Source organism: Cupressus sempervirens, chromosome 2 (genome assembly GCF_028749045.1).
Source record: "Cupressus sempervirens isolate cs-2001-9-10 chromosome 2, ASM2874904v1, whole genome shotgun sequence".
Lineage (NCBI taxonomy): Eukaryota > Viridiplantae > Streptophyta > Pinopsida > Cupressales > Cupressaceae > Cupressus > Cupressus sempervirens.
In genome coordinates, this window is record NC_143119.1 from 176,284,316 (window position 1) to 176,356,404 (window position 72,089).

Here is a 72,089-nt window from a genome sequence, read left to right on the forward strand (position 1 = left end):
GACCCCCTTCAATGCATTACATGATGACATATGTCCCTAGGGGTCCTAGGACCCCTTGGGAAATATTAGAATCGTTCTTATGGGACAAAGGTGGTCATAGGGTGACCTATGACACCCTTCAACCCATTACATGACGACATATGTCTCTAGGGGTGCTAGGACCTCTAGAGACATATTAGAATCATTTTTATGGGTCAAACAGGGTCATAGGTCAACCTATGACCCCTTTTGACCCATTACATGATGACATATGTGTAGGGCCCATTTGCTGTTGCACCAAAAGCCATGACTGTTAGTGAACATGAAACACCACATAATTAACCACCTGTGGGCAGGGGAGCATGTCGCATCACCCAACAATCTCTGCCTTGACGCGTATACTAGGTGCTTACGCGGGTTGGGAAGGCACTGAGGAGATTTGAACCCATGACCAAGGCAAAACCAGGCTCTGATACCAATTGTAGGGCTCATTTGTCGTTGCACCAAAAGCCATGATTGTTAGTGAACATGGAACACCACATAATTAACCACCTGTGGGCAGGAGAGCGCGTCGCATCACCCAACAATATGTCCCTATGGGTCATAGGAAACTTAGGGACATATTACAATTGTTCATATGGGTCAAAGGGGGTCATAGGTTGACCTATGACCCCCTTTGACCCATTACATGATGACATATGTCCCTAGGGGTCCTAGAACCCCTAGGGACATATTAGAATGCTTCTTATGGGTCAAAGGGGGTCATAGGTTGACCTATGACCCCCTTTGACAAATTACATAATGACATATGTCCAAAGGGGTCATAGAAACCCTAGGGACATATTAGAATCATTCTTATGGGTTAAAGGGAGTCATAGATTGACCTATGACCCTCTTTGACCCTTTACATGATGACATATGTCTCTAGGGGTCCTAGGACCCCTAGGGACATATTAGAATCGTTCTTATGGGTCAAAGGGGGTCATAGGGTGACCTATGACACCCTTCAACACATTACATGATGACATATGTCTCTAGGGGTCCTAGGACCCCTAGGGACATATTAGAATCATTCTTATGGGTCAAATGGGGTCATAGGTCAACCTATGACCTCTTTTGACCTATTACACGATGACATATGTCCCTACGGGTCATAGGACACCTAGGGACATATTAGAATTGTTCATATGGGTAAAAGGGGGTCATAGGTTGACTTATGGCCCCATTTGACCCATTAAATGATGACATCTATCACTAGGGCTCCTATGACCCCTAGGGACATATTAGAATTGTTCATTTAGGTCAAAGGAGGTCATAGGTTGACCTATGACCCCCTTTGACCCATTAAATGATGACATATATCCCTAGGGTTCCTAGGACCCCTAGGGACATATTATAATTGTTCATATGGGTCAAAGGGGGTCATAGATTGACCTATGACCTCTTTTGAACCATTACATGATGACATATGTCCCTAGGACCCCTAGGGACATATGAGAATCATTTTTATGGGTCAAAGGGTGTCATATGTTGATCTACGACCCCCTTCGACACATTACATGTCAAGATATGTCCCTATGGGTCCTAGGGCCCCTAGGGACATATTAGAATCATTCATATGGGTCGAAGGGGGTCATAGGTTGACCTATGATCCCCTTCGACCCATTAAATGATAACATTTGTCCCTAGGGGTCCTACACCCCTAGGGACATATGAGAATCGTTCTTATGGGACAAAGGGGGTCATAGGTCATTACATGATGACATATGTCCCTAGGGGTACTAAGACCCCTAAGAAAATATTAAAATCATTCTTATGGGTCAAAGGTAGTCATAGGTTGACCTATGACCAGTTTCGACCCATTACATGATGACATATGTCCCTAAGGGTCCTCGAAACCCTAGGGACATATTAGAATCATTCTTAGAGGTCTAAGGGGGTCATAAGTTGACCTATGACCCCCTCTGACCCATTACATGATGACATATGTCCCTAGGAGTCATACGATCCCTTAGGGACATATTAGAATGCTTCTTATGGGTCAAAGGGGGTGATAGGTTGACCTATGACCCCCTTCGACGTATTACGTGACGACAGATGTCCAAAGGGGTCCTAGGACCCCTAGAGACATATTAGAATCATTCTTATAGGTCAAAGGGGGTCATAGGTTGACATATGACCCCCTTTGAACCATTAAATGATGACATATGTCCCTAGGGGTCCTAGGACCCCTAGGGACATATTAGAATCATTCATATGGGTCAAAGGGCATCATAGGTTGACCTATAACCCTCTTCGACCCATTACATGATGACATATGTCCCTAGGGGTCCTAACACCCCTAAGGACATATTAGAATCATTCATATGAGTCGAAGGGGGTCATAGGTTGACTTATAATCCCCTTCGACCCATTACATAATGACATAGGTCCCTAGAGGTCCTAGGACCCCTAGGGACATATTAGAATCATTCTTACGGGTCAAAGGTGGTCATAGGTTGACCTATGACCCGCTTCGACATATTACATGATGACATATGTCCCTAATAGTTCTCGAAACCCTAAGAACATATTAGAATTGTTCTTATGGGTCAAAGGGGGTCATCGGTTGACAATTGACCCACTTCGACACATTACATGATGACATATGTCCTTAGGGGTCCTAGGACCCCTAAGAACATGTAAGAATGCATCATATGAATCAAAGGGTGTCATAGGTTTACCTATGATGCCCTTCAACCCATTAAATGATGACATATGTACATAGGAGTCCCAGGACACCTAGGGACATATTGCAATCATTCTTATGGGTCAAAGGCGGTCATAGGTTGACCTATGATCCCCTTCGACCCATTAAATGATAACATATGTTCCTAGGGGTCCTAGGACCCCCAAGGACATATTAGAATCGTTCTTATGGGTCATAGGGTGACCTATCTCCCCCTTCGACCAATTACATGACGACATATGTCCCTAGGGTTCTTAGGACCCCTAGGGACATATAAGAATCGTTCTTATGGGTCTAAGGGGGTCATAGCTTGACCTATGACCCCCTTCGATCCATTACATGATGACATATGTCCCTAAGGGGTCCTAGGAACCCTAGGGACATATTAGAATCATTCTTATGGGTCAAAGGGGCCCATAGGGGTACCTATGATCTCCTTTGACCTATTAAATGATGACATATGTTCTTAGGGGTCCTAGGACCCCTAGGTAGATATTAGAATCATTTTTATGGGTCGAAGAGGGTCATAAATCAACCTATGAGCCACTTTGACCCATATGTCCTTAGGGATCATAGGACCCCTAGGGACATATGTCATCATGTAATGGGTCGAAGGGGGTCATAGGTCAAACTATGACCCCATTTGACCCATATGAACAATTCTAATATGTCCCTAGGGGTCCTAGGACACCTAGGGACATATGTCATCATGTAATCTGTCGAAAGGGGTCATAGGGGTCATAGTTCAACCTATGACGCCCTTGAACCCATAAGAATGATTCTAATATGTCTCTAGGGGTCCTAGGACAGCTAGGGACATATGTCGTCATTTAAAGGGTCAAAGGGGGTCATAGGACAACGTATGACCCCCTTTGACCCATAAGAATGATTCTAATATGTCCCTAGGGGTCCTAGGACTGCTAGGTACATATGTCATCATTTAATGGGTCGAAGGGGGTCATAGGTCAACCTATGGCCCCCTTTGACCCATATGAAGCATTCTAATATGTTCATAGGGGTCCTAGGATCCCTAAGGACATATGTCATCATGTAATGGTTCGAAGGGGGTCATAGGTCACCCTATGGCCCCCTTTGACCCATAAGAACAATTCTAATATGTCCCTAGGGGTCCTAGGACCCCTAGGGACATATCTTGTCATTTAATGGGTAAAAGGGGGTCATAGGTCATCATATGGCCCCGTTTGACCCATATGAAGCATTCTAATATGTCCCTAAGGGTCTTAGGACCCCTAAGGACATATGTCATGATGTAATGTGTCGAAAGTGGTCATAGGTCAACCTATGACCCCCTTTGACCCATAAGAATGATTCTAATATGTCCCTAAGGGTCCTAGGACCCCTAGGGATATATGTCATCATTTAATGGGTCGAAGGGGGTCATAGCTCAACCTATGACACCCTTTAACCCATATGAAGCATTCTACTATGTCCCTAGGTGTCCTAGGACCCCTAGGGACATATGTCATCATTTAATGGGTTGATGGGGGTCATAGGTCACCCTATGACCCCCTTTGACCCATAAGAACGATTTTAATATCTCCCTGGGGGTCCTAGGACCCCTAGGGACATATGTCATCATGTAATTGGTCGAAGGGGGTCATAGGTCAATCTATGACCCCCTTTGACCCATAAGAATGATTCTAATATGTCCCTAGGGGTCCTAGGACCCCTAAGGACATATGTCATCATTTAATGGGTCGGAGGGGGTCATAGGTCAACCTATGACCCCCTTCGACCCATATGAAGCATTCTAATATGTTCGTAGGGGTCCTAGGATCCCTAAGGACATATGTCATCATGTAATGGTTCGAGGGGGGTCATAGGTCACCTTATGACCCCCTTTGACCCATAAGATCAATTCTAATATGTCCCTAGGGGTCCCAGGACCCCTAGGGACATATCTTGTCATTTAATGGGTAAAAGGGGGTCATAGATCATCATATGACCCCATTTGACCCATATGAAGCATTCTAATATGTCTTTAAGGGTCTTAGGACCCCTAGGGACATATGTCATCATGTAATGTGTCGAAGGTGGTCATAGGTCAACCTATGACTCCCTTTGACCCATATGAACGATTCTAATATGTCCCTAGGGGTCCTAAGACCCCTAAGAACATATATCATCATTTAATGGGTCGAAGGGGGTCATAGGTCAACCTATGAGCCGCTTTGATCCATATGAACGATTCTAATATGTCGCTACGGGTCCTAGGACCCCTAGGGACATATGTCATCATATAATGGGTCGAAGGGGGTCATAGGTCAACCTATGACCCCCTTAGACCCATATGAAAGATTCTAATATGTCCCTAGGGGTCCTAGGACCCCTAGGGACTATGTCATCATGTAATGGGTCGTGAAGAATTCTAAGACATTCCCTGGAAAATATGTCATCATGTAATTGGTCAAAGGGGGTCATAGGTCAACCTATGACCCCCTTTGACTCATAAGAATGATTCTAATATGTCCCTAGGGATCCTAGGACCCCTAGGGACATATGTTATCATTTAATGGTTCGAAGGGGGTCATAGGTCAACCTATGACCCCCTTTGACCCATATGAACGAATCTAATATGTTCCTAGGGGTCCTAAGACCCCTAGGGACATACGTCGTCATGTAATATGTTGAAGGGGGTTAGAGGTTAACCTGTGACCTCCTTTGAGTGATAAAAATGATTCTAATATGTCCCTAGGGGTCCTAGGACCCCTAGGGAGATATGTCATCATTTGATGGGTTGAAGAGGGTCATATGTCAACCTATGACCCGCTTTGACCCATATGAAGTATTCTAATATGTCCCTAGGGGTCCTAGGACCCCTATGGACATATGTCGTCAAGTAATGGGTCGAAGAGGGTCATAGGTCACCCTACGACTCCCTTTGATTGATTAGAAGGATTCTAATATGTCCGTAGGGGTCTTAGGACCCCTAGGGACATATGTAGTCATGTAATGGGTCAAAGGGGATTATAGGTCAACCTATGACCCCCTTTGACCCATAGGAATGATTGTAATATGTCCTTAGGGGTCCTAGCACCCCTGGAGACAAATGTCATCATTTAATGGGTTGAAGGGGGTCATAGGTCAACGTATGACCCCCGTTGATCCATAAGAACAGTTCTAATATGTCCCTAGGGGTCCTAGGATCGGTAGGGACATATGTTGTCATTTAATGGGTCAAAGGGGGTCATTGGTAAACCTATGACCTCCTTTGACCCATATGAACGATTCTAATATGTCCCGAGGGATCGTAGGACCCCTAGGGACATATGTCATCATGTAATGGGTCGAACAGGGTCATAGGTCAATCTATGACCCCCTTTAACCCATATGAATGATTCTAATATGTCCTTAGGGATCCTAGGACCCCTGGGGACATATGTCATCATGTAATGGGTTGAAGATTCTAATATGTCCCTAGGGGTCCTAGGACCCGTAGGGATATATGTTGTCATTTAATGGGTCGAAGGGGGTCATAGGTGAACCTATGACCCCCTTTGACCCATATGAAACATTCTAATATGTCCCTAGGGGTCTGAAGACCCCTAGGGACATATGTCGTCATGTAATGGGTCAGAGGGGGTTAGAGGTCAACCTATGACCCCCTGTGACCCATAAGAATGATTGTAATATGTCCCTAGGGGTCCTAGGACCCCTAGCTATATATGTCATCATTTAATGGGTCGAAGGGGGTCATAGGTTAACCTATGACACCGTTTGACCCAAATGAAGCATTCTAATATGTCCCTAGGTGTCCTAGGACCCCTAGGGACATATGTCATCATGTAATGTGTTGAAGAGGGTCATATATCAACGTATGACCCCCTTTGACCTATAAGAACGATTCTAATATGTCCTTAGGGGTCCTAGGACCCCTAGGGACATATGTCGTCATCTAATGGGTCGAAGGGGGTCATAGGTCACCCTATGAGCCCCTTTGACCCATAAGAATGATTCTAATATGTCCCTAGGGGTCCTAGGACCCCCACAGACATATGTCATCATTTAATGGGTCAAAGAGGGTAATAGGTCAACCTATGACCCCCTTTGACCCATATGAAGCATTCTAATATGTCCCTAGGTGTCCTAGGGCCCCTAGGGACATATGTCATCATGTAATGTGTCGAAGGGGGTCATAGTTCACCCTATGACCCCCTTCAAACCATATGAAAGACTCTAATATGTCCCTAGGGGTCTTAGGACCCTTAGGGACATATGTCATCGTGGAATGTGTCGAAGGGGGTCATATGTCACCCTATGATTTCCTTCGACCCATATGAATGATTCTAATATGTACCTAGGGGTCTTAGGACCCCTAAGGACATATGTCATCGTGGAATGTGTTGAAGGTGGTTATTGGTCACCATATGACCCCCTTCGACCCATATGAATGATTCTAATATGTCCCTATGGGTCCTAGGACCCCTAGGGACAAATGTCATCTTGTAATATGTCGAAAGGATTCATAGGTCATCCTGTGACCCCCTTCGACCCATATAAACTATTCTAATATGTCCCTAGGGGTCCTAGGATCCCTTAGGGACATATGTCATCATGGAATGTGTCAAAAGGGGTCATAGGTCATCCTGTGAGCCCTTTTGACCCCATATAAATGACTCCACTAGAAATAATATAGTAAAAATAATAATAATATAGTATAACAATCATATATATATATATAATTTATAGATTATAATAATAATAACATAATATATTATATATTATAATTTACATATGATAATAATAATAATAATATATTATAGATTATAATTTATATATGATAATAATAATAATATGTATTAATAACATATATATAATATATTACGTTATATATATATATATATAATATTATATTATATTATTATATAATATATAGATTATATATTATTTTATATATAATAGTTATGTTATTATATTATATATTTATAGATTATATATTATATCTTTACATATTTCATAACTCAAATTAGTTATATCACTTACAAATTTGTTTTTCCCTCTAATTTTTGTCCCTTTTCCCTCCAATTTTTATGCCGCCGATATTCGATATGAGATCCGATATCCGATCTCATATCGGATATCCGATAAGGCTTGGGCCTTACTTTCCAGGTTTGGTACCTGGATAGGTGAAAAAAAGTCAGAGCGGATTTTGAAGCGGTTTTAGACATGTTCAAACTCTATTTTTTTCACATTGCCACTTTTTGGCACACCATGATCCTGCACATACCCTAAGGTTGGATCTCATATTTGCATTTTCAGATTTCAACTCTAACTTAATCTTACTGTCATCATCCTTTAGGATCTACTTTAGATTTGTAATCTTTAGTTCTTGCTTTAGGATCTCATTTTATTTCTTTAGTCTTAAAACTTCATTGCTATCCTTGATCTGATCTTTAGGTTCTTCCTTGGAGTTAAGATAATCTATTGATCTTTCAACTTTCTAATGTAGTCTTTTTGATGTGGGTGCATCTCAAAATTAGTAATATTTTGTGGTTGAGTATCATGGTTGATGTCATCATTTTATGGGCATGATGCGTGGCCAAGCCATGTACAACTTACATATGTTTGGGTGGTCTTTTTACATTGCAATATGTGTTAGTAAGCTATTTTGGGTAGGTTAGTCTATATTTTCTTATGCCATGAAAGGTGAACATGTTTATGTTAGTGGGATAGAACTAGATGGAAAAGTTAGTTGGATTCAAGTATGTTAGTTTGGAAGAGGATCCATATGGCATATCCCCAGATCACAGTGTGTGGTATGACCAAAGGTGGAAAGAACATAATGGTTGTATTTAGCTCTTGGAAGACAAGGTGGCCAAGGGATTGAGTGGGTGTCATGGGTAATAAAGGTGGTGGCGTCAAGGAATATATATCAATTGAGGTGTAGGAAGAAATGATGACAACAAAGAAGGAGGTTGGCAATTTAAAAAAGGGAGTCCCTGATAAAAATAAGGGATGATCGGGTATGAAGATAGTGGGAAGTTTGTGGAAGGTTTGAAGAATGTGAAAGCTACTATGTTAAATGAAAAAGAACCTAATAAGGAGAAGCTTAGGTTTTCACAAGAAAAGAGGGAGCTCAAGTTTAGTGGTTGAGGAAACAACCATATATGTAGGAGACAGTTTTAGGGAATGAAGGGGGACCCGATAATCTCAAGAAGATATCAAGGTTGAGAAGAAAGGTGGTGAAGAGAAAATAGCTATGGAAGGAGGATGGTAGGAAAGCATGAGGTCAAACAAAAAGATCTCAAGAAGATCTAAGGAGGAATCAGGCCATGAAAGAACCAAAGATAAACAATTTTGAGATGTGTAGTGATAGTTTTATGTAATGAAATTAGTGTTATATTGTCATTTTGGTATTATGCATTTATGTCCTCTTGTTTTGTGTAAGTCAAATTTAAACTTGAAGTGTGTGAATATCTTGTTTGTGAATAAGAACCATGTTCTGGTGTGTTTGTATGTCTATTTTTGTATTTGATGGCCCAAAGAAGATCTTTTTAATCCTTGTATCCATACATTTGCAGATAGTTTTGTTACAAATGCAAATTTTTGTTGAAAGTTGATTTTCTTCCCACCAAAGTGGTGTCAGAGCTTGGAAGATCTGGTGTGTGTTAGGTATGGTGACGTCATGTTTGGAAGATCCCAGGCATGAGAGAAAACAATTGAAGATGAATGAAAGAAGAAAGACACTTGAAGACATTAGGGACACATTAACAAGAATATAGGAGGAACATGTAGAGAGTAAGAAACACAATCTCACCATATTAGAATTGGCTCAATCCTAAGAAACATGTGGAGGTGATGATGGGACATAGATTCTTTTTGTCTATTTTCCAACTAAAGGACATGAAGATAAAACTGATCCTAGTGAAGAGCAGATAGTTGTGGAAGAATCTTGTGTTCAAAAGATTCTTGTGGAAAATAGTGATGTTGATTTAGTTATTGACATGGGCAGTGCAATTCAAGTTAATGGAGGGTTCAAGAGTAGTGAGCTGGTTCACAATGATTAGAAGGTAGTCAAACTAAACCTCCATGCTGATACCTTTGTCTTTGAAAACATGGAGAATGCAAGACACATTGTTTGGTATGAAGAAGTTGTAACAATCATTAGTAGTGAAGTCAAAGGGAGCATTTTCTTAAAGGATCTATTTTGTGATCTCTTGTTACTTTTTGTTGTTGAAGTATGGATGTAGTTTAGAAGTTTGCATTAGGTGTTTCTTGCATGTTGAACAACATACTCTAGAAATGGAAGACTCAAAAGAAACTCATGGAAAATTCAATGGGACTTGAATTTTTGTGTCCCCAAGAGTATGATGCAAGTGCATCTTGAAATCAATAATATTTTGTGGTTGAGTATCATGGTTGACATCATCATATCATGGGCATGATGCATGGCCAAGCCTTGTGCAACTTACATAGGTTTGGGTGATTTTTTTACATTGTAATATGGCTTAGTATGCCATTTTGGGTAGGTTACTCCATTTTTTTTGTGCCATGAAAGGTGACCATATTTATTTTAGTGGGATATAACTATATAGGAAATTTAGTTTGATTTAGGTATATTAGTTTGGAAGAGGATGTGTACAACATATTCCCACATCATGATGTATAGTGTAACCAAAGGTGGTAAGAACATCATGGTTGCATTCGGTTCTTGGAAGACAAGGTGGCCGAGGGCCTGAATGGGTGTCATGGGTAATAAAGATGGTGGCATCAAGGAATATATATTGGGTTAGGTGTAGGAAGAAATGATGACAATGAAGAAGGAGGTTGGCAGTTTAAAAATGGGAGTCCCGGATAACAACAAGGTGATCGGGTATGAAGATAGTGGGAGGTTGGTGGAAGGTTTGAAGAATGTGAAAGTTGCTATGTAAGGGGAAAAATAACCCGGTAAGGAGAAGCTCAAGTTTTCACAAGAAACGAGGGAGATCAGGTTTAGTTTTTGAGGGAAAAACCATATATGAAAGACACTGTTTTAGGGAAAAAAGGGGAACCCAAAAATCTCAATAAGATATTGGGGTTGAGAAGAAAGGTGGTAGAGAGGAGATAGCTATAAAAGGAGGATGGTAGTAAAGCACGGGGTGAAGATAGAAAGAGCCTGAGAAGATCTAAGGAGGAATCAAATTATGCAAGAACCAAAGACAAACAATTTTGAGAATGTGTAATGGGGGCTTTACATAATGAAATTAGTGTTATGTCTTCATTTTGGCATTATGCACTTAGGTCCTCTTGTTTTGTGTAAGCCAAATTCAAACATGAAGTGTTTGAATATCTTGTTTGTGAATAAGAACCATGTTTTGGTGCATTTGTATGTCTTTGATTGCATTTGATAGCCAAAAGAAGATCTTTTAAATCCCCATATCCATACATTTGGAGATAGTTTTGTTGTTAATACAAATTTTTGTTGAAAGTTAATTTTCTCCCCACCACTTTCACATCTTCATGCTTGTCTTTTAGAGTATCTTTTTCTTCAATAAGAATATCAATCTGACCATGAAGAGCTTCTTCAAGATTCTTCTGTAACTATTCCATATCCATAGGGGTCTTACTCAATATGTTAAGCCTTTTCTAAGTAAATTTTCTTTGATACAAATTTTTAGAAGTAGGAAGAACTGGGGGGTGGGGGGAATCAATATTTCACAAACTTTTGCTCAAAAATGGATATCTTTAACAAACTTATAACTTGCATATGAAAGTAAAATAATTATGATGAGTAGTAAACATGACCATAAAGTAATGAAAATCATAACACCATATTTTTTTTAACTAGGGAAACCTTATCCAAGGGAAAACCTCAGTGGGGATGGTACCCACAAAATTATCAACTAATCAAAAGTATCTTGTGAAAGATATTGACCCTATTAGGAGTCTGTTACATCTGTATAGTGTCTTGGTCCTTGTTAGAGGAATAGGCCTTGTTATAAGACTCAACTATACTAGTAGTTGTTATTACAAATATACAAAGTATACAAGATGAGCCCACTACTCAAACTTGAAATATACAATAAATTTCTTCAATATAAGTGACAGATACACAATCCTCTTCACTACTACTGATATCTTTAATATCTAATTTTTCCTTTCACTTCTCTTCACAAAAAGTTCTTAATAAATTTTCAATTCTACAATCTTACATCAAAATTTCATTTCAAACACTCACACACTTATTATAAAAACCACACTTAACTTCACATTCACAACTTCTTGTTTATACCTTATTTCTTTAACTGTTGGCCTTCATACCTTCACAAGCTTGTCAAAAATAAAAATCAACTCTTTTTTCACTTAGGGTTCACATCTATGATTTCATCTCTAAATAGTGAAGTAATTATTTTGATAAAAAAAATAATTCTTGAATGCAAAATACCCATTTTGTCAAGTCTTCTATGTTTTATCTTTTCAACAAAATTATTGTAAAACTTAAATATCTCTATCTATACATGCCATACAATGTTGTGCTCATGCATATGTCATCATGACATACTTTACTATTTCCAAGTAAGTGCACACATCCCAAAAATGCTTTTGCGAACTGTGCTGACCAAAATAGTCTATGTGTTGACAAATAAACTCTATCATACTTATAAAATTTTCTAAGTCGTTATCACAAAAAATAATCTTCAAAATCTACTAACTTAATCTTAACTATATGTTTCCATAAATGAAAATATCATACTATGTAGCCTAGAAAAATTTCCAATAACCTTGACCTCTACATCTTGACCTTGATTCTCCATCTTGACCTATACCTCTATGTTGATCTAGTCCTAAAGCTCTTATATTTTTTGGGTTTGTAAATCATGGTTTCCAAATCTCATATCTCTTTCACTTTTTGTTTCTTCTACAATTAGATAATATATTTTTTAGGTTTGAATTTAGTAAGTATATTATCCCCTTTTTTCATTCCATATCCTTTTATTATTCATTTTATTAGGGAAAGGAGGAACAAAAGCCAAAAACTTCTACATTGATACTTTGCTTTGTACTAATTATATTTCCTTTGTGGTGGAATCTTGGTATTCCTCCTACATAAGTATCATACAATCTTGGTGGACCAATTTTTCATAGATACACAATAAAGGAAGGAAAAAAATTCCTTGCAATTAAAAGACAAAGAGTGGATTCTAAATGTCTTATCATACTATTCAAAATCTCAACTAGAGAAGTAGCATGTATTAATGGAGTTTTCCAACACCTTCCACCTTAAAACTCCATATTTATGAAGAAAAAAGACATTGAAAAATTAGGTTACTAGAGAAATCATCATGACCGCAATAGAAGTAGAAAATGAGGGAACTAAAAAAACCTCTCTTTTTTATGTTCTCGTAAGTGAGACATTTATTTTGGTTTAAGAGACATGATTTCTTTTACATCAAATAAAATGACATTGAGGATTTAAATTTGTGGAAAGGTTGATAAACATGGAAATGATTATCCCAACAATCACCACGGAAGAAAGATTTATTACTGTTGTAAACTATCCAAAAGAGTCATTAATAGGAAAAGACCCATTTTTATAGTACTCTCAATTGAAGAACCTCTATTATTAAACTCCATCCATAAACTATTATATTATCCATTCCACCCAAATATTAGGAGTTGAGAATTCATGTCCAGTATATATCAAATTATTTACACTAGGTCTACTATGATTTGGAAGCTAGAGTTTGATAATTGACATCTAAATAATGTATTCAATTAAAGTCACTAATATTTTTAGGGTTAAAGAAATTATTATATAACCATACTTCATTCTATACTTATAACCCATAAATATTTTCTATAAAAGCCTTCAAAATAGTTAGTAAAACTTTTGGGAGTAGAAAAAAATAGAAAACTAGAAATAGGTAAAGCATGCAAGATTGTTCAAATAACTAACAAAGGAGATCCATGTAAAAGTTCAATAGCTCACTCGCATGTGAAAATAATCTAAGTTTTTTGTTCATTGATCTCTTTTGATGCTTTTAATAGAAAAGTAAATATCAAGCTATTATATAGCTAGAGTTTTGATCTAGAAGTGTGGTGTAATTCTATGTTAAGTACATTCATAAGTGTTGAAAATAAATATGTTAAAATTAATCACATTAATCTTGTGGGTAAAAGAAAAAGTATAGATTTATAATGCTTGGCTAAAGTTAGTTATTTCCCAATCCTAGCTAAGCCAAAAGAGGAATATATTCTACAAAATAAATATGAGAATGAAAGTCAATATTTTAATTTCACGTCCATCCCTAAATAATAACTTTTAATATAAATAATTTCAACAATGTCCAAGTCATTGAACCATCAAGATAAATAAATAAGGAGACAAAGTATACTTGTATAGTTCCTCTATAAGCTTAGAAAAGGGAAGACGGGATTCCTTTAATAAATTCTAAGAAATAAATTGATCTCATGAAAATTCTAGACCAATCAATCCAATTTGAATAAAACCCAAAAGCTAAAAAAATATTTTGAAGAAATTACCAATCAATTGTCTTAATCCTTGGATGTATCTCATTGTTGAGATAAGGTGTCATACACCTTGCATAATGATTATATTAAATTACTTTATTATTATGTTGGTGTTTAATAGAGGGCAACTTAAATGAATCACCATACGTTAAAAAAATTGGGCCACTTTATGTCTTGTATTGTACAATTAGGTCTATGTTTTAAATTCTTTGTAATTCTTAGATTCTTGTTCCAATATTTAAAAAAATGGGCCACTTTATGTCTTGTATTCTACCATTAGGACTATGTTTAACATGGATGTCACATCAGCATGTAATATTAAAACTACTAATATTGGAGAAAGATATTTAATAAAGTTAAGCTTAGTTCTAAATATCAAATGAGGGGTCAATAGTAATGTATTCACATGGATTTATTATAATATCCTAACATTGGGAAAAGATATTTAGTAAAGTGGTAAAGTGGATGCTTAGTACTCAATATTAAATGAGGGCCCAATAGTATTATGCTCACTAGAGGAACCTATATGAATTTGTATTACAAGATGTCATTTTTTTTGGGCTACTTTATGTTTTGTATCCTAACATTAGGTGTATGTTTACATGTCACATTGGGATATAATATTTCACCTACTTAATATTTGGGACATATATTTAATAAAGTGTAAACTAAGTATTCAATATTAAATGAGGGATTAATAGTATTATGTTCACATTGTTTTATTTTACAAATAGCTATATGTTGTCCGAGCTTGTAAGTGTTAAACAAAACAAATGTTAGCTGTTTGGGTTGGCTCATTGATTGGGTTATAATTCTTTATTCATTTTGAATACTTCATATGTGAATCATAACATGGGATGTGATTATACATGGTTGGAAATATAATGCATTGGAGGGCTTCATGTTTTAGGATTGTACATTGTACCTCTATAAGTGTTTTGTATTAATTTATGGATGAATAATATAATGGAGTAAATATGCTTTTGAAGGAATGTTTTTTCCCCCATTAGGCTTTTCCTAGGGTATATTTTGTGCTATATTTTTTCATGTCTATTTTATCTTTACTTTATAATATTTTTGTGAGCTTTTATGTACACTTTTTTCTTGTAGATTATGTAGGAAATGAAAAAAATATATTTGGGTTTGAAACTTTGTTTTACAACAGTAGTTTAAACATGGTATTCTCCTTAAAAGAACCCATATAATTAATAATCTTTTATAGCACAAAATTACCATCTAAAATTGGTTGATCTAACCAAAAATCCTACTTACGAGACATCAAAGGTGTCAAGCACTTTTTAAGATTTTCACTTTTGGTGATAATTTTGAAAGTGGCATTAGAAAGTGCAATAAGATGAAAAGGGTCCAAGGAGTATGCTATGTTATTCTTAGGAATAAGTTCCAATAAGGAAGATTCAATGTCCTTGAGCATCTCTCTATCTAATAGGACTTACAAATAGCTTCATGTAATTAACTCTTTAAAATTTCCCAGAAATCCTAAAATAATTCTATGAGAAAGCCATCAAGTCTTGGAGTCTTAACTCATTAATATATGGAACCTAAGAGACTCTACCTTCACCAACATGATAGGATTCATTAGATAACTATTCATGTCCTCAGATTCCAAGGGGTGAATTCCAAAATGGTTTTCTCACCCCTCAAATCTAAGAGACCTTATTAAATGAGATCAAGTAATAGTCCCTAACAACTTCTTGAGAAATATTTTGTAAGGAATTCAATTAACCAACATAAGAATAAGTAATATAGGCCAAATAATTTCCAATTTTGAAAGAATGAGGTGCTCTTATTTCCTTTCTAAAGCCAAAATTTATGGTTTTTCCTTTCAAATAATACCCCTTAAAAAAATTGTTATTATTATTCATGTCATTTTTTGAGTAGACTCAAACCAAAAACTTCCTAGATAAGACACTCATAATTTACCATTGTATTGTAGGCTCTTGCCTAGTCCTCATATTACTCTTAATATACACTAGTTATCATTGTTTTGTCATTGATGTGAAGCCTGCTATTTGTAGGAATAACATTTTCTTATAAGGTCCAAGTACTATCACTTAGTTGATTCATGAAGAGGATTTGATCAATAGGATGTACCAAGAGTACCTAAGGGAAAGGTTGAGTTTTGATGTTGTAATGAAGTGCAAGGATTAGTTAAGACAATGGTTAAATGATGTATTGATAACTTACCCAAAGATACAAAGGTTGGTCAAACTTAGAAACATTGAAGGAACAAGTTGTAACAAGGTTGACTGCAAAGCTTAAACTAAGATCATTAGTGGGTGTCGAGAAAGTTAGTTGAAGCTGAGCAAATTCTTAGTTGGAGCCGAGTAACAAGAAATTCTAGTCTATGCCGAGTGATTTTTAGGTGCCAAGTGAAGTTTAAGTGCTGAGCATCAGAAAATCTTAGTTGGTGTTGAGTGATCTTTAGGTGTCAAGCATTAGGAAGAACACAGTTGATGATGACTAATATAGTATGTGCCAAGCACCAATATTTTAATAGCACCGAGCTACTACATTATTTTCAATAATGAAGATTTTCCAAATTTGAGCTAACAAAGTGGTTACCTTGAATTTTGTGAACCAGTTGGAAGATAAGAATGATGAGATGGAGGCACAAAATTATATGTAAACCATTTTTAGGTGAATTCAAGAGGATTATCCAAGAAGCTTCTAGAGGAAACAAAATATGGGTCAAATATAATGAATCCTACCTAATCAATATGAATTGAAATCAAAAGGAAGAAAGAATTGAGCAAGAAAAGAACTCTAAGAATTCTATTTAAGGAGTCATAGACCAAGAAGCAAGTGTTGCTGATGTTGGTACTACCAAAGAGCCAAATTATGAAGTAGTTAGAAGGGTGTCAAGAAGAAGGCATCTAGAAGAAGGAAGGGGATAGAGGCCCTACTTCTACAAGTGGTCAAGAAAAGATGATTGCACTGGCACATTGAGTATGGAGACTCAAGGATTCTAAGCTTGAAAGGAGGCCAAGCTATTAGAGTTGTAGAGATTGAAGGCTAGGCAATAGTATGAGCTAAGAAGTGATCTGAGATTTGCAAGTTAAGTTGTATGTTCTATTTAGGTCAAAGAATTTCCAATACTCTCTAGAAATTGTATTAGATATGAAAATCCTAGGGACTTAGGTTAGTTTAATAGCCATTTGTAAATCCTTTAATAGGGCAGTTAATGAAATTCCAAGTGAATGTTCTAAAGTCCTCTAACCAGGCCCACTTCTAACAGGGTGGTTAAATCCTCTAACAAGGTCACATTTAATAGTGTGTTGTAAGCGTTTAATAGGGTAGGCCTTTCGCAGGGCATCACTTCAAAAGAGTGAGAATTGAGGAGCATGTTACTGGTGGTTTTTCCCAAATTGGGTTTCCATGTAAATCACTATGTTATGTGTTGATTTCTTATGTGTTATGCTTGCATGTTGATTTACAGTAATTGTTGGTTAGAAAAGTTAAATCTTGGATGAATGAATGGTTGAATGGACTCACTATACTTAGTGAAAAGTTTGAATAGGACATTTGGACCTTGAATAACTAATTCACCCCCCCTCTCAGTTATTCTAAAGCATTTTTAACAGATTCAACTAGCTTGCTTGACACCCACTAATGAACTTAGTTTAAGCTTTGTAGTCAACCTTGTTACAACTTATTCTTCTAATGTTTCTAAGTATGAACAACCTTTGCATCTTTGAATATGTTATCAATACATCATTTAACTATTGTCTTAACTGATCCTTGCACTTCATTACAACATCATAACTCAACCTTTCCCTTAGGTGCTCTTATTACATCTTGTTGATCAAATCCTCTTCATCAATAAACTAGGTGATAGTACTTGGATCTTATAAGCAAATATCATTCCTACAAATGGCAAGTTTGACATCAATGACAAAAAAATGATTAAAAATATTTTTTATCAACTAATGTCCCTCTTTGATCTTCAATAATAAGCTTTTTAATTAGATTTCCAACAATCTCCCTCTTTGGCATTGATGGAAAACCAAAATGATCAACCGTCAGACTAAACTATTTAACCAAATGCTAACTAGGTTAGAATAGTAAGTCAATGCCAAAAAGTAATTGTACTATCATCACCATTAGTCTTCACATCTCCCTCTACTATCTTGATTGCTTCATTGAAGCTTCTTAGCTGTTGTATCCTCTTCCTTTATTTTCTCCCTCTTATCTTCTGTTATATTTTCTCTATTTTGATCAGCTTCTTCATCTTTTCTTTCAACTATTGATTATTTCTATCTTCTTCTCTCACTATCTTCATTTGATTAGTTTTTTCATTTTCTTGACATTTCTCCCTCATGCTTTTGATCAAATGTTGTTGATCAATTTTTTGCTATAATCTCCCTCTTTGACAACAATGCCAAAGACATACTATTTCAGCATCTTAATAAGCAAGTGTAGCATTAGCAGGCTCTTTTGATTTCTCCCTCTATCATATTTCTTGTGATTGATTTGGAACTTCAACACTTAAATTACTTTAGGCATGAATCCTAAAGTTTGTATCCTCTACATCAATGTGTAACATCTTCAACAATCAACTCATTTGATTTAGGGCAGTCTTTCTTTTTCTTCAAGTAGCCTTGGTTAGGGGCATCACCCCTAACTTACCTCTAAGATACTCAAAAGAATCTTTAGGTAGTGCTTTTGTCAAGATGTCAGAAATCTATTTCTTTGAGCTAACATATTCCATCTTCACTTGTTTATCTTCCACCAATTCTCTTACATAGTGATACTTGATTGCAATATGCTTGGTTTTAGCATGCATTATAGGGTTCTTTGATATGTTAATAGCACTTCTATTATCACAATAAAGTATCACAAGCTCATTTTCCTCTTGCTTCATACATTGAAGAAAATGTTTGATCCATACAATATTGGTGCAATTGATAGCAACTACAACATATTCAACTTCTACTACGGACTGTGAGGTACAACTTTTCTTTTTGCTGATCCATGTAATCAACCTTTTTCTCAAGAAAATTGCTCCTCCACTGGTGCATTTCCTGTCATCAATGTTACCTCCCCAATCTGCATCAGTGTAGACTCTTAGTTTAAACTTTTCACTCCTCTTTTAGTACAAACCAAAGTCATCAGTTCCTTTTAGATATCTCAGTATTCTCTTTACTACCAGTAGGTGATTTTCTCTTGGATTTGTAGAAAATCTTGCCACTATTCCAATAGCTAATGCAATGTCTGGTCTACTAGGTACAACACATTGTAGCTTTCCAATCATTGGTCTATACAATGTCTGATTTAGTTCATTAGATTCATCATTCTTGGATAGCTTATGTCATGTTGCCATTGGTGTGCTAACTAGTTTTGAATCTTCTAACCCAAATGTCTTGAGTATCTCCTTGATGTATTTTGATTGGGTCACAAATATGCCATGCTTCAATTGATTGACTTGCAAACCAACAAAGTATTTGATTTCTCCAAACATTGACATTTCAAACTCGTGTTTCATTTGATCAACAAAATATTTGCATAGAACATCTTTTCCTCCAAATATTATGTCATCAACAAAGATTTCTAATATCAAAATGTCTTTACCCTTTTCAGCTTTAGTGTACAAGTTGTTGTTGTCATCTATTCTCTCAAATCCAATCTTCACAGGATATTTGTGTAGTCTCTCATACCATGCTATAGGTGCTTGCTTCAATCCATAAAGTGCCTTGTGTAGCTTGTAGACCATGTCCTTGTTCTTGTCATCAACAAATCCCTTAAGTTGTTCCATGCAGACTTTCTCTTCTAGTATATGATTCAGAAAAGTAGACTTCACATCCATCTAGTAGACTTTGAAACCTTTGTAAGTAGCATATGCTAGTAATGTTCTTACTCCTTCCATTCTTGCAACAGGGGAAAATGTTTCCCCATAATCTAGTCCTTCTTCTTGTGCATAGCCTTTGCAAACTAATCTAATTTTGTTTCTTGTTATCTCACCACTCTCATCAAGTTTGTTTTTAAATGTCCATTTGGTACCAATTACATTCTTGTCAGCTGGTCTAGGAACTAGGACCTAGGTTTTTTTCTTCTCAATTTGATCTATTTCCTCTTCCATAGCTTTATACCAATCATCATCTTGTAGTGCATACTTCACTATTTTGGGCTCAACCTTGCTTAGCAAACATGATTCAGTTTCAAGTCTATTCCTTGTCATAGGTTTGGCATCCTTGTCACCAAATTTGATCTATAGGGTGATGTCTTATAACATATTTGGCTAACATTGGCTTTGTCCTCTCCATGTTTGATCCTTCAACTTCAGAGTCATTTTGATCTTATCCATCTTTTACTTCATCATTTCCTTCATGTCTACTATTTTCAGATTCAAAATGTGCATTTTCTACATTCTACCACTCGACTTCTAAATGCAACTCAACATTCACTAGCTATGACTCGGTTGATACTAAAATTTGTTACTAATTCCCAATTTGATTTGCAACATTTTCTTCAACAGTCATTCCTTCATAGAAGTATACAAATGATCTATAATCTCCTGATTTCTTAGTTCCATCATCTTGAATTTTTGCATGCTCATCAAGATTTACATTTGCACTCTCCACAATTTTTCTAGTGTTAGTATTCAAAAACTTAAATGCTTTGCTTCTAGAGGAGTATCCAAGGAATATGCCTTCATCATTGTTTGCATCAAACTTGCCATTTATAGTGTCTTTAAGAATATATCATTTACAACTAAAGAATTTGAAATGTTTAACATTAGGTGAGTGACCATACCAAAATTCAAAAAGTGTTGCATTTTCACCTTTCTTGATGTGGACTATATTCACGGTGTAAACAATAGTGCTTACAGCTTCTCTCTAGCACTTTACTACAATATTTTTCTCCACCATGAAGGTTAAAGCACAATCTATCACTGATCTCTTCCTTCTTTCAGAAATGCCATTCTGAGGTGGAGTCCTTGGTGTTGATGTTTTCCTTTCGATACCTTTATCATTGTAGAATATCTCAAATTCTTTTTATGTAAACTCGCCTCCTCTATCTAACGTTAGGCATTTCAAATTCTTCCCTATTTCCTTCTCAACTTTGGACAAATACCACTTAAAAATTTGAAATGCATCAATTTTTGCATGAAAAACATAATAGTCATCATCCTTGAATAGTCATCTACAAATTGCATTATGTATCTATCTCCTAGGTAGCTTTGCACCTCTATTGGATCATATAAGTCTGTATGGACTAACTCTAGTACTTCTTTGGAAGTGTATGTTTTTCTTTTGATGATAGACTTAGTCATCTTCCCTAGTTGACATTTTTTGCACATTGTGTTTCTAGGTTTCTTCAATTTAGGCAACCCTCTAACCTTTTTGTTTTTGCTAATACTAATTAGATTATCAATGTTAATATGACACAACCTTTTATGCCACAACCACACATGATCAAGTCTAAAAAAAAGAAAAGTTACATCTTCCATATCTAGGTATAACAAATTACTCCTAGTTTTTTTGCCTTTTCCTTTTAGATTTCCATCAGTGTCATAGATCTTGGCAGTTTTACTTCCAAACTCTACTTTGCAAGATGCATTGCCTAACTGTGATACACTCAACAAGTTGTAATTCAATCCTTCAACATAGTATGCATTATCACATGAGATTTTCTTAGTAAGTTTAATGAAACCTTTGCCTTTGATTTGACATGGAGTATCATTACCAAATCTAACACTATTTCCATCATATTGAGTAAAGGTAATGGACTTACTTTTATCTCCTGTCATGTGATGTGAGCAACCACTATCTATGATCCACTTGTCATTCTTGTTCACACAGGTTACCAATTCTATTGCTTCATCTTCATCTTTATTATATTCATCCTTCATGGCCACATAGACTACTTCATCATCATGCTCATCAGAATCTTCTTCAATAATGTAGCATCTTTTTCCTTTTTCCTTGTAATCTCTACTATCATCTTCTTTCTTGTTCTTGTACTTGTTTCCTTCTTTGTAGTTCTTCTTTTGTGTACACCTTGCAGCAATATGACCTACTTCATTAGAATTGAAACATAGGATAGGGATCTTACATTTGAATTTACCTTTTCCTCTATGAAATCTTCTAGCTAGTAGTGCTTCTAACTATTTCACATCTTCCTCATTTGTCCTACTATCACTAGATGCATGCTTTCCTTTTCTTCTTTTCTTGCTCGATGTCTCCTCCTCAATGTCTTTTATTATCATCTTGGCCTTCAAAGAAAATTCAAGATTCTTAGGTCTGTAGTTGTCAAAGTTGGATAGTTCAAATGCAGTAATTTTTTCCACTATACCTTCAAAGGTTAGTGTGTTTCCTTGTACACAACTTAGCTCTTGGATGGTTAAAACTCTAATAGCATAGATAGGAATAAAAGTTCATAAGTATTTTTTGTTAATAGTTTCTTCTTTCAATTGCCCACCTAGACTTCTTATTGAACTTACCACTTCTTTCATTCTAGCATCATATTGAACAACATTTTCTCCTTCCTCCATTTTCATGTCATCAAACTTTCCTCTTAGGCTTTCTCTCTTTCCTCTCTAGACATTATAATCTGATCCATAGATATCTATTAGGGTTTTCCACATTTTGAATGCAGTGTCAGAATCTTTGATGTCATCATATAGTGAGTGCATTCAACCATTCATTCATCCAAGGTTTAACTTTCCTATTTCGCAAGTTACTATAAATCAACATGCAAGCATAACACATAAAAGATCAACACATAACATAGTTATTTATGTGGAAACCCAATCTGGGAAAAACCACAAGTAACATGCCACTCAATTCTCACTCTTCTGAAGTGATTTCTTGTGAAAGGCCTGCATTGTTAAAGGCTTACAACACATTGTTAAATGTGACCTTGTTAGAGGATTTAACCATCCTGTTAGAAGTGGGCCTTGTTAGAGGACTTTAGAACATTCACTTGGAATGCCACCCTATTAAAGGATTTAAAAATGGCTATTAAACCAACCTAAGTCCATAGGATTTCCATATCTAATATAATTTCTAGAGAGTATTATAAAATCTTTGATCTGATTACAATATACAACTTAACTTGCATAGTTTAGATCATTTCTGATCTCATACCATTTCCTGGCTTTCAATCTCTACAACCCTTGATAGCTTTCTCTCTTTTTAAGCTTAGTCTCCTTGAGTCTCCATGATAACTATACCAGTTCAACCATCTCTTCTTGACCAATTGTAGAATCAGAGCCTCTGTGCTTTTCCTTCTCCTAAATGCCTTCGCCTTGATAGCCTTACAACCACTTCTCAATTTGGCACTTCAATTGTAGCTACATTAGCAACATTTGCTTGTTGGTCTATGAATCCTTAAATAGAAGTCTTGGAGTTCCTTTCCTGCTCGATTCTTCCTTACTAGATTTCAATTCATATGGATTAGGTAGGATTCATTGTATCTAACCCATATTTTATGTCCTCTAGAAACTTCTTGAATAATCCTATTGAGTTCACCCAAAAATGGTTTACATAGAATTTTTTACCACCAGCTCATCATCCTTATCCTCCAACTAGTTCACAAAATTCAAGATAACAACTATGTTAGCTCAGATTTAGCGAATCTTCATCATTTAAAATAATGCAATAGCTTGGCACTATTGAAATCTTGATGCTCGACACATACTGTGTTCTCAACACCTACTACATTTTTACTAGTGCTCAACACCTAAAGTTCACTTGGCACCAACTAAGTTTTTCTGATGCTCAACACCTGATACCTTGCTTAGCACTTGAACTTCACTTGGCACACACTAGAATTTCCTATTGCTTGACTCCAACTAAAAATTTTCTCAGCTTCAACTAGCTTGCTCGGCATCCACTAATGAACTTAGTTTAAGCTTTGTAGTCAACCTTGTTATAATTTATTCTTCTAATGTTTCTAAGTATGACCAACCTTTGTATCTTTGAGTATGTTAACAATACATCATTTAAGTATTGTCTTAACTGATCCTTGCACTTCATTACAACATCATAACTCAACCTTTCCCTTAGGTGCTCTTATCACATCTTGCTGATCAAATCTTCTTCATTAATCAACTAAGTGTTAGTACTTGGATCTTATAAGAAAATGTCATTCCTACAAATAATAGGTTTGAAATCAATGACAAAACAATTATTGAAAACATTTTTTATCAACCAATCTCCCTCTTTGATCTTCAAAAATAAGCTTTTCAATCAGATTTCCAACATATGACACATTCCATAATCTAGTAAAATCCTATGTTTACCTTAGCCTATGCAACCAAGGGTTCCTCATTGTAATTTGACCATATTATTAATTTGTTTGTTCTAAATTGATTTCATTTATAATATCTCATGTACTTCTACAAAATTCCTACACTCAAATTTTCTCTCCAATTAGTAATTGTAGAAACCTTCAAATCTCTTCTATCCCACTTGACTTTACTATTGTCTTTATTTTCTTTATTTAATGCATATTACATCTATTGTAATTATGATAGGCTAATCTAGCCAAAATCTCATATAGTGCACTCTGCTCAACACAATTCATATCCACTCTATTTTCAACACCTTTAGAAAATGGAACATGTGTGTCAATCCTTTAAATTATAGATGCTTATGTTCTTCCTTTAATTTTTTTTCCAAAAACAACTTCTCATATGTCTCCCTCAACTCATAGTCTCCTACATCACTAGTCTTGTAGTAATTAAAAACCCAAATATTTCACACCAGTAAAACCCTAGGTGGAATTTAGGATAAATATCCCATCTCGTTAATTTGTGTTTCCACTTCGAGGTGAGGCTTATACTTTGGTTCTTCACAAACTTCATTTCAAATTAACTTAACCTTACCTTTTTTGTCTTTGTAGGTGCAAAACTTGATTCCATTTCATCAAATTAGGGTTTCAATGAGAACTTAGAAATATTTCTCAATTTGCACACTCACTCAATTTTCCCACAGACCAAAATCTCAATCAATCACTAAATATTTTCTCACATTTACTTCTCTTCTTTTCTCAAATTTCTCATTTTATCTCGTGAATGTAGGGTGAACAAATGAACAACTCCTTCCTTATTTTATATAATAAGGTTATCTTTAATTATAGTTATGACATATTAAATATTGTGTACCATGACCTTAGTTACCATAGGAAACTCATTCCTAATATACTTCCATTACCAAATTAGTTAATACATTAATGTCATCTCAGGCTTGTTAACATATAAACCATACCAATAGTTTCAAACACTTAGTAAAATCTATGCTTCTAACCATCAACCATATTCGTGTGACTCATGAACCCTAGTACCATCCAAAAATTCATGACTTTTCCTTATTTATCATCCATTTTGTAGATATTGAATTCATTCCATTATATACTAGGAACTAATACAAGATATAAAATTGCTAGTGTAGTTCCCATACCTTTTGATAAGGTTTATTTTTATGTAGAGGCTTCACATAATCCATTAGATGAGGTGTCACCAATAGTTTCATTTGAAGTCTCAATCCCTTCTATCTTCATCCTTCATTTTTGTCTCATTTGATCACACATTTCATCAACATTAACTTTTTCTTTTCCTTTGGTATCTTATTCCTTAGGTATTGATACTTAGTATCTATAGTTTTTATTTAAGTGGTCAACCTTGTGATAGTGATAACACACTATTCCAACATTTCTCCACTTTCTAGGTCTTCCTCCAAAGTGTAATTTCATGCAATTGGATGAAATATGACCACATCTACCACATGAAGTCAGACTAACCCATATATTATAGTCCCAATTAATTGTATTACCTTTCTTTCTTGGTGTCCAACTAGACTTCTTCTATAATATGAAGTCTTGTGACTTGTCTCCAAACTAAATTTTGATCTAGATTCATAAGCTTTATGACCATACTTGTTGAAATTGTAATAATAGCCATCAAATTTAGGAGTAACATTGGACTTACCATTTTCCTCCTCTAGACATTAGTTGTGTGTCCTAGTTTTCCATAATGATAACATGTACATTTATTTGGCTTGGGATTTGTGTAGATACTCCCTTGTTCAAATTGCTTAGAAGATTATCCTTTCTCAATGGTGGAATACTTGGTATATCCTATTCTTGAAGTATCTCTTAGTCACCTCTATCTTTTTTTTTTTTTCATCTACTATTCTTATACTTTATTCTGGTCTCCCTAGTATTTCATTTACTTCTCTCTCTAATGTGAATTCACTCTTCAGTCTCTCATTCTCAATTCTCAAATTCAACAATTTCTTCCATCTTTCTCCCAATATTACAGTTTGCATTGAGTAATTTATTTACCATATCATAGTAATTCTAGGTCAACGTCACGATTTCTTCATCCTTAGCATCTAGTCTCGCAGTGATCTATCTCCTATCCTCTTTAATTATTATTTTCTCATCCTAAAATTGTCTCTTTTGTTTCAATACTTCTAATTTCCTTATAGATTGTACTTATTGAATCAATTCAAGATGAAGGAAAAACTAAAGAAATCATTGAATAAAAAAATTCCTAGATTCTAGATTATAACTAAAGCAATTTACTTTCTTGATTGGAAAACTAAATTCTTGATGATAACATCTAGAATATGTCATGTTAGAAAGTAAATTCCATGAAGATAAATAAGAGGGAGGGAGTGAATATGTTATATAATAAAAACATCTATTAACTTTATTAAACCTGAAACATGTATTCAACAAGTGCAATAACCATAACAAGATAGCCATACATAATAACACCATATTTGTTAACTAGGGAAACCCTTGATCAAATGGAAAACCATGATGGGAATGGTACCCTTAAAATGATGTACTAATATATAGTTTCCTTTGAAAAGGATGGACTTTTTTAGGAGCCAATGAAATACATTTAGTAGATATCAGTCCCTATTAAGAGACTTTGAATCCTTGTGAAGAGATTCCAACCCAGTTAGGAGTTGTACCCACCTTGTTAGGAGTTATGGATGGTAGAAGGGTCCACTTTCCAAATAGCTTTAAGGGAAACACCACCAAAGTCATTTTCCAACTATCTTATGTATTATTCCTTCTAGAAAAATATCGAAAGATCAATTGTCCACTAGAACTTTCTGCCATATACCTATTGGAAACTATAATTAGAACAATTGTTATGTTGTCATTGATGTCAAACCTTATTGGTAAGATAATTTTGTATCATATCTAAGTTTCATATCTATTTGATTAATGAAAAGGGTTTGAGAAATTGTTCATAACAAAAGTATCTAGAAGAAAGGTTAAGTTATGAAGAGGAAACTACAAATGGTTATTTGACTAGTTAGGCTTTGACAAGATAAATTTATTGTTTAAATCATGTTACAAGTGGAGAAGAAACTAATACTAAATCTTTTAAGAAGCTATCAAAGACATGCCAAATGCATATGCTTGAGTAAGCAACAAAGTAGAAGATTAAAGATTTTGAAGTATAAGCTGAGTGATACTAGTGTTAGTCTAAGAATGGTTTTGACACTTGAGTGGCAACACACTTAACCACTTCCTACATTAAAGCTAAGTACACTATGTATGCCGAGCCATAGCTTCTGTCGAGTTAGGAAAGCCATCAGGTGCTGAGTGATCTTTAGGTACTGAGCAACCTTCAAGTGCCAAGTGAAGATCAAATGCCAAGTGACTATAGGTGCCGAGTATGATACAAGTGCCGAGAAATATTCAAGTGTCGAGTCATAAACAATGCCGAGCAAGATAGGAATGATACAGGAGCTGAGTTACAGAAGGTGCCGAGCATCAAGAAGCAGTAAGTGCCACATAGCTTAGAATGAGCATATGAGTTTGTAACTTCACAAACTCAGATGTAAACCATTTTCATTGCTGACATATGATGAATCTCGAAAGATTTAAGTGACAAGATCAAATCATTTATATTTCCTATGCAATATATATGTAGCCAATATGAAAAATGGAGAAGGCATGCAACCAATGATAGAAGTATACGGAATGAGTAGGAAACATAGATTCAATATGGATTGTAGATCCACATCTAACCCTAAGTCTTTGAATGTCTTTATAAGGAAGACTAAGTCTCATTGTATGAAGAGGGACGAAGGTGTGGAAGGAAAACTATTTTTAGAGTGAAGTATAAAAGGACTTAGAGGAAGAGATCAACAGTAAAAATATCTAGTTAATCAAGAACAAAGAAGGGGATACAAATGAGTATCAAAACTCAGAGGATCAAGGTCAAAAGAAAGCAGATCAAGTGCCTATATTTAGCAATCAAGGATTGTAAGCTATTAGGTTTATTATAACTAATACTCTTTAGTCATTGTATTAGAAAGGAAACCCTATGATGATAGGTTAGCTTAACAGCTATTTTATAGATCCTTTAAATAGGTGATTAAATAATTTTATACGGTAACACTTCATGTAAAGTGTTTGTAAATCCTTTAACTAGGTCACTATTGATACAGTGAAAGCCTTTAACAAGGTAGACCATCAGAAGTGGTTAAACATTATTGCTGCAGTAATTTTTTTGGGTATCATCCCCACCCCAATTTTACCTTCTTATTCCTGAAGGGTTTCTAGGTTACAAAAATCTCAAGTGTTATGTGGTGATGCATATTTTTTCTCTTAATTTCTTAATGTTTCTATGCATGCATGTTCATCTCAAAGATATGTTATTAAGGATTTAAAATAGGTTAGAAGCTATTACTTCTGATTCACCCTCCCCCTCCCTCTCAGAAGCATTCTTTCCAATTAGATATTAAACCAATTGGTATCAGAGCTCTTCTTCTCTCAAGAAGGAGCCTAAAATCTTGGAGGAAAAGATCTAAAGATGGAAGTTTTCAAACTTGGAAAGATCATTGAGAACCAGGTGATAGATGTACATCTCGCTCTACAAAAACTAGAGGAAGCTAGACTGGAATTAAGAAAATCTCTGAAAAGAAGAAAGCAAATAGCCATATCTAAAAATGATATACACTACAAGGAGATTGATACCACACAAGTGTTTGCCAATGGAGACACTAAAGAGTTCGATGCAGCAATAGCAGAACTGATGGAGAAAAATAAAGTTCAAGCAGAAGAGATAAGATCTCTCAAGATGGAACATGAATCACAGACCATAATGTTATGTGAAATCACTGAACAAAAGAAAAGAGTAGTTGAGGATAGAGTCATGATGGAAGATGAAAAAATAAATCTTGCAAACAAACTTGAAGAAAAATGTACTAAATTAACAAGGATGTCAAACATGCAAATGGATACACTTGCCCAAATGATGAACCTTCATCATGAACTCAATATGAAAGATATTGAGATCTCAACTCTGAAGATGTAGAATGAATAAATTATGAATGAATTGAATAGAGAAAAAGAGGTAGCAAAAAATCTAAACAAGTCAAGTGAAGCCATAAAGTACTTTGAACAGTTGCTGAAATCCCCAAGATCCACCCATGATACATCAGGACATGGATACAATAGCACTAAAGTTGGTGAATCATCAAATAGTGTTGAGCAAAGAAGTGACAAAGGTAAGGATTCTAAACCCATTTTTCATTACTGTAATAAAAAGGGACATACTGCTAATATTTGAAGGAGTAGAAGATTCAATCAGCAAAACACACCCAAAAGCAAGAGTTACTATCACAAATGCAACATGCAAGGACATATGACACAAGATTGCAGATCCAAAGTCCCAAGGACACAAAGATTTAATGGACATTGTCATAATTGCAAGAAATATGGACATAGGGCATTTGAATATAGATCAAAGCCTATGTGGACAACAAATCAACTAGTAAAAGAGAATGAAGGTCACTACCATTGGAATTATAAAATTAGGTACAGTTGTCACTATTTTCAAGAGTATGGACATATACCCCAAAATTGCATAACAAAACATTTCAAGGGTAACGATAAAAGATGGTTGAAACAGACTACTTGCTTCAGTTGCTTGAAAACTGGACATGTCAGTAGAAATTGTCCAACAAAGGCCAAGGCATCCAAGACTGAATTAAATAAGGGAAAAGAAAAGATTGATGTGGAACACATAGGAACAAACATGAAGAAGACATGGAAGAAAAAGGATGGATCAAGTACATCCTATGAAAGGGTCACTTCACCCATGAGGTCAAGTGATCATTTCTCATCTAACTAATCACAAGATAAGCCTATAGGGCTAATACATAAGGAAGTATCACACATCAGCCCTAAACCATGAAGAAGCACTGTAAAGCATAAATTTGCATAAGACAAGATGCTAAGACTAAACTTGAAAGATGATGCCGAGTTTTCTTTGGATGCTGAGTGAAACTGCCTTGGATGCTGAGTTATTAAAAAAATAAGTAGATGCCGAGTAAGTATAGCTGTCGAGTGGATGCCGAGTTGAAAAACATTTGGAAACTGAGTGACAGGTGTATATGAGCAATGTTAGTATGCTAATAGAAACAAAATTTAAATAAAGCTTCTACAAACTAAACAAAATTCATAAACTTCAAGATAGACTAAGATGAACTCTCAATTGAGAATATGAGCCATTAATGGGATCTCTCAATGATAAGCTCTCTTGTTGAGTAGCTTTTTCTAAATAGATAGGATGTATGCTCAAGCTTATGCTTCAAAAAGGGCTTCAAATGGAGTTGGAATTTGGGTGTGAGTGTATGGTTTTGATGTAAAATGGCTTCTCAAAATGGCATTATGACTTTACTTCATGGATTGTGTTATTTTGTAAAGGGGAAGGATCCAATTTATAGGAAAGAGGCTTGAGGGATTGAGGGCTAAGATGCAAGGATGGGAAAAAGATCATGGAGGGCTCAGATTGCATGAGAAGAGAGCACATGGATTGTGCTTCCTTATAGCCAATCAGGGAGTGACACATGTCACAGGGTGAGAGGACGGAAGAAAGGGGAAGGATGAGTCAAAAAAGGAGGCTCAAGGGATAAAATCTCCATAAAGACCCTCATAATGACTTGTAAGAGCAATAAAAGGGCTTGGAAGAGTCATTTATGGCCTAGTGGACTTCATAAAGTTTTATGGTTGAGATATTTGGAGGGAGATGAGAGAAATTTCAACTTGGGCTTGATTAGGAGGGTTTTAAGCTTGCTTAGGATTATGCAAATGATTAGAGGATGGATTAGGATGGTTTAGGATTAGCTTAGGGATAGGCAAGTGGATGGCATTTAATGAGGGTGGGTGAAGGAGGAGATATTTGTTAACTTTGGCTTGGGTTAGTAATTCTTAACCCATTTTTAGGGAATGTGACAAGGTTAGGAGGGGATTAGGGTTAGGGTTAAAGACATCTTCTAGAAGAGTCTAGGCTTTGGATGAGGATGAAGACTTTCTCGAAGAGTCTAAAATTTCCTAGGATGAGGATGAAGACTTTCTAGAAGAGTCTAGAACTTCTTAGGATGAGGATGAATTAGATTTTTAGAAAATAAATAAAGTTTTATTTATTTCAAGGGTTTGGGTTGAGGAGATATTTATTAAAACTTTTTTAATAAACATGAGGATTAATATTTAATCTTAATTAAATATTTTGAGTTGGGATTAGGGACAGGAAATGATGGGATTAACCTTTAATCAAAATTAAAGAAGGATTAGAAGATTTTGGAAGAGGTTAGTGGTCTTAAGGAAATTGGCTAAGTTTTGAGAAAAAAATAAATTTTTTATTTATTTTGGGTTTTTTGGTCAATTTATTAATTAAATAATTAATAAATAAGGAAGTAATGTTTAAATAAGATTTAAACATTTGTGGGAGGGATTCTTTAATTAAATATTTTTAATTAAGATAAAGGGATTTAATGGCATAAAAATTAATTAATTAATTAATTAATTAATTAATTAATAAATGATGATGTCATCAGGAATTTTTCAGAAAATAAAAATACTTTATTTTTTAAAGGTTTTTAGGTGTCTACATTTTTCCCCTCTTTGATGTGATGCCGCAAGTGGCATGGCATCAAAGATAAGAAAATAAGATGCACAAGGCTAGAGCAGAAGAGGAGAGAATGGACTGCAAGATGCCCCCCCAAGAAGGCGATAGGGAGAGAAAGCGAGGCTTGATGACTTCTTGAAAAGTACAAGAATCTCGGATGAGCAAGGAAACTCAGATTGGCAAAGAGAAGGGGTTGAATTAGCTCAAACTCTCACTATGGGAGAATGATAAAGGAGAATCATATGCACAAGAGGAAGCAAGCGTAAGACCTCAGGGATTCTAGAGGATGAAGGAGCGGAGTGTTATAAAAGGAATCCAAGATGGGGAGATGGATGAGGGGATTAAAAAGCTGATGCAACAGGATTTCAAAGAGTCAGATTGGCAGAAGATTGGTTTTGGAGATCCCTAGGACTAGGATTGTGGATCTCGAAAGATGAGGCTTGGTGGATTGATTTGGATTGGTGGATCCCTAAGACTAGGATTGTGGATCCCTAAAGGTAAAGGTGAGGAGTGATTCAAAGAGATACTGATGCATAAGCTGGGGTAGGAGAGACAGATGCTGGATATGGATGGGGGATAATGGAGATGAAGGGAAACCATTGAAGCTTTTTTGAGAAGGGGGATACTTCAAAGAGAAGTACCACCATGTAGTTGAGCACTAGATTTTCTATAGGACTATTGGTTAATTGCCAAGGTTACCAAGAACATCAAGGCCTTTTCACCAACCGTCTAGAGGACTGACGAACTGACTCAAGAAAAACACGCAAGGATTGCCCCAGCATCACACATGAATCTCAAAAGAATTAGAGTGGAACCGATACTGAGTATCCCAAAAGCAGAAAAGAAAAACAAAGAAAAGACTTGATCAAGACCATACGCTCAGAGTGCCCCATTTGTAGCATACCATGATATGGAAGATTGTGGAAACCTTGAGGAGGGAACAAAAAGATTGCTTGGAAAAGATACTTCAAGACCCAAAAGGGAATATTCCAAATCAAAAGAAAGTGAAAATCCAAAAGAGAACCGTTTGCCAATGAGATGGGTAGGATGAGGTACTAACAAACCAAGATCAGACATGAGGAAAGCTATGTCCTACAAGGATCTATTGGAGAGCACCTAAGCTAATGGATCTGGGTGAGTGATGCATTTGGCAAGCTGAACTAAGAAGGATAACACTTTGGTGATAGGAGATCTAGCTAAAGGATGCATTGGGATAGCTAACCAAGGGTTGTGCGATGTGTGCAAGATGTTGAGCAAGGATGAACTGACATAAAAGCTAGATAGATACAATGGTACTAAGCTAAAGAGGATGTACAAGCTGATGGACCAAGATATTTACAAGCTAAAGCTGACCAAGATAGTTACAAGCAGGCAAAAGCTCAGGATGATAGGATAACAAGATGGTTCGATGTTGTGCAAGATGCGAAAGCTAAGGGTGGGGTGATAGTGAAAGCTATAGATTTGGCAGGATGCATCCAATGATGATAAGAGATTTTGTGACCAAGGATAGCTAGAGGAGCAGGATGAGATGGCTGGATAGGATGGTAGATAGCTAGGATTATGATGGATATAAAGAGATGACATTGGGTTTGCATGAGGATAGCCTAGAGCTAGATACCAATGACAAGGGAGGATGGACAAGACAAGATCTCCAAGGAATATAGTGGCCCCAATCAGAAGATAACATGTGGAAGGAGGTCTTATGATGGATGCGATAGGATTGAAGCTAGGATGGAAAAGCTAAAGGCGCTAGGGAGATGGATGATAACTGGGATGATGGGGTGAGGTTGTAGAAGATAAGTAGATAGCCATAGATAAAAGCTAGAGGATGAAAGATAGGTGGATAAATTGGAAAATGGAGCTGGATGGCAAGATGTGATCAAAAGCATGAGGATGATAGGCTAAGCTGGGGATGGCTGGATTACGCATGATGCTTGTTTGCCAAGTTTTCATCATGGTACTTGTCCAAGGCGCTTGAATTGCCAAGTTTTCACCAGTGGACGCTTTATTTTAATTTATTATTTTTTGACTTTTTGACTTTCAACTTAGCTGGAATGATTTTGGCTTTCTTCAGCTATTTTTGGCTCATAGATGTTGGTAGGATGGATGAAAAAGGATTGGATTGAACAAGTGGAATGGTGGGTGGGAGTTTGATGGATAATGGATGCGAAGACATAAGGCTTGTGGGTAAATGGATTAGGAAAATGGAAAGATCATCATTGGCACACACCTTGAGAGGTGATAAAGTAGTGGGAAAGATGGTTTTGAGCAAGGTTGAGGAGAAAATGGAGGAAGAGAAAGATAAGGACTAAAAGTAGAGTTGGAAGATGGAGGATGGGAAATTTAGGATAAGAAGCATATGGACTAAAATTGGATTGGGGGGATGAAGGATGCTTATATGGGGATTAGGATGAAGGATGGATGGATGAGGCTTTTTGAGTAGCATGAATGGATTCCAATTGAGATTTTTCTTTGAGATGCATTTCTTTTATGAGCATCTTGGGTATCCACATGATTTCTGACTTTTTTAGCTTGGGTTTTTCTGGCCTCTTGACTTTTTCTTTGATTGGGATTAAATGTTTCTTGTTTTGAACATGTATTTTAGAAGGGACATGTTGAGACTTGGATTTTTGTGGATTTTTGGATTTATGCTTTTGTATTTTGGCATCCAATATGCTTCTATTAGCCATGGGATGGGAACAAGAGCATGGAGGAGATGGAGGGATAATTGATGGAGTGATAGGGTTTAAAGGTTGGAAGGGATTCAAGGGTGAGTGCCTTTGATGATCTAGTTGGTGGATTTGAGGGGATGGAAGGATAGATTGGAACATAGGATATGGATGGATATAATTTCCCAAAATGGATGGAGGGAAGGAAGGATATGGGCCCAAAATAGATGGAAACGGGGAAGGTGTAGGTCCCAAAATAGATGGAGGGGATAAAGGATTCATATTAGGTATGTAAGGACCCAAAATGGATGGAAAGGGTGTGGGATTTAGATAAGGGATATATGGACCCAAAATGGAGGGTTGGAGATAAGGAGTAGGATGAGGGCCCAAAATAGATGCAGAATAAGATGGATGGGAACTTTGGGGTGGAGATGGAAGGACTTGGGACCATGCAGGAATATTGGGCATACCAACATCTAGAAATACATTTTCATTTCTTTTTTCAATATGATGTTCATTATTTGGAACATAAGATGTGAGTCCATTACTAGCTGAAGGAGTTGGAGCTTCGGATATGATAATTAGTTCTTTTTTGATGGATCTATCATCATGGATTATGGGAGATGTATGATCATGAAGCAGAGGAGATGAGAGGATAGGATCTTGAGTTCGGTGGGCTAAGGGAAAGGGATCTTGAGATGGAGTAAGTAAGATGGTAGGATTTAGATATGGAGGGGATGGTAAAAGTGGATCATGTAGGGGAATAAGTGGGATGGCAAGATCTGTTGTTCTATCGGAGGATATTTCAACATGCTTTTGGACAAGATCTTGATAGGAATGGATGGGAGTGGATGCATGAGGTTCATTATATGGGATTTGGATAATTCTTGGAGGAGGAGATGTGGATGGGATTTGAAGCGATTCGGTGGGTGGTGGGAATTTGATGCTTGCAGAAAGTGGAAGGATTTTAAGAAACTTGATGGATGGTATGGGGATGATAGCTATGGGAGATGGGGGTGATATTATAGATGGGGAAGCTTCATCACTAACTACTTCACATGGTTGGATTAGATGACATGGCTTATCGACTGTTGGAGGTGGCTTTTCTTGTATTTCCTTTAGGAGATTCCTTGGAGACTCGTGTGTCAGAGGTGGAGGTGGTGGATTGATAGGAATAGCTAGTGTGATGAGGGTGGAAGATTGGAAGCTTGGTTGATTGGGTAATGGAGGAGAAGCTGGGATATCAGATGGCATGACTAGATAGTTTGGAATAACTCTTGGATTTTGGGGGATGGTTGGTGGAAGGCCTCTAAGGCTCTCAAGATACCTGTCATAGTCAACAAGATTTTCATCATCATTGGAATAGGAGGTTACAGGAGCAAGGACAATATGACCAAACACATCATGATAGGTTTGGGATTTCATGTTTTGATGATGATTCAGATGGGGATGGGGTCTTGCATATGGATGAACACGGAAGCTCATGGTTGGATTTGGATTAAATGCAGATTTTGGATTGGCTGATGAAGGATTTTTTAGGGAGAGTCAAAGCTATATGATAGACCTAAGGAGGATTGGCTGGAGATTTTTGGCTTTCCTGTGGATGGAAGACTTCAAGGGCATGTTGTCAAAAAGTGAGAGTTTTGCTTTCCTATGCACTAGATTGGTGGAGATTGTGTCAACTTAAGGATAGACTAATGATCCTATGGGCATGACACAAAATTGACCACTTGTGGATCCCAACCTTTATATCAAGGTGATGAAGGGATAACAAGTGACAAAGCTAGATTACCCTAGACAAAGCTCTGTCAAAGGGATAACCTTGGTGAGGCTAGTGGATTGGTCAGATTGATTGGATAGAAAATTCTAGTAGAATGATAACAACTCTCTAAAGGCTTGGGTGTGATTTTGGATTGGGTTGCTAGCTGGCTGGGGGGGATGATTTGGAGAGACTTTGAATTTGGGATTGTTCTAAAGCAAGGAACTAGATAGATTCGGTTGCAGTGGGGGAGCTTGGATGATTTTCTGATGAGGTAGTGACTACGCTAAGTATGCCTTGAGCTGGGAGATTTCTATTTTTTTGGGATTTTGACCAAAGTTGGCAAACATTCATTCAAAAGCTATGAACAAACAAGTAGACAAAATTTTGGAGCAAGCATGTCAAACACACCAACATCCTAGGAAGCTTTCTACAAGGATGAAATTTGTTATAGCTAGGGAGTTCTTGATATATGCAAGGTATGTGAGGCCCAAATCCATAGATGAAACCAAAAAGATGTCACACAGACGAGAGGAGCGGTAACCCACTTCTCAAGGGTATAAAGTTCCCTGAGGCTTAGCCCGAGTGACAAAAATCTTGATCCCAAGAGAGGTGTTTTTCGATTCACCTCTCGATTCTTATACTCCACCAGAATGTTGGAGTTGAGGTCATCCAAAGGGTGATGAAATCCCCAAGCAGGCCTCCTAAAAAGAAACAAGGTTTTGGATCCTAATCTTATGCACCCAAGATGGCCTCGAAAGACGACAAGGGGAGAGAAGACTTGGATGACCTTGGGCTAAAAAACACACTTGTTCTTTTACCAACTGACTCTTATGTGTGCTAATCTAGACTTTGCAAGCACTCATGTTTAAGAGACAATGTTCAATTCCAACTTGAAGTGCCAACAAAAGTAAATTGATCGAAGAATGAAAACAATAAGAAGAGTTAGGGTCAACAAAAGCAAACTCGATCCCCCGGAGGCCCTCCACGTCAAGATTTGTCCAATTTTTATGCCCAAATGAAGTGTGAGCGAGATTAATGTGCATTCAAGGAATTTTCTAACTTAGAAAAACCTCTAAAGACCCAAGTGAGTGGAGTTTGATCTTTGTGGAGCACTTAACACCCTCTTAGGTAGACCCATCCCCATAGATGGCGTTGAGATTGCAACCAATGGTTAAATTGATGGGTGATTAAAGAGGGTGAGTCCAACTAAAAACTTACTCAAAGCGTCTATATTAGTTTTTATAACTTAGAAGATTTCAAAAATGTGGATTCTTTTTATGCCCCAAAAGATGATTATTTGATCTATGACATTCAAGATTGGATTTGTTGTTTTAATCATTCATCCATAAAGAAAACAAACTTGATTTTAATCAATGGCACTCGAGAGTGATTTTAGCAACATGCATTCAAAGACAAGTGATTAAACATTCAATTTTTTTCCTTTGAGCATTCAAGATTGAGATTTTGTGTGTTGTTTTAAGAACTTTGAAGTGCTTTGTTTTAACTTTAGATCATTCAAGATTGTTTTGGACTCAAAAGTGAAAATGACTGTTTGGACTTTGGTTTTCATTCAAGATTTTGTGTTCTAGTTTGCATATTTTAAGCCCAAAAATGATATTCCTAGATTGTTTTAATGCATGAAAAACCTAAGAAACATTCAAGATTTTGCAACAAGACATTTGTTTGGAACAAATAACAAAACTTTTAGGACAATTTTTGGCAACCATTTAGGACTCTTAGTTTTCATGAGATTTTAAAAAGAACTCTAAAATATTTGCAAATGAGGTTCATTTTATCCTTGATTGATGCTTTGAGTTTGATTTAGATTTTTGTGTGCACTTAGTGTTGATTTTGAACCTTTTGAAATGGAAACTTGAAGTTCTTTTTAAATTCCCAAAAATGAAGTGTTCCTAACTTTGCATGAATGCATCTAAAACCTTGATGTTGCAAGGATGCAAATGATTAGATTGGTTTAGTTTCACTTGTTAAAAGATTTTTTCTTTTTTGCAAATTTTTAATTTTTTAATGGATTTAAGTATGATTTGGGGGTTCATTTTAAGCACTAAAAAGAAGTGTGTATGATTTTTCTTCCTTAAAAAAAAAAAGGCCAAGATCTCCCACAAGAAGAAGAAGAAGAAGTAGATGGAATAAGAAGAATATAGACAAGAAGAGGAAGAAGAATTCCAAGTTCTTTGTCCACCTATAAGCTTGAAAAATCTGCAAACACTATGAGATATACTATGAGTTCCTTTGTCTTCTTCATGCTCATGTGGACCTACAAAACCAATTTATACAATCCTACCAATCACAAAAACAAGTAAAATTAGCCAAAATCAGCAAATGACATACAAAACTTGACTAAAAAAGCTAATGAAGATGACCCATGCGGGGACCCACCGGGCGTGCCAAAATGTATATGAGCAATGTTAGTATGCTAATAGAAACCAAATTTAAATAAAGCTTCTACAAACTAAACAAAATTCATAAACTTCAAGATAGACTAAGATGCACTCTCAATTGAGAATATGAGCCATTAATGGGCTCTCTCAATGAGAAGCTCTCTTGTTGAGTAGCTTTGTCTAAATAGATAGGATGTATGCTCAAGCTTATGCTTCAAAAAGGGCTTCAAATGGAGTTGAAATTTGGGTGTGAGTGTATGGTTTTGATGTAAAATGGCTTCTCAAAATGGCATTATGACTTTACTTCATGGATTGTGTTATTTTGCAAAGGGGAAGGATCCAATTTATAGGAAAGAGGCTTGAGGGATTGAAGGCTAAGATGCAAGGATGGGAAAATGATCATGGAGGGCTCAGATTACATGAGAAGAGAGCACATGGATTGTGCTTCCTTACAGCCAATCAGGGAGTGACACATGTCACAAGGTGAGAGGATGGAAGAAAGGGGAAGGATGAGTCAAAAAAGGAGACTCAAGGGACAAAATCTCCATAAAGACCCTCATAATGACTTGTAAGAGCAATAAAGGGCTTGGAAGAGTCATTTATGGCCTAGTGGACTTCATAAAGTTTTATGGTTGAGATATTTGGAGGGAGATGAGAGCAATTTCGACTTGGGCCTGATTAGGAGGGTTTTAAGCTTGCTTAGGATTGTGCAAATGATTAGAGGATGGATTAGGATGGTTTAGGATTAGCTTAGGGATAGGCAAGTGGATGGCATTTAATGAGGGTGGGTGAAGGAGGAGATATTTGTTAACTTTGGCTTGGGTTAGTAATTCTTAACCCATTTTTAGGGAATGCGACAAGGTTAGGAGGGGATTAGGATTAGGGTTAAAGACATCTTCTAGAAGCGTCTAGGCTTTGGGTGAGGATGAAGACTTTTTAGAAGAGTCTAGAATTTCCTAGGATGAGGATGAAGACTTTCTAGAAGAGTCTAGAACTTCTTAGGATGAGGATAAATTAGATTTTTAGGAAATAAATAAAATTTTATTTATTTCAAGGGTTTGGGTTGAGGAGATATTTATTAAAACTTTTTTAATAAACATGAGGATTAATATTTAATCTTAATTAAATATTTTGAGTTGGGATTAGGGGTAGGAAATGATGGGATTAGCCTTTAATCAAAATTAAAGAAGGATTAGAAGATATTGGAAGAGGTTAGTGGACTTAAGGAAATTGGCTAAGTTTTGGGCAAAAAATAAATTTTTTATTTATTTTGGGTTTTTTGGTCAATTTATTAATGAAATAATTAATAAATAAGGAAATAATGTTTAAATAAGATTTAAACATTTTTGGGAGGGATTCCTTAATTAAATATTTTTAATTAAGATAAAGGGATTTAATGGCATAAAAATAAATAAATTAATTAAATAATTAATTAATTAATAAATGATGATGTCATCAGGAATTTTTTAGAAAATAAAAATACTTTATTTTCTAAAGGTTTTTAGGTGTCTACAACAGGTACAGGTACTAAAATGCATTAAATGCAAAGTTTCTTTTGTCGCTTAAAAATAAAAATTGATTTATTCTTGAGACATCCAAATGAAGAGCAATTACCGTGAGCACAACTGAGTGATTTTCAAGCTTTCAACTAGCAATTCAGCATCTACCCAAGTGACCTAAGCATTTATCCAAGTATTTTCCTCAGGTGCCGAGTTTTACAGTTTGAGAATTTTTTTTTAATCGTTAAACCCTAGTTACGATATAAATGGTGTCTAGTTCACAAATGACCCAAGGGATAGTAAGCCCTGAAATACAACTTGTCAGCAACGAGGTTAAGGAACTTGAGTTTAGACCTATACCAGAAGTTGCATACAAACATGATCCAACTGGTGCCCTATCCACCATCCTTGAAAAACTCGTTATGGTTCAGGATGTGCGAAAGTGCTATAATTGTAAAATAGGAGCCATAGGAGATTTGGAAATCTTTAATGCCTATGACAAACTCTGTGAAAATGGTAACCTAAAAGATGAGTTTTCTATTATAGAAAAGAAGGGTTTAACCAAAGACCTAGTTTTTCCAATTGTATTAAAAAGTGAGTGGATACACATAATACTCAGCAAAATCCATGATGGATCATTTCGGTTAGAACAAGGGCCAGTCAAAATTACTAAGAAAATGGTTCTTAGGGTTACAGGTTTTCTAACCCTAGATCGGCCAAAGATATTAAGAAGTGAAAAGAAGGAAACAATTCAGAATAACACAAGTGCAAAATGGAACAATAGAGGTATGACCATAGATACCATAACTGATCCCCTTCTAGACTTTGCTATAAGGATCATATCACATAAGTTTTATCAATCCAATAGGTTAAATAGTGTACCCTGCATAGCAGTGGATGTGGCACATAAACTTGTAAATAAAGACCACACCTATGACCTTGCAGAGCTCTTGTTGCAATAGATCAATGAAAATCTTGGAGCTGTTAGAAAATCCAAGGGAGCATAGTGTAAATTTGGTTTAGTCTTGGTTTGTATGTTCTTCTATGTAATGAAGGAATTCCCTTCATTTGGAAAAATTAAGTGGAGTCAGAATAGAACCATTGTTGATCAAATTAATGATTTCATTGCACAAATGGGAGATAGCTTTGAGGATCAAATGTCTATCTATTTTGAGGATTTCAAAAATGCAATGAAGAAAAGAATGAGAATACCAGTTTCACTGGTAGAAAAGCATGTAAATGAAATATGTTTTCTTGTTGATATTGATTATAATTACATTCAAGCAGTCCTTCCAAGAATAAGATGGCTAAGACCATTGGGATATGAGCTTGATATTGACCAAGATTCTACAACCATCACATCATTACTTGCCAAGGAAATGGACAAATCTGCAAAGGCATTTGGAACATATGACACTGTCAAATTAAGAGTTGTTACAGAACTCAAGATAGCCATAGTAGTAAAGAAAAAGGACAAGTTGGTAAAGAAGTTAAAGAAGAAATTTGGTGTTGAAGAATCAAGTGCAGTAGGCAAAGAAAAAGAGATTAGTGAAGGAGAAGAAGAAGGTGAGCTAGAACAAGAGCCACTTGAAGAGAAATATGAGAGTGCCAAGGAAGCAGAAACCAAGAAGGCACCCATCAAAGGCAGAGTCATCAAAAGAAAGGCAAAGACACCTCCTACTTCTCAACCTTCACCAAATAAAGCTACCATGCAAACACCCAAGAAGCCAACATCCAGAGCCACAACAAGGGCCTCTACCCAAAAGGCCCAAGAGGAAGCCACAAAGAAGAACATAGTAAAAAAGGCACAGGAAGAGCCAAAGAAAAGGAAAAGATATGTGGCCCAACTTGATACTGATGAAGAAGATAAAATTGAAAAGGCAAGTCATCCTCCTAAATCTTCAATTGATATATTATGTGAGAAGATTAGGAATGGAGATTTAAGTGAAATAAAAAAGATTGATTTCAATAATTTCAGTAGAGGGGAACAAAATAGCATAGAAGAATTAGTCTATGCATTAATAGCATAGTTCAAGTATACACCTCTTGAACTAGATGGACAATTGCCAAACGAATTGTCTAAAACTATAGAAGACAGATGGCCTTTCTGTCTAATGATGGAGAAAGAGATGAGGGAGTCAACCCTAGCAAACCTACTACCTGATTTAACAAAGGAACATGTAACTCAAGTAGTTAAAAGGTATAGTAAAAGGTTTACACCCAAATATAGGGCATTCTCCATCCTACAAAACAAAATTAAAGAAGTTGTATAGAGAACTACAAGAGTTTGGAAAAACTTGTACAAGAAAACTAAAGATGTTCTTGAAGTGGTATACAAAGAGGAAGCTGCTGCTAAACCTGAGGAAAGAAGGAAGAGAAGAGAAGAGAAGATAGAATAAGAGAAAAAGGTTGAGGAAGAGGAAAACAAGAAAGAAAGAGAGGAGGAAGGAAGAGATGAAGACAATGGTACTAATGAACAACAAAGTGTGCAAGACACATAACTTTCACCTCCTAGCCCGCCTCACTCTACTACCACACTTGCAGAGATAATAAGATTAAGGATTTTGTTAACACCACATGTCAAAACATCAATCCATTAACTACAGAGGATCTTACTAAGACCCTTGACCAAACAACTCTACAAGTGCAATTGTGTATAAGTCATATATTGGTCAGCGTGAATAATCTTCTAAAGTCAGTAGACAAACTCAAAGAAGCCAAGTTGTCACCACAAGAACCACCTCAAATAATTCAAACTATAGGGCTTACATTTCTACCACCTCCATCACCACCAAGAATAGCTGCTCAAGCTCATTAGGAGGCGAGTGCAACAACAAAGGTAGTCATAGGGATAATGGTTGAGACAACAAGTATACCTCCAACAGCAATGACACAAGAAGAAGCCAAGCAAGAAGAAGAGTACAAAGAAGAAACACAAGATAAAGAGGAGTTTGCAATACACACTTTGGTTGAATTACAAAAATTAGGAACTCCCACCAAACCCAGTCATAAGATGAGTACTAAAACAATGTTAGTACACCAAATTCAAGTTCTACTAGGGTAGCCAGGACTATTCATTATGGTATTCCTGAGCTTGATGAAGAAATTAAAATACCATATTATGATTCAAGCACTCTAAATGAGGAAAAGATGAATGAAATATAGAGTACATTGGATAAGTGAAGGAGGCAAGAGGCAATGAGGAAAGACTACAAATATAAGCAAGCAATGAATGATATAAAAGATATATTCATGGATGCTTTTAGTCTTCAACCTCCAGATGCAAACAAGCCAATACTTGAGCAACTATCTGATATACTTGACCAAGTGAATAATGAAGACCATGATACTAATGTCAAACTAATGGAATGGTCAAAAAAGAAGTTTGTAGGAAAAGCCAACTAGAAAATAGCTAATAACATAATTTTGGGATAGGTTGACCTAGCTAAGAAATTGGAAAATGTAAAGAGTGTATTAGGGAACATATTTTCCCTTTATAGCAAATTGTGTGATTTTTCCAAGTTCACACAAGAAATAAATCTAAAAATTTTGAACCTTGAGAGTAAATTAAAGCTCTCCAAAAAACAACTACCCTCAAATCCTGCACAAATTGAAAATTAATTTTCTCAAACACTTCACACTCAAAGGGAATTAGCCACATTATCAGTAGAAGAGGCCACTATCAAAGAAAAGTTGATGCAAATCCAAGCCTCCATTACTCCTCACTTGCAAGTATTACACAAGGAGAAAATGTGTGTAGAAATAGTTCTGAAGAAGGATCCAAACATTTCTACACATGAAGGACTTGTTGATCTAGCAGCAAAGCTTGCAATCCAATAAAAGTTGTTGGATATTGCCTTAAATAACTGGGATGCAGCTTTCCAAATACTTCTTGAGGTAAATAAGACATTTTTTTCCAAGCATGGCATTACTATTTAGGAGCCTTTGATATCTGTATCAAAAAGGGGAGATAATATTCTAAGGGGGAGATAATATTGTGAATATTATGAAGTTATAATGCATTAGGCATAATGGCACAAGACATCAAAATTTACAAGACATTAGAATTCATAAGACATCAAAATTCATAACATGACAAGGCATGATCAACTCAGGGGGAGTTATAATAATTTTTGAGGTATATATTGTAAGTTATAACATTTTGATCAAAGTTTTTTAAACCTTTGTATATATAACAAGTAGATCAGTGAAAATACTCATAAGATTAGATAAATAATGCTTAGTTAAGTGTTTTTGACACTCATGTCAAAGGGGGAGATTCTTAGTCTAAGAATGGTTTTGACACTTGAGTGCCAACACACTTAACCACTTCCTACATTAAATTCGAGTACACTATGTATGAAAAGCCACAGCTTGTGTCAAGTCAAGAAAGCCATCAGGTGTCGAGTGATCTTCAGGTGCCGAGCAGTCTTCAGGTACTGAGTGAAGATCAAACACCGAGTGACTATAGGTGCTGAGTATGATACAAGTGCCAAGAAAGATAGGAATGATACAGGAGCTGAGTTATAGAAGGTGCCAAGCATTAGGAAGTAGTAAGTGCCGAGTAGCTTAGAATAAGCATATGAGTTTGTAACTTCACAAACTCAAATGTAAACCATTTTCATGGCTGACATATGATGAATCTCGAAAGATTTAAGTGATAAGATCAAATCATTTATATTTCCTATGCAATATACATGTAGCCAATAAGAAAAATGGAGAAGGCATGCAACAAGTGATAGAAGTATAAGGAATGAGTGGGAAATAGAGATTTAATACAGATTGTAGATCCACATCTAGCCCTAAGTCTTTGAATGTCTTTATAAGGAAGACTAAGTCTCATTGTATGAAGAGGGACGAAGGTGTGGAAGGCAAACTATTTTCAGAGTGAAGTATAAAAGGACTTGGAGGAAGAGATCAGCAGTAAAAATATCCAGTTAATCAAGAACAAAGTAGGGGATACAAATGAGTATCAGATCTCAGAGGATCAAGGTCAGAAGAAAGAAGATCAAGTGCCTATATTCAGCAATCAAGGATTATAAGCTATCAGGTTTATTATACCTAATACTCTTTAGTCATTGTATTAGAAAGGAAATCCTATGATGATAGGTTAGCTTACCAACTATTTTGTAGATCCTTTAAATAGGTGATTAAATCCTTTGACAGGGTAACACTTCATGTAAAGTGTTTGTAAATCCTTTAAGTAGGTCACTATTGATACAGTGTAAAGCCTTTAACAAGGCAGACCATTAGAAGTGGTTAAACATTATTGCTGCAGTAATTTTTGTGGGTATCATCCCCACCCTAGTTTTACCTTCTTATTCCTGGAGGGTTTCTAAGTAACCAAAATCTCAAGTGTTATGTGGTGATGCATATTTGTTTCTCATAATTTCTTAATGTTTCTATGCATGCATGTTCATTTCAAAGATATGTTATTAAGGATTTAAAATAGGTTAGAATCTAGTACTTCTGATTCATCCCCCCCCATCTTAGATGCATTCTTTCCAATTAGATATTACAACAACTAGTGTTAACCAAGCTACAGTAAGTGTCAAGTAGAAATAGTGTTGATCGAGCATCAATATTGACTGAGTAACAATTTATGTGCTAAGAAATAAATCTAGTAGCGATTGAGAAACCTAGAGATGACCAAGTGTTAGAACATAGTGCTGGTTGAGGAACACCATTTTAATAGTTTATGAGAGATCATAATTTCTAGCTGATAGAGTTCGTTTCTTTGGATATGGAAAGCATATTGAAGATAAGGATGGATGAACTATAACATTTAAGTCAAGAGAAACTGTGTTTGCACATTTCTATGTAAGAATTCATGAAGAAGCTTCTAGGAAAGGAAAGGATGAACAAAAGGTAGATAGATTCATTGTATTTGTTGAATCTAATCATAACACTAAGATCTACAATGGTGTTTAAGTGGAAAAAGATCATAATTACCTATTTAAGGAGGTGCAAGGTCTAACTTCTAGGAAGGTTATTGAAGATTAGCATAGGTTGATGCTACTAACTAGTGAACTTAAATAGAAGGCTAAGAAGAGGAGATGAGTGATCTATTGAAGTGTTGTCAAGTGAATCATAGTTTAAGATGACAATGAAGGCCTATTAATGGACAAGAATGTGAGATAAATAAGATTTGAATTTTCAAAGTGAGTTGTACTTAATAGATCAAAACCTATTGTTACTTTCTAACCATTGCATCAATATTTTAAATCCTTTAATGAAGGTTGAGCTAAAAGTCATATGTAAATCCCTTAATCAAGGTGGCATTCTAATACAATGCTCTAAAGTCCTCTAACAATTTCAATCCTAATAGGGTGATTAGATCCTTTAACAAGGTTGGTTCCTAATAGAGCTCACTTTAGAAGAGTGATTTTTTTTTCCCAAATTGGGTTTCCATGTTAAATCCTAGTGTCAAACTTGTGTGAATATTTTAGGTGGTGATATATTGATTAATGCTTACATTCTATATCTCTGTTATATTTACGAAAATGGACTATTAATTTATGTTTATAGAAAATTGACTATAGAAGCGGAGATAATGAATTTTAAAATTTGAAGTTGTTTAATTGTTTGCTTGTTCAATTGGTACATTTGGACCTTGGATAACTGATTCACCCACCCTTTTAGTTATTCTAAACATTCTAATAATTGGTATTAGAGAATTGGTGCTTGTAGAGAAAAGTTTGAAGGTAATCAAAGATAAAGATCATGATGTACAAAAAGGAGGTGCCAAGATTAAACAAGAGATATTCCCTGCATAGAAAAATTTGATGAAGCTACATGTAGTAGGAATTGGAGGAGCAATACATTTTTTGAACAATGCATATGTGGAGATAAAAACAATTCCTCTGACTACCCAACAACTCTAAGAAAAAAAGAACACAACCAAACTATGCTAAGATTGCATTAACCCTCAGTTATGCCAAGTTTGATGACATTAAGAAACATAGGAATGCTAAAGAGGTGTGGTGTACACTACAAACCATCTATGGAGGAGACAAGAGTGTCCTAAGAGATAAATCATAAAGCTTGAGAGGAAAATTTGATGAAAGGAGAATTATAGAAGGTGAAAATATAGTCCAGTACTATGCAAGAGTCAAAGAAGTTGTAAATTCCATAAGAGGTGCCAATGGAAAGATTGAAGATGAAACACTAATCAACAAGGTATTAAGAACTTTACTTCCTATTTATGCTATTAGGGATTTTGCAATACAAGAACTAAGATGTACTCCAGGTAATGAGCTAATTTTGGAAGGTGTGATTGATAACCTTACTATTTTTAAGATGTCAACTTTCGATAATATAATTCCTACTTCTATCAAATCTTCTTTTAGATCACAATTAGTTTTTAGCAAGAAAGGAAAAGCAAAATATATAAAAAGTGACAATGATACTTTTGATGGTGATCTTGTTGAGGTTAAAGCATTGATGGCTAGAAGACTTCCAAGAGACAAAGGGAAATACAAAGGGAAACTTTTTATAATCTATTTTCTATGTAAAAAAGTTGGTCATATTGCTGCAAGATATCTTGATAGAGAAGAAAAGGATGAAAGAAAGGAAATCAAGTACAAAGGAAGAAGATATGATTGAGACAAAAAGAGAAACAAGGACTAGAAAGACAAAGGTAATAAATCTCATTACATTGCAGAAGAAGAAACTGATAATGAATCTGAAATTAATGATGAAGAAGTAGTCTATGTTTCTATGAAAGAATTTTTTTAAGAAGATGAGAAAATTGTATTAATTTCATATGTGAACAAAAGTGATAGGTGGATAATTGATATTGGTTGTTCAAATCACATGACTAGTGATAAAAGAAAATTTTAGAATATTGGACCATACAAGGGTGGCTATGTTAAATTTAGTAATGATGTACCATGCCTTGTGAAAGGTAATGGATCAATATAATTGACTAACAAAATCAAATGTGATAATGATTATTGGGTTGAAGTTCTTAACTGCAATCTATTGAGTGTTTCATAGTTGAAAAAATCAAGTTACAAAGTTGAATTCCATCAAAAAAAGGCAAAGACATTTAACTTTGATGGTAAAATAATTGGAAGTGGTGACCAAACAATAGGTAACTTATTCTATCTACATCTATCTAATGAGACATATTTGTTTGTACAATATAAAGATATTTGGTTATGGCACAAAAAGTTATGTCATGTAAAATTTAACAAATTGGTTAGCATTAGTAAGATGAAAAGAGAAAGAGGTTTGCCAAAAATAAATAAACCTAATAATGCTATGTGCAAAAAATGTCATTTGGGAAAAATGAAACAGTCTAGTTTTAAGAGCATGGCATATTCATCTGATGATGTTTTGGGATTGGTTCATACTAACTTATGTGGACCTATTAGTGTTCAAATCTATTGTACAACCAAAAATTTCATTCTATTTGTTGATGAATACTCTAGAATGATGACTATGATATTTCTTAAAGAAAAATATGGTGATTTTAACTCATTTAAGTGGTATTTGGCTAGAGTTGAAAAGGAGAGAGGAAAGATTCTAAAATACTCGAGATCTAACCTAGGCGGTGAATTCATTTATAATGAATTTAACATATTCTACAATAATAGAGGTATCAAAAGATGGATGTTAGCACCTAGGACCTCTCCACAAAATGGAGTAGCTAAAAGGAGAAATAGACCAATCATTGATTCTGCTAGAACATTGATGATGAAGAAGAATGTTTCAAAAAAACATTGGAGAGAAGCTGTAAGTATAATAGTTTATACTTTGAACTAAGTGCAAGTCAAGAAAGCTACAAATGCTACACCTTTTGAATTATGGTATGGATATGCACCAAATGTAAAATATTTTAAAGTTTTTCAAAGAAAATGCTACATACTAAAAGATAATATAAATAAAAAACTTGATGCTAAAAGTGATGAAGGTCAATTCCTAGTGATGAAAATAGATTGATACAAGTATGAGAATGTATTTCAATCATTATTTTTTCATTGATGTCAAACCCACTACTTGTTAGTAAGATAATTTCTTAAATGATTTGACTACTATCATTTGTTTGATTAATGAAGAGGATTTGATCAAATGAAGTAACAAGAGAACCTAGAGGAAAGGTTGAGTTATGATATGGAAAAGGAGTACAAAGATCAATTAAGATAGTGATGTTATAGTGCATTGATTATCTACTTAAGGTTGTAAAGGATGGATACACTAATTAAGTTCAAAATAACAAGTTAAACAAATTAAGTATGCTAAGCTTAACAATCTACATAGCAGGAGCCATTCAATGTTAGTGTAAGCCAAGTAGAAAATTAGCTGGAGCCGAGTAAAGTCAAATTTCAGTGTATGCTATGTCATGCAGTGTAAGCAAAGTAAAGTTTAGTTGATGTCAAGCACCAAAAAACCTTAGTTCATGCCAAGTGATTTGATAGTGGATGTCGAGAAATATAGTTTGTGCCAAGCATTAGAAGAAAGTTAATGTCGAGTGACAATATTATGAGGAAGATCATGAATTTGGAAAATTTGAGCCAACTAGTTTGGTTTCTTGGATTGTGTGAACTATGTGGAAGATAACTTTAATGAGCTAGTGGTACATAATTCAAGATGAACTTTTTTGAGCTAAATTTGAAGAGAATTGAAGGAGAAGTTTTTAGAAGGGAATAAAATAAAAAGAAGGATAGATTCATTGAATCCAACCTAATCCTACCTAACCCTAAAATAGATGATAGAGATTGAATAGAGAAAGATCTTAGTTTTTTATTTATAGAAATGGCTGGTAAGAAGAAAAGGTTGTCATGTGTGAGAGCCTAAGGAAGACAAGGAGTCTAAGGTATTGCTTCATTTAGTGATCGAACAGAAGAGACTTCTATTAACAAGAAAATAAAGAAGGCTTAAGGGTATGAATGCTTGAAGGCTGAACAAGATATTAGAGCTGAAGTGTGTGAAAGCCAAGCAAAATGGAGGATCGAAAGAGAGATTCATAATCTATAAGTGTGTTCTAAGTTGTTGTCTAATCAAGCCTTATTGTTACTTTCTAATCATTTTACTAGTCTAGGGTAAATCATTTGGATTAAGGTTGACCTAATAGTCATTTGTGATGCAGAGGAATTTTAGAACATTTAGAAAATCAAATGCACGACTTAAGGCTTCACATGCATGAATGCAGATTTCAGCAAATGCATAGAAATTTAATGAAATGAGGGTCAACACATGAAGATGTTGCCCATTCAAATTTGTATTACAACTGGGTTTTCCTGTAACCTGATATGAGACAACAATACAGAAATAAATAAATGCATGAAATTATAGAGGATCCTCCAATGGCTAACAAAGACCATTGGAGGATCTTTAGAAAACCCCCATGCAAAGACCACTCTCAAAACAACAGAGAGATCCGACTAATAGGAAATGAACAATAAGAAAATATTAAACTATTAAGATCTGATTTCCAGATTTCTTCCAAATTGTTGATCTAAATACCAATAGAAAAATGTATGTAAAATACTACACAATCACATCCATACAACACTAGAAGCTTAAGAAAATTACAGGAAAACTCAAGAACTTCATTCTATTCACTTTCTCCCAAAAAAAATCTCTCTCCAAAAATCTCTCTTACAATATGCACACTTTCTCTTTTTGAAAAACCTTCTAATGTAAGTCCGAAAAATCCATCATAGCTTTCTTGTGGCGGTTACATTTTGAATGCCTACACATGGTGCTTTAGGAATATTCACCTTCTAATGTAACTCCCAAAAATCCATCATAGCTTTCTTGTGGCGGTTACATTTTGAATGCCTACACATGGTGCTTTAGGAATATTCATCATTTTCTTCCTTTTGATTTTTCCCATAAACATTTTCAAAAATTAGAAACCTTTAACACACCCAAAATAATCTAAAATAAACTCATACTAAGTCCTAAGTGCATAATGTTGGGTAGGCTTATAAGAATGCCACCTAAACATTTCCACCACAAAAAAAGGACATTTATTTTAAAATATAAAACTCTAAACTCACACACAAACATTTCAAATTTCAGATTTTAAACTCAAAACTTTTTGATATTTGCTTTGTGCCCTACATTTTAGTCATATTGTAGGTTGTCTTCCTTTCGCAGACGTGCTCTTGCACCAATTTGTAAATCCTTTAATAGGGTGAAATTCCAAGTGAATGATATAAAGTCCTCTAACAAGGCTCACTCCTAATAGGGTGATTTAAATCCTCTAACCAGGTAACATTTAACAATGTGCATTATAACCTTTAATAGGGTTAGCCTTTCACAGGGCATCACTTCAGAAGAGTGAGAATGAGTAGCGTGTTACTAGTAGTTTTTCCCAAATTTGTTTTCCACATAAAATTATTGTCTCGAATGTGTTATTATATTTTTTATGTTTTATGATTACTTTTGTGCAAAGTTGTTTCGATATTAACCTATAATTTTAAGTGATTGTATGATCTAATGGATGCATGTATGATGAATATGTTCTATGGGTTCACTAAGTTCTGAAAAGTTTTATATTTTTATATTTGGACGTTGGATAACTGATTCACTGCCCTCTCAATTATTCTAAAGAATTCCAACACCTAGGTTATTCCACTAAGATAAAATCCTATAAGTGTTTGAAATCTAACACTAAAAAAGTTGTGGAAAGTGCAAATATGAAATTTGATTAGTATGCATGAAAGAATGATGTTAAATGCAAGATAGAACTTGAAGACTATAGTTCATTCATATATGTGAATGATAGTGCTCCCAATGGCCCACCTAAAAAAGAGAACAAAGCTATAAGTCAACAACATAATGAAAGTGCTAAGTTGCAACAATAGGCTATGGTTGCCGAGAAACATCAAAATGATGTTGAGTCACAAATAGAAGGAACTAAACATCAAGAAGAAAATGTTGAGGATGCAGAGCACAAAACAAAATCTAAATAAGAGAGAGATAATGAGCTCGAAATCATTTTTCAAGATGTACTTGTTGAATAACAAAGACGAAAAGAACTTGTACTAGAAAATATGTGAAAATAAATCATGCACCTAAGAAAATTATAGAAGATAAATAATATATTATAATGATAAAAAGAGACTCAAAAGTGATACATGTTTACTTTGTGAGTTTGAGCTCAAATTTGTGAAAGAATATTTAGAGAACAAGGATTCAATACACATAATGAATGAAGAAATTGAGTAATATGAAAAGAACAAAACATGGACACTAGTACCTAGACCTAAAGACAAAAATGTTATTGGAACAAAGTGGGTATTTATAAACAAGATAAATGCAAATGGTGAAGTCCTAAGGAATAGGGCTAAACTAGTATGCAAAGGATATTCACAAGATTCAAGATTAGAAGGAGTCACAACACTACTTGCAATTTCTTCTTACAAAGGATTTAATGTATATGAAATGGATGTCAAATCTACATTTCTAAATAAAATACTTGAAAATTAATTATACATAGAGTAGCATCAAGGTTTTTTTGACCCACACAAGAAGAATATGGTGTACAAATACGCAAGACTCTATATGGTTTGAAACAAGCCCCTAGATCATGGTATGAAAGGCTACACAAATATTTGGTGAAGGTTGGATTTTCAAGAAATAATGATAACAAAAATCTATAATTGAAGACTGGCAAGAGCAATGAGGTATTGTTATTTGAAAGTTTTTTTGATGATATCATATTTAGAGGAAATGAAGCATTATGTAAATAATTTGTTGATGAGATGAAGAAGGAATTTGAAATGTCTATGTTTGGTGAGATCAAATTCCTTTTTGTCTTACAAGAATATGAAATGAAGGAAGGTATCTTCATTACTCAATCCAAATATATCAAAGAAATTCTTCTTTTTTTTGGAATGGAAGACTCAAGACTAGTTAGTACTCCTATGTCTACTGGACATGAGTTATCTAAGAATGATGATTCCACTGATGTGAACCAAACATTATATAGATCAATGATTGGAAAACTACAATATGGTATTCACAATAGACCTGATATTGTATTACCATTTGGGACAATTGCAAGATTTTCTACAAGTCTAAACGAGAATCACATGATGGTAGTGAAAAGGATACTTACATATCTGAAGGGAACACACGACTATGGATTATATTAAAAGAATAATGAGAAATTTGAATTGAAGGTATCTATTATTAGCATGAATGTTGATAATACTACATTGGGGGATTATTCTAAGCATTGGAGAATATTGATATATTGCATTCATGATTGGGTTTGTCATTAATGTCAACATACTAGTGTTTTTGTTAGAGACTAGAATAGTAGCAGTCAGAGATCTTATGTTGCAGAGTAATTAATTAAGGGTTAAGTGATGTCTACTTAAGGACATGTTCCTAAGAGTATCTTGATGACATGGTTAAGAGGATTTACAGAGAGCAGTTCAAAGATAGAGTATTGGAAAAGTAGTTCCTGATGTTTGTTTCCTAGATTATATCTAAGATGTAGTAAGATGTGTGGTTAGCCAATGATAGAGGAAAATTAGGTGGTGACATCAGCGAGTGCACAAGACCTATAGTTGCACATGCAAAGTTTTGAATATATTGCACACTAATAGTGCTATAGTAATTATAATTAATTATATATATTATTTTAATTAATTGTAAAATGTTGATAAAAGATTGATACAAGTGTGAAAATGTGTTTCAATCATTTTTTTTCCACTAATGTCAAACCTGCTATTTGTTATAGAGATAATTTCTTGGTTGATCAGAGTACTATCATTTGTTTGATTGATGAAGAGGATTTGATCAAATGAGGTAATGAGATCACCTAGAGGAAAGGTTGAGTTATGATATGTAAAACAAAGTATAAAGATCAGTTGAGATAGTGATAACATAGTGGATTGATTATCTACTTAAGATTGCGAAGGATGGATACACTGATTAAGTTCAGAAGAAAAAGTAAATCAAATTGAGTCTACTAAGCTTAATAATCTACATAGCAAGTGCCGAGCATTGTTAGTGTAAGCCAAGCAAAAAATTATTTAGAGCCGAGAAAATTTGAACTTTAGTGTATTCCAAGTGAATTGTAAATAGTGCCATGCTAAGTGGAATTTAGTGGATGTTCAGCGAAGTTTAGTTGATATTGAGCATAAGTAAACTTTAATTTATGCCAAGTAATTTGATAGTGGATACCGAGCAATGCAGTATGTACCAAGCATCATAAGCAAGTTAATGTTGAGTGACAACTTTATGAGAAAGATCAAGAATTCACTTAATCTAGGTTGACAAGTTTGATTTCTTGGATTGTGTGAACTGTGTGAAAGATAAGCTTGATGAGCTGGTGGCATAGAATTCAAGATGAACTATCTTGAGATGAATCCAAAGAGGATTCTCAAGGAAGTTTCTAGAGGAAGCCAAAATGCAAAGATGGTTGGATTCAATGAATCCTACCTAACCTTGGAATGGTCAATTGTGGTTAAGTGGAAATATCTAAAATCTCTTTATAAGGGGATACAAAGTACGAAACAATAGGTTGCATGTGTGAGAACCTAAGAAAGATAAGGAGTCTATGGTGTTGTTTCATATGGTGGCAAAATAATAGAGTCTACAATTGACATACAAAGTAGAAAGACTTAAGAGGATGAATGCTTGAAGGGTGGACAAGCTATCGAGCTGAAGTGAATGAAGCTAAGTAGAATGGAGGACTGAACAGAGATTTGTTAATGTAGCTGCATCTCAAAATTGGTAAAATTTTGTGGTCAAGCCATGTTGATAAGTTTGAAGAATGTGAAAGTTGTTATGTCAGGGGAAAAAGAACCCCATAAGGAGAAGCTTGGGTTTTCACAAGAAAAGAGGGAGCACAAGTTTAATGGTTGAGGAAAAAACCATATATGCAAGAGACAGTTTCAAGGAATGAAGGGAGACCCAAGAATCTCAAGAAGATATTGAGGTTGAGAAGAAAGGTGGCAGATAGGAGATAGCTATGGAAGGAGGATGGTAGGAAAACATGGGGTGAAGACATAAAGAGCCTGAGAAGATCTAAGGAGGAATTGGGTTATGGAAGAACCAAAGACAAATAGTTTTGAGCATGTGCATTGGTAGTTTTACATAATGAAATTAGTTTTGTTTCTTCATTTTGGCATTATGCACTTATGTTCTCTTGTCTTGTGTAAGCCAGATTCAAACTTGAAGTGTTTGAATATCTTGTTTTTGAATAAGAACCAAGTTCTGGTGTGTTTGTATGTTTGTGTTTGCATTTGATGGCTCAAAGAAGATTTTTTTAATCCTCAAATCTGTATATTTGGAAATAGTTTTGTAGTTAATGAAGATTTTTATTGAAATTTTATTTTCTCCCCACCATCTGTAATCTAAAAAGTGAGTTGTATTTTGTTATCTGGTCAAGCCTTACTGTTACTCTCTAATAATTATATCAGTTTAGGTAAAATCCTTTGGATTAAGGTTGACCTAATAGTCATTTTTAAATCCTTTAACTGAATGACATTCTAATGGAATAGCCTAAAGTCCTCTAACAAGGCTCACTCCTAATAGGGTGATTGAAATCCTTTAACTTGGTCATGTTTAATAGTGTGTATTGTAACCTTTAACAGGGTTGGAATTTCATAGGGCATCACTTCTGAAGAGTGAAAATTAGTAGCATGATATTGGTAGTTTTTCCCAAATTAGTTTTCCAGGTAAAATCCTTGTGTCATATGTGTGAATGATTCTATTATGTTTCATGTTTACATTTTTGCAAAGTTATTTTGACCTAGGGCAATAACTTAAAAGTTTATATTATGAATGATCTAATGGATGCATGCAAGGTTTATAAGAAGATGATACATGCATGAATTTTTTTAAGCACTAAAAAGTTTGATTGGGAGTTTTGGAACTTGGATAACTAATTCACTCCTCTCTTAGTTATTCTAAACTATTCCAATAGGAAAGCCTTATGGTCAACTAAGGGAATTATTATGAAGATATGGTATAAAGGAAAGATGTGTTCCTTGATTGTAAAATATATGAAGTATGTATTGTGTATTATATTTGCAAAGTGTGAAAAGGAGTAGAGTGTTGACTGAATGCATGTAAGTGATCCAAGGGATTATTGGATGTGTAGTTTGTGATCTAGTTACAAGATTAGAAGGAGCATAAGTCTAGTTGACAAGACAAAGACAAAGGAAGGAAGTACAATTCAGTTCCATTATTCTATAAGAATAATATAGAGATCATTTGGATAGCGGGTTCATTGGTCTTGACCTTGAAGCTATCTAGGTAGTGGGTCCAACTATCTTCCACAACTCCTAATAGGGATTCAAAGTCTCCTAATAGGGACTCATATGTAATGAATGTTGTAACAAACTCCTAATAGGGTCTATCCTCTAACAAGAAATATTTATATTAGTACATTATCTTGTCGGTATCATCCCAATAGGGCTTTTCCTCTGATTAAGTGTTTCCCTAGTTAACATATCTAGTGTTATTGTGTATGAGTATCTTTTTGAGGTTTTAGTATACCTTCCTCATATGGTTAACATTGTTTAAAGTTGGTATTGATGTTAATAGTTGTACAACTAATTCACCCCCCCTCTCAGTTGTATCAATAGACTATATATTCTAACAATTGGTATTAGAGCCTCAAGTCCTTGAAGGATAAACTTAACAACTTTGGGAGATTGATGGAGAATCATTTTAGAAAGGATAGTCCTAGATTTGATAGGGCCAACTATGTGCTAGAAATAGTAGTTCACCAATATAACTGAAATGGGGGGGGGGGGGGGGGGGGGGGGGGGTGAATTAGTTATCTAAAGATTTTACCTTTTAAATCAATCTCAACCATTCAACCAAAATATAATTGTAACCATAAAGAAATGTGCATACACAATTACACCATATACATTGACTAGGGAAACCCTTGATCAGAGGGAAAACCCTGGTGAGAGTGATGCCCACAAAATGATGTACTAATATGAATATTCCTTGTTAGAGGATGGACCCTATTAGGAGTCGGTTACAACACTTAGTACAAAGAGTCCTTGTTAGGAGACTTTGAATCTCTATTAGGAGATTCCAACCCTATTCGTAGTTGTAGAAGGCCGCTGAATCCACTGTCCAAATAACTTCAGGATCAGATCAACAAACCCACTGTCCAATTGATCTTCGTACTATTCCTTTCAAAATAATGGATGTGTAACAATCCTTTTCTTCTTCCTCTTTCTAGTATGTCAAAATTCTTTCCCTTTAGATCATGCAATCAAATTTGGAACTCTATATCCATCAATAGTAACCCTTAAGATCACTTACACACATTAGCAAATCATTCTGGTCTACTGCTTCTCAATTCACAACTCTTCTCTACTCATCAATCTCAATCATCATATTTAAAACTCAGAAAACATCTTTCCTTTATATCATACTCTATATTAAATCCTTCAGTAGGCTTCACACTTTATCATATGGTAATTAAATGAAAAACATATTTAATTAATCTTGTTGGCTCAGAGTTATTGTTGAGATAATGGGTGTTGCACACATTGCATAATATTGTTATTTTATTATTTTATTTTATTATGTAATGTTGCACCTAGATGGATGTGCAACATGTAAAGATTCCCATGGAATATTTTTTGATGAGTTGTATTGTAACATTATCATAATATCTTATGTAATTATTTAATATTGGGGAAAAGAATTAAATGCCCAATATTAAATGTGGGGTCAATGGGTAAAGTAGCACATGGTTTTTAGCACATGGTTTATGTAATACCACTTGGTGGTTTTGTGGGACTTGCTAATATATAAATAGCCACAAGAGTAGTTGTTGTAGAGTGAGTAAGAGTGACAAGGAAAAGACAAAAGGCAAGAGTCGAGCAGGACAAGGCTTGACAGGTTAGCCAAGGGAGCATTTGTGAAGGTTGGAAGCATGGCATGGGATGTGTGGATTCATGCTTGTTCACATAGTTTGCTCGGTTGTGGCTATGGCCATGAAGGCTTCCATGGTTGTATGGCAATGGTATCTTTGCTGAATAATACATGGTGATGGATGCTTTTGGAGGCTGGGTTTTTCCCTCAATGAGGGTTTCCTAGGGTATATCTTGTGTCACAATTTTGTGGGTATGTTGTCTATTCTCTTGCATGTGGATTTTAATTCCGTGTTTATTTGAAATTTATTATGGGTTATGTGGAAATGGTTATATTCTTTGTTGCCAAGTTTTCTTATAAGTGGTATCATAGCTATGGTTTTATTATTGTAACCCTAGATTGAATCCATGGGAATGCATGAGAGGATAAAAGAAAAGGGCAAGATATATGAATGATTTATTGCAAATCTGAGGGTTTTTGGGTTTGCTGTTATGATGGGATATTAAAAGATTTGGGCATGTGAAATTGTTGGACAAAAAGATTTTTTTGGATGTTTCATTTAAATGAGGGTGTTGGGGGGTAGCTTGCAGAAATGACCTCCTGGGTAAAAAAAGACCTCACCATTGGATCCGGGTCAACATTTCCATAAATTTTGATATATATTATGCCCTAGTTTGGCCATGTTAAGAGGAAATGAAAGAATTTTTTGGTTTCAGCCCATGATGGCCGTCAAATTTAATCCCGTCAGAATTTTCGTCACTGAAAAAATTAAAAAATGAAAAATCGTACTGAAAATGGGAAAAAGATTGTCTTAGTAAAACGTCCATAACTTTCTCTCAGAATATCAGATTTTAGAGTTCTTACAGGCCTTGGAAAGCTAATTCAGAGCACTACAAGATGGTGTAGGTTTAGTTCTATGATTTTGAAATTTTGTTAAGTTTTAAGAGCCCTAAAGTTAGATGTTATTTATTTTGAGCACAGATTAGGGCATAACTTGGGCATACGGAGTCGGATTTTGGACTTCGAGTAGTCAACAGAAAGCTCTTGGAGAGCTCTACACATTGGTTCAGATTTGGTGTAGGTTTGACATGATTTATTTGTTGATATATTGATGTGAATAGTTTATAGATATATTTTGACTATGGTAACATTGCGAGCTTATGGCATTGGAGATTTAAGTTTTGATGTCATTGTATACTCAGTTCATATTTTAGTTTGGTCTCATGATGATATGGTTATCAGTGTTTGGTTTGGATATGCATGATGACTTGTTGGGTCTACAAGTTGTGCAGTGTTGTAAGTGGTCTATACTTACAAGTTGCATTTATGGCTTGGTTATGGGTTGTCTTTGCCCATTGATCTTTCATTATTGATGCATATTCAAATTGGTGGCTTGGATTTGGGTTGTCTATGCCCTAAGTCACATGATTTGCTAATTTCTTCATGTAGAAGGGATGAGATGTTGTTACTAGGTACAGTCATGGTGGAGGATTGTGGTTGACTATGCTGACAGGTTGGACACTTTGAGAGATAGATGCTCAGTTCATGGATGTGATCATGGTGTCATGGATTTTGACATGACATGATTGGTTATACAGGTACATCCTTGATGTTAATTAGCTTGGATTTTTGATTTAGTTATGGTGGTATATGTAGACACCTAAAAATTCTTTAAAAAATTAAATATTTTTAATTAAGATAAAGGGATTTAATGGCATAAAAATTAATTAATTAATTAATTAATTAAATAATTAATTAATAAATGATGATGTCATCAGGGATTTTTTCAAAAAATAAAAATACTTTATTTTTTAAAGAATTTTTAGGTGTCTACATTTTGCCCCTCTTTGATGTGATGCCGCAAGTGGCATGGCATAAAAGATAAGAAAATAAGATGCCCAAGAGGAAGCAAGCTTAAGACTTTAGGGAAGGTGGAGGATGAAGGAGCAGAGCGCTATAAAAAGGAATCCAGGATAGGGAGATGGATGAGGGGATTACAAAGCTGATGCAATAGGATTTCAAAGAGTCAGATTGGTGGACGATGGGTTTCAGAGATCCCTAGGACTAGGATTGTGGATCTCGAAAGATGAGGCTTGGTGGATTGATTTGGATTGGTGGATCCCTAAGACTAGGATTGTGGATCCCTAAAGCTAAGAGTGATGAGTGATTCAAAGAGATACTGATGCATAAGCTAGGGTAGGAGAGACAGATGCTGGATATGGATGGGGGATAATAGAGATGAAAGAAAACCATTGAAGCTTTTTGATCGGGGGGATACTTCAAAGAGAAGTACCACCATGTAGTTGAGCACTAGATTTGCTATAGGACTGTTGGTTAATTGCCAAGGTTACCAAGAACATCAAGGCCTTTTCACCAACTATGCAGAGGACAGACGGACTGACTTCAAAAAAACACAGAAGGATTTCCCCAGCATCACACATGAATCCTAGAGGAAGCAGCGTGGAAATGACATTGGAGAACCCACAAGCAGAAAAGAAAAACAAATGAAAGACCTGATCAAGACCTTACGCTCTAATTGCCCCATTCGTAGCATACCATGATATGGAAGATCGGGGCAACCTTGAGGAGGGAACAAGGAGATTGCTTGGAAAAGATACTTCAAGACCCAAAAGGGAAGATCCCAAATCAAAAGAAAGTGAAAATTCAAAAGAGAACCGTTTGCCAATGAGATGGGTAGGACGAGGTACTAACGGACCAAGATCAGACATGAGGAAAGCTATATCCTGCAAGGACCTATCGGAGAGCACCTAAGGTGGTGGATTTGGATGAGTGATGCGTCTGGCAAGCTGAACTAAGAAAGATAACACTTTGGTGATAGGAAATCTAGCTAAAGGATGCATTGGAATATCTAACCAAAGTGTGCGATGTGTGCAAGATGTTGACCAAGGACGAACTGACACGAACGTTGGATAGATACAATGGTACTAAGCTAAAGAGGATGTACAAGCTGATGGACCAAGATATGTTACAAGTAGGCTAATCAAGATATGGTACAAGCTAACAGACCAATGATAGGTATGATACAGATGGATAAAAAGCTTAGGATGAGAGGATAGCGAGATGGTTCGATGTTGTGCAAGATGCGAAAGCTAAGGGTGGGGTGATAGCGAAAGATATGGATTTGGCAGGATGCATCCAATGATGAGGAGAGATTTTGTGACCAAGGATAGGTAGAGGAGCAAGATGAGATGGTTGGATAGGATGGTAGATAGCTAGGATTATGATGGATATAAAGAGATGACATTGGGTTTGCATGAGGATAGCCTAGAGCTAGATACCAATGACAAGGGAGGATGGACAAGACAAGATCTCCAAGGAATATAGTGCCCCAAATCAGAAGATAACATGTGGAAGGAGGTCTTATGATGGATGTGATAGGATTGAAGCTAGGATGGAAAAAGCTGAAGGGGCTAGGGAGATGGATGATAGTTGGGATGGTTGGCTGAAGCTGCAGGAGATAAGTGGATGGTGTGAGCTGGAAGATGGAGGGTGGAGGATAGGTGGATAGATTGGAAGATGGAGTTGGATGTCAAGAGATGACCAAAAGCATTAGGGTGATAGGCTAAGCTGGGGATGGCAGAATTACGCATGACGCTTGTTTGCCAAGTTTTCATCATGGTACTTGTCCAAGGCGCTTGAATTGCCAAGTTTTCACCAGTGGACACTTTATTTTTCTTTTCTTTTTTGACTTTTTGACTTTGGACTTAGCTGGAATGATTTTGGCTTTCTTCAGCTATTTTGGCTTTTTTGGGATTTTTCACTGGCTGTTGGAATGTTCAATTTTGTTGCTAGCTGTTGGTACACCGGATGTGTGATTTATGCAATAGATTGGATTAGATGGGATTGATGGTAGGAGATGGAGGGATGAAAATGCTGGAAAGGAGCATGAGATGGGGATGCTTGCAAGAGCAACATTGGCACATGTTGGGACGGGTGTGAAAAGAGCATATGGGGGATAAATGGTAGATGCGGGTGTGATGGAAGATTTGTGGAAGCGTGCTTGGGGATATAGGCACCCAAGATGGAGTTAGGAGATGGGGGACATGAGTCACTAGATGGGGGATTAGCAATGGTGGATGCCATTATGCATTGGGTTTCAACTTTTTTCTTGGGGATCCACATGGTTTTGGATTTTCTTTTCATAGGCTTTTGCATTGTTTTGCATTCTTTGATTGAATTTTGCCTTTTTGGAGTATGTCTTTTAGAATAGACATATGATTGCCTAGGATGTGGATTTTTAGCTTTATGCATTTTGAAGTTGGCATTCACATTGCTGTGGTAAGCTTTGGGAAGATGGTTAGAAGAAGCTTTGTGAGATGGAGAGGATATGAAAGAGCATGTAGGGGGATGATGATGGATGATGTGCCCTGATATGTGCCTTTGTTGATCTTGCATAGAAATGTATTGAATAGGATTTTTATGATGGCTGATAGGAGGATGGAGGATGGTAGATTTTGGGACATAGGGACCCAAAATGGATTTAGCGGATGAAGGGGGGATATGGTAGGTTGTTTTGGGTTGCAAAGATGGTGGAGGGGGAATGACATAAGATTTCTTGAAGGAGTGATGGGAGGCTGGCATGGTGGGCTTGGAGATAGGCTTGGTTTGGGGGTGTGGTGTACCAACACCTTTAGATGGTGAGCCTTTGGATACATATCCAAGACCATGAAATCCTAAAATTTTTTGTGCAATAATAGGCTCTCTGATTCCTTGCTCTTGTGGTCCTAAACCTTGACCTTGATAATGCCATTGATTGAGCATTTGAACAAGCTGAGGAAACTTTTTGCTTGCAGGAAATGGTAGAAGTGATTTATTAGGTGTATTGCAATGGGGAGATACTGTTCTTAATTCTTCTGCTGAGAGAGGGCCACCATGGGTGAACGTAAGTGAACCAAGAGGGTAGATTATAGATGGTGGAATAGCTTGGATAGGTGGTAAGATGGAAGCATGGAGCGGGGGAGATGGAAGGATAGGATCTTGATGTAGCTGGTGGGATGACAAGATATCTTGTAGTGGAGGAGATATGGCTTGAGGTTTTGGAGATGGAGGAGATGGTGACTGCACTATGGATGGAAGACATGGTATGATGATATCTTCATTTATGCTTTAGGGGATGTCAACATGCTTTTGGGCAGGATCTTGATAGGATTGGTTTGGAGTGGATGGTGCGATAGGAGGTGAAGGGATGGATTCTTCAAAGGCAGTGGATGGATAGATGGGAGATTCAGTAGTGGAGATGGGTGAGTAGAAGATGGATGCATAAGGGTCATTACGAGAGATTTTGTAAATGCTTGGAGGCGATGTGGATAGGATTTGGAAGGATTTGATAGGTGGTGGGATTTTGATGCTTGCGGGAAGTGGAAGGATTTTAAGCAATTTGATGGATGGTATGGGGATGATAGCTATGGGAGATGGAGGTGATATTATAGATGGGGAAGCTTCATCACTGACTACTTCACATGGTTGGATTAGATGACATGGCTTATCGACTGTTGGAGGCAACTTTTCTTGTATTTCCTCTAGGAGATTCCTTGGAGACTCGTGTGTCAAAGGTGGAGGTGGATTGACAGGAATAGCTAGTGTGATGGGGGTGGAAGATTGGAAGCTTGGTTGATGGGGTGATAGAGGGGAAGCTGGAATATCAGATGGCATGACTAGATAGTTTGGAATAACTCTTGGATTTTGGGGGATGCTTGGGGGAATGTTTCTAAGGCTTTCAATATACCCATCATAGTCAACAAGATTTTCATCATCATTGAAATAGGAGGTGGCGGGAGCAAGGACAATGGGACCAAACACATCATGATAGGATTGGTACTTCATGCTTTGATGATGAGTTTGATGGGGATGGGGTCTTGCGTATGGATGAACATGGAAGCTCATGGTTGGATTTGGGTTAAGCACAAATTTTGGATTGGCTGATGAAAGATTTCCTAGGGACAGTCAAAGTTGCATGACAGACCTAAGGAGGATTGGCTGGAGATTTTTGGCTTTCTTGTGGATGGAAGACTTCAAGGGCATGTTGTCAAAAAGTGAGAGTTTTGCTTTCCTATGCGCTGGATTTGGTGGTGGCTGTGTCAACTTGAGGATAGACTAATGATCCTATGGGCATGACATGAGATTGACCACTTGTGGATCCCAACCTTTAGCTCAAGGTGATGAGGGATGCAAGTGAAAAAGCTAGATTACCCTAGACAATGCTCTGTCAGAGGTATAACCTTGGTGAGATTGGTTGATTGGTAGGATAGATTGATTGAATAGCAAATTTTGGAAAAGTGACAACAACTCTTTAAAGGCTTGGGTGATTTTGGATTAGGTTGCTAGCTGGCTAGGGGGATGATTTGGATGGACTTTGGATTTGGGATTGTTCTAAGGCAAAGAACTAGATAGATTTGGTTGCATCGGGGAAGCTTGGATGATTTTCTGATAAGGCAGTGACTACGCTAAGTATGCCTTGAGTTGGGAGATTTTTGCTTTTCTGGAATTTCGACCAAAATTGGAAAACATTCATTCAAAAGCTATGAACAAACAAGCAGACAAAAGTTTTGACCAAGCACATCAAACACACCAACATCTTAGGAAGCTTTCTACAAGGATGAAATTTGGTTTAGCTAGGGAGTCCTCGATATACGCAAGGTAGGTGAGGCCCAAATCTGTAGATGAAACCAAAAAGATGTCACACAGCCGAGAGGAGCGGTAACCCACTTCTCCTCTTTCACTTCTCAAGGGTATAAAGTTCCTTGAGGCTTAGCCCGAGTGACAAAATTTTGATCCCAAGAGAGGTGTCTTTGGATTCACCTCCCGATCTTTATACTCCACCGGAATGCTGGAGTTGAGGTCATCTCAAGGGGTGATGGAATCCCCAAGCAGGCCTCCTAAAAAGCTAAGATAAGATTTTGGATCCTAATCTTATGCACCCAAGATGGCCTCGAAAGACGATAAGGAGAGAGAAGACTTGGATGATCTTGGGCTAAAAAAACATGCTTGTTCTTTTACCAACTGATGCTTAAGTTTTTTGATCTAGACTTTGCAAGCACTCATGTTTAAGATACAATGTTTATTCCAATTTTGAAGCGTCGACAAAAATAAAATTGATCGAAGAATGCGAACAAGAAGAAGAGTTAGGGTCAACAAGAAGGTAAACCCGTGCACCTGGAGGCCCTCCACGTCAAGTATCAATTGATTTTTCTTTAAAGCATTCAAGATTGAGTGTGAGTTTATTTTAAGCCCAAAACAAAGGTGTGTGAGATTCAATTTCAAGCGCGCACCCAGAGGCCCTCCACGTCAAGATTTGTCCAATTTTTACGCCCAAATGAAGTGTGAGCGAGATTAATGTGCATTCAAGGAAAATTTGATTTTAATCCATGGCATTCAAGAGTGTGTTTAGCAACATGCATTCAAAGACAAGTGATTTAAATATTCAAGTTTTTTCCTTTGAGCATTCAAGATTGAGATTTTGTGTGTTGTTTTAAAATTTTTGAAGTGCTTTGTTTTAACCTTAGATCATTCAAGATTGTTTTTGGACTCAAAAGTGAAAATGACTCTTTGGACTTTGCTTTTCATTCAAGATTTTGTGTTCTAGTTTGCATGTTTTAAGCCCAAAAATGATATTCCTAGATTATTTTGATGCATAAAAAACCTAAGAAATATTCAAGACTTTGCAACAAGACATTTGTTTGGAACAAATAACAAAGCTTTTTAGGACAATTTTGGCAACCATTTAGGATTCTTAGTTTTCATGAGATTTTTAAAAGAACTTTAGTGTGCACTTAGTGTTGATTTTGAACCTTTTGAAATGGAAACTTGAAGTTCTTTTTAAATTCCCAAAAATGAAGTGTTCCTAATTTTGCATGAATGCATCTAAAACCTTGATGTTGCAAGGATGCAAATGATTAGATTGGTGTAGTTTCACTTGTTAAAAGATTTTTTCTTTTTTTGCAAATTTTTAATTTTTCAATGGATTTAAGTATGATTTGGAGGTTCATTTTAAGCACTAAAAAGAAGTGTGTATGATTTTGCTTCCTTAAAAAAAAAAAGGCCAAGATCTCCCACAAGAAGAAGAAGAAGAAGTAGATCGAATAAGAAGAATATAGACAAGAAGAGGAAGAAGAATTTCAAGTTCTTTGTCCACCTATAAGCTTGCAAAATCTGCAAACACTATGAGATAGATTATGAGTTCCTTTGTCTTCTTCATGCTCATGTGGACCTACAAAACCAATTTATACAATCCTACCAATCACAAAAATAAGTAAAATTAGCCAAAATCAGCAAATAACATACAAAACTTGACTAAAAAAGCTAATGAAGATGACCCATGCGAGGTCCCACCGAGCGTGCCAAAATGTATATGAGCAATGTTAGTATGCTAATAGAAACCAAATTTAAATAAAGCTTCAACAAACTAAACAAAATTCATAAACTTCAAGATAGACTAAGATGAGCTCTCAATTGAGAATATGAGCCATTAATGGACTCTCTCAATAAGAAGCTCTCTTGTTGAGTAGCTTTATCTAAATGGATAGGATGTATGCTCAATATGCTTCCAAAGGCTTCAATGGATGATTGTGGATTTTTGGTGTGGATAGATGGCTTTAGTATGGATTTGGCTCTCAAAATAGCATTATAACTTTACTTCATGGATTGTGTTATTTTGCAAAGGGGAAGGATCCAATTTATAGGCAAGAGGCTTGAGGTATTGAGGGCTAAGATGCAAGGATGGGAAAAAGCTTATGGAGGGCTCAGATTGCATGAGAGGAGAGCACATGGATTGTGCTTCCTTATAGCCAATTAAGGAGTGACACATGTCACATGGTGAGAGGATGGAGGAAAGGGGAAGGATGAGTCAACAAAGGAGGCTCAAGGGATAAAATCTTCATAAAGACCCTCATAATAAATTGTAAGAGCAATAAAAGGGCTTGTAAGAGTCATTTATGACCTAGTGGACTTCATAAAGTTTTATGGTTGAGATATTTTGAGGGTGATGAGAGCAATTTCGACTTGGACTTGACTAGGAAAGTTTTAAGCTTGCTTAGGCTTGTGCAAATGATTTAAATGATGGATTAGGATGGTTTAGGATTAGCTTAGGGATAGGCAAGTGGATGGCATTTAATGAGGGTGGGTGAAGGAGGAGATATTTGTTAACTTTGGCTTGGGTTAGGAAGTTTTAACTCATGTTTAGGGAATGTGACAAGGTTAGGAGGGGATTAGGATTAGGTTTAAAGACATCTTCTAGAAGAGTCTAGATTTTAGATGAGGATAAAGACTTTCTAGAATAGTCTAGAATTTCCTAGGATGAGGATGAAGACTTTCTAGAAGAGTCTAGAACTTCTGAGGATAAATTAGATTTTTAGAAAATAAATAAAGTTTTATTTATTTCAAGGGTTTGGGTTGAGGATATATTTATTAAAACTTTTTAAATAAACATGAGGATTAATATTTAATTTTAAATTAAATATTTTGAGTTGGGGTTAGGGGTAGGAAATGATAGGATTAGCCTTTAATCGAAATTAAAGATGGATTAGAAGATTTTGGAAGAGGTTATTGGTCATAAGAAAATTGGCCAAGTTTTGGGCAAAAAATAATTTTTTTAATTTATTTTGTATTTTTTGGTCAATTTATTAATTAAATAATTAATAAATAAGGAAATAATGTTTAAATAAGATTTAAACATTTTTGAGAGGGATTCCTTAATTAAATATTTTTAATTAGGATAAAGGGATTTAATGGCATAAAAATTAATTAATTAATTAATTAAATAATTAATTAATAAATGATGATGTCATCAGGGATTTTTTCAAAAAATAAAAATACTTTATTTTTTAAAGAATTTTTAGGTGTCTACAGTATATCTTCTTGGTTGAGGATCATGGTTATTTGGTTTTCTTTTGAGGAGCTCATGATGTGCACTTTGAGTTCTTTGATGGTTTGATGCCTTGGTTGATTCTCATGGTTAGAGGATGGATTTGTTCATCATATGTCATGGATAGCTTGGATACACAGTTTAGTGAGAGCTTGTGACAGTGATGGGGTGACAGTGCAGGATTAGTTTCTGGTTTGGTTTATATCTTCTTGGTTTGGAGAAGATGGATTTTATGATGTCATAGGTAACTAAGTACCATAGTTCAGTGAGAGTTGTTGGCATTGATATATTTATTGAGTGTTTGCAGATGTTGGAGGTTTGTCTTAGATCCTGTTGCTGCAGAAACATCTTTGACATTTGCATGGTGCACTTGTTATCTTCATGGTGTTTGAAGATGGTTAGATCTTGAGGACTCATGGAGTTCTTGGTTATCTTCATGGTATGTGGAGATGGTTCTTCCTGGTATATGGAGATGTTTTTCTTCGTGGTGTATGGAGATGGTTGCATTTTGAAGACTCACAGGGTTCTTGGAAAAGGTGTGGTTTATGCTTTTATTTGGCATGTTATCCTTGGTATGAGGATGGTTTCATTATTATGTCATGGTATACTCTTGATATGTGTTTAGAGTTGTGACATGTTATGGTATGTTCATATGGAGCATGTTATCTCTTTGGTTGAGATGGTAAGATCATGTTGTCATGTTTATTTTCCTGAGGCCATGGTTGGAACTTTGACATTGATCTTGGTTTAGTTTCTTGGTATTGAGTACATTGATCATAAGCTGGATACTTCATGATATTGCTATGTTGCATTTGGAGTTGGCATGGATTGATTGGTTATAGGTGCTCATGGATACTTAGAGACGGTAGTGATGCTGATTTCTCTTGGATTAAAGAAGTATTTGTTAGGACGGTTGATGGTTTCAGTAGGAAGTCTGAGGGGCAGTCACCTGATATGGACTTGAGAGGAGATTGTTCTTACATGAATCTTGGTTGGAGACTTGGGTATCTTATGAGCATTCTCATTCCCCACTCTTGGTCTACTCGGTGGTTTGCTACTTGAGAGGTATAGCCCATTATTTTCTCTCAGTTGCATTATATTTATGCTTGTCCTTCATGGATATGGATCTTGAGCTATGGTACATGAGTTAGTTCTGGAGGGTTCATTTGAGAGATGGTTTAGCATTGGTTATCTTCATGTGCATATATTGTTATGCTGATTGAGTTTGGGAGATGGTTTTATATTGGGCATATTCCTTGGTTTAGGAATGGGTTTATTGAGTTTGATCTTCTTGTGAGAGGCTTACATCTATGATTAATTATATGGTATGATTTGGGTGTTGTTGAGGCTTCTTGTTGGGGTTTTATGGAGGAGATCATACTTGCATAGTTTACATCTAGAGGTGTGTGTAGATGGACATGATACAGGTTATGATTTGCATGGTTTCTCTGGTTTTGGTTATCTTCTTGGATGTTCAATTTTTTTCCTATATTCGATTTGAGATTGGTTAGAGATTGTGATCATTGGTTTGTGCTCATGTATGTCATGTGAGAGATGACATGGTTGTTTTTTTCTCTTTCCTTTGTTGGTTGTGGTGAACTTGGGAGAGCATTGGAGACTTGTTATGAGAGTTGTTCTTGCAGGATATTAGTTGATGTATTGTAGATGTCCTTGATACTACATGGATTCACTTCTTTGAGATGTTGTGAGTGGATTGGTTATAGATTTGACATTATCTTTTGCAGTGGGAGCTTCTTGATATATATGTGGCAGGTATTGCTCTTGAGGCTTGTGATTGCAGGTTACAGATTGGATATGTCAGTGATATAAGATTCACTTGTTATACCTTTGAGGTATGGATAGTTGGATGGGTTTGGCACTTTTCTATGGGTGCTATTTCAGCTATAGATATTTTGACAACTACGGATACATATGATTTCTTTTGGATCAAGTTTTTTGTGCTTGAAATTTTAGTTGGTACAGAATTTTATGATCTTCTAATGCGATAGGTTGGGTGGTTTTCTCTTTGGATGGCTTCTATGTATGTCCAGTGGGAGTGGCATAATAGGAGGTGAGATCATTCATGTTTGAGATGCTGGATACTTTGATTTTGTTGCGGGTACCAGGATGGAGCACTTGGTGTATTTTGATCCATGATGGTGGATGTGCTGGGAGGGATTGTTCCCTTGTTCATTTATGTGGCTACGGATTGACCCTATGCAATGTATACAACAAGTGGGAGATTGTTGAGATAATGGGTGTTGCACACATTGCATAATATTGTTATTTTATTATTTTATTTTATTGTGTAATATTGCACCTAGATGGATGTGCAACATGTAAAGATTCCCATAGAATATTTTTTGATGAGTTGTATTGTAACATTGTGATAATATTTCATGTAATTATTTAATATTGAGAAAAAGAATTAAATGCCAAATATTAAATGTGGGGTCAATGGGTTAGGTAGCACATGGTTTATGTAATACCACTTGGTGGTTTTGTAGGACTTGCTACTATATAAGCAGCCACAAGGGTAGTTTATGTAGAGTGAGTAAGAGTGACAAGGAGAAGACAAAAGGCAAGAGTTGAGCAGGACAATGCTTGACAGGTTAGCCAAGGGAGCATTTGTGAAGGTTGGAAGCATGGCATGGGATGTGTGGATTCATGCTTGTTCACATAGTTTGCTCGGTTATGGCTATGGCCATGAAGGCTTCCATGGTTGTATGGCAATGGTATCTTTGCTGAATAATACATGGTGATGGATGCTTTTGGAGGTTGGGTTTTTCCCTCAATGAGGGTTTCCTAGGGTATATCTTGTGTCACAATTTTGTGAGTATGTTGTCTATTCTCTTGCATGTGGATTTTAATTCTATATTTATTTCAGATTTATTATGGTTATGTGGAAATAGTTATATTCTTTGTTGCCAAGTTTCCTTACAAGTGGTATAAGAGCTATGGTTTTATTATTGTAACCCTAAATTGAATCCATGAGAATGCATGAGAGGATAAAAGAAAAGGACAAGATATATGAATGATTTATTGCAAATTTGAGGGTTTTTGAGTTTGCTGTTATGATGGGATGTTAAAATATTTGGGCATGTGAAATTGTTGAACAAAAAGATTATTTTGGATGTTTCATTTAAATGAGGGTTTTGGGGGGTAGCTTGCAGAAATGACTTCCTGGGTAAAAACAGACCTCACCATTGGATCCAGGTCGACATTTCTATAAATTTTGATATATATTATGCCCTAGTTTGGCCATGCTAAGAGGAAATGAAAGATTTTTTTGGTTTCAGCCCATGATGGCCATCAAATTTAATCCCGTCAGAATTTTCGTCACTGAAAAAATTTAAAAATGAAAAATCGTACTGAAAAGTGTAAAAAGACTGTCTTAGTAAAATGGCCATAACTTTCTCCCAGAATATCAGATTTTAGAGTTCTTATAGGCGTTGGAAAGCTATTTCAGAGCACTACAAGATGGTGTAGGTGTAGTTCAATGATTTTGAAATTTTGTTAGGTTTTAAGAGCCCTAAGTTCAGATGTTGTTTATTTTGAGTACGGATTAGGGCATAACTTGGGCATACGGAGTCGAATTTTGAACTTCGAGTAGTCAATAGAAAGAGTTTGAAGAGCTCTACACATTGGTTTAGATTTGGTGTAAGTTTGGCATGATTTATTTGTTGATATATTGATCTAAATAGTTTATAGATATATTTTGGCTATGGTAACATTGTCAGTTTATGGCATTGGATATTTAAGTTTTGATATCATTGTATACTTAGTTCATATTTCAGTTTGGTCTCATGATGATATGGTTATCAGTGTTTGGTTTGGATATGCATGATGACTTGTTGGGTCTCCAAGTTGTGTAGTGTTGTAAGCGGTCTATACTTATAGGTTGCATTTATGGCTTGGTTATGAGTTGTCTTTGCCCATTGATCTTTCATTATTGATGCATATTCAGATTGGTGGCTTG